Raw genomic sequence first — 71,465 nt, 5'->3', positions numbered from 1 at the left:
TTCCTCTCCCTCCATATCTCTCACCTCACCCTCTCCACGGCATTCTCTCTATGGTATCTCCATCGTCTCGCTGCATGGCTTGCCTTCCTTAATTCTATACACTGTCTATCTATGTATTTCTTATTCTTTCTCATTGTTTTTGTTTTCATTTCCTTCTATCTTTTTATTCTCTCCTTCTATCCTTGCATCTTCTCTTCTTGTGGTCCTTCCTCTTCCCTTTGCTCTCTGTCTCTCTGTGTAACCCCCATCTCTGTTGTTTCATCTCACCCTCTCCTCTCTGCATTCTCCCCTGGCATCGCCCTCATCTCTCTATTATGCTTATCTTCTTTCACTTTATTTTATACATCGCAATCCAGGCTGTAGGTTTCTTATTCTTTCTTTTTTCTCTTCTTTCCACATCTATCCTCTGTTCTCATCTCTTCTTCTCTTTCTGTGGTCATTGCTTTTTTATCTCTCTCTCTCTCTCTCTCTCTCTCTCTCTCTACCTCCTTTACTCTGTGTGACTTTCTCTCTGTCTCTATCTCTCTCTTTGTAGGTGAGCAGACGTTTGGCGTGTGGTGAGCTGTGAGGAACGCGTGATGCTGTGCAGCAGAAGGGCGGCGTCCCTCTCTCTGATCCCGTCATTCTCCCCCGAAGCCCATGTGACCTAATCTCGGGCCCCACAGGCCAGGGGGGTGCCCCATGAATCCCACCCCAGACCGCGGCAAAGAGTGCCTCCCCCCGAAGAAGCGGGAGTCCCGGCAGGGCTCCTCAGAGCAGCAGCGCCCCCCGGAGGACGACTTCAAGCCCCCGGCACCGCTGCGGCCCCGAGCCCTGGCAGGGAGGCAGTCCGAGGCCAGGGAGAGTAGCGATGCCCCTCACTATGACAAAGATCTGCCCCCTCCGCCACCACCACCGGCCCCACTGCAACCCCTGCCCCTCCAGTGGCACGTGTCCTACCCGCCCCCGGCGTCTCACCCGTTCCTCTCCCCCGGTGACAGGCACAGCGCCATCTCTCCCTCCTGGAGGGACAGCCGGGTCCTGGACGTAGTGGACCCCCCCATCCCGCACCACTCACGCTGGCCCCCGCTGACCCTGCAGCCGCCGCTGTCCTTACCCTCTTACAAGAGCCACTATGCCTCGGACCGGGACGCGTGGCCCTACTTCAGTCGCCGGGAATACAGCCCTTCCTCCTTCTTCTCCCCAGCGCACCACCTCTTCACCCAGCCTGCGCCGCCCTACCCCACCGAGAGCCTCTCCGAGCGGCTCCGCTACCCGAGCAGAAGGCCCAACGGTTTGGACGGCCTGGAGGGTCGGCAAAGTTCCCTTGAGAGGGCACCCTCTGCTGGGGAGGGTGGCAACGACAGCCGCTCCAGGCACGCGGAGGGCTTTCACACCAATGGGAGGAAGCGACACCCGGAGGACACTGCGGGATCATCGCAGGCGAGAGGAACACTGTCCTCACGGGAGGGCCCCAACGCGCGCACCCCCCCGCAGGACCGAGAACGAGATCGAGACAGACAGAGAGAAAGGGAGAGAGAACGAGAGCGTGAGAGAGAGCGAGAAAGAGACAGAGAAAGAGAGAGGGAGAGGGACAGAGAGCGAGATCTCCGCAGGACTCCCAAAGCCCCTCACCTCGCCGAATCACGAACCGCCAAGGTGGAGCCCCTGGGTCTGGGTGCCATCCAGGGGGCCGGGGCTCAGATCTACTACGCGCTGGGCTCCGTCTACCCTTCCCTCCAGCAGCAGACGCCCTCGTTCGCCTACCCGGCTCCCCTCAGCTCAGCGGGCACGCCGCCATACACGCCCCCACACAGCAAGAGGAACTCTCAGCTCTCCCCTCTGGGCTCGCATCAGCACAACAGCCACGGCACGGCCCAGGGGCCTGAACACGAGTGCAACGAGGAGCTGGCCTCGCCCCCGAGTCCATACCGCGAGCGTGCCGTTCACGGCACCCATGGGGGCCCCGTCGGCGCCGAGCCGCACCTCCACCCCAACGCCGGCGCCGCCGTCCTACCTCATTTCGCCAAGGGGTCCCTGATCGAGCTAGCCGGGGGGCGGCTGAAACGCGTGGAGGAGCTGCGCACCGATGACTTCCTGCGCAGCGCCGACATCTCGCCCGAGTTCCACCTGAGCAGCTGCACCGTGCTGCACATCCTGCCTGGCCCCACGCACGCCTTCAGCCAACTGCAGGTCCTGCTGGCCGACCGCAACACTCAGGTCAGTCCACTAGGGGGCCACCATTATTGTTGCACCCAGAGATTCAAATCAGAATGAGATTTGAGAGTTGAGAGATGATATTTTTAAGTAGGTACACTCAATGAAATTGGTTCAGGGTCAGGCGCGCCTGCAGGTGTACGTCCGTACGCACTGTGCGTACCATCAGGCTACTCAACAAGAGAAAATTTCCTGTGTGTGTGTGTGTTTTGGCCCACCATACCTTCCCAACTATGGACAGTATCCCATTAGCTGCATGCCATCAGGCTACAATTTACAATTTTCTATTGAAGTTAGTGAACACGTTATCAAAATTAACGCGCACACATTTTGTTTGAGCAGGAGAGAGAGAATGCGCACGCAGGCACGCAACTAGGCTACTTGTTTTCTTTTACTCGGCTATCTATATTATCAGCACACAATGTTGAGCTAATTCACTAACTCAATACTCATCATGGACATCACAAGTTTAAACAACGAAAACAGAAAGAATGGATGCAGCAAACCTAGGAGTTATTCCAGATGGGCAAGAACAAGGTGGGCAATTGCTTGTCAGAACGTTAGACTGCATTAGACAGCTGTTTAAAGCCAGACGTCACGGTAAGCTAGAACAAAACTAAAGGTAACTTTAGCCTGTATATGGCTGTATCAAGTTGTCCAAATTAATAGGTCATTGAAGACGTTGTTGTTGTATTATTGCATGTGAATGTTGCTATGCTATGTAAACCGGGAAACGGACAAATATTGTCCACGCGTACCATAGCATTAATTCCTGCAGGCGCCCCTGTTCAGGGTAATGGTGTAACAGTGCAGACAATATATAGACAATATATCATACAATGTATAGACAATATACCAAACCACAACTGCCAAGGTATGAATGTAAAATGATTTAGTAAATAGAAAGGCTCTATCCACTTCCACTTCACAGATTTTATGTTGACATAACTCTTTCTTGAGGAGTGTCAAAAAGTTTATTTCTCATGGCTAATTAGTGCCCTCAATAGTTTGAGTTACACATTTAAAGAAATCCCTCTCACTACTTTCCACAATTGGGTAAGAGTATTATCTGATTTGATCTTCTCAGTTAAGAACAAGCAAGTGACCTGGCAATGTGGTACACGCAGAAAATTACCCCTCAGTAGTGCTTTGTCTAAGAGCTTACTATGTCTTGTTTGTTAAGTCTGTTTTTCTGTTTGGTTTTGGCTTAATGGATTAATAATCTCCATTTCGGCATCACAGTGAGGCGCTGGTCGGGGGCAGCCTATTACCACTGCTTTGTTGTTTCATTGGCAGGAGTTACTCACAGTCTTAGTGGAGTATCCATTCTTTGTGCGCGATCGAGGCTGGTCTTCGTGCTGCCCGCAGAGAACCGGCCAGCTCTACGGTCTCGCCTGCCGCCAGCTGAATGCCGGGGACGTGTGCCTGGCGCTGACCCCGACCCCCGCACCCCTCCCTGGCTCCACCCTGGGCCCCCCGCCACCCCGCTCCCGCTCAGGCTCCAGGGCCGCCCGCACGCACCACCACGGCCAGGCCTTGGGCAGCGCGGCGCCAACGGCCAATTCCAGCTCCAGCCCAGGAGCAGAGAGGATGCCCCCTCCACCTCCTCCTCCGCCTCTTCCTCTTCCTCCTCCCCCTACGCCTCCCTCCACCACCACCACCACCACCACCTCCACCAACACCACCGGCAGCGCCTCCCACAGCGTTGAGAGGGGCCGTGAGGAGCGAGAGACACGGCCTCGCAAGAGACGCTGGTCAGCCCCCGACCTCCCTCCGAATTTCATCCGAGAGGGGGAGCAGCAGGAGGAGGAAGGAGAGGACAGGAGGAGGACACCCCCAGATTTACCTCAAGGCTCCAAACAGGAGAAACAACAATAGAAGCTCCCAGGCTTCCTCCTCTACCGACCACCTTCCCTTATACACACGTAAACCCACACACACCAGACACACACAGACACACACACACACACCCACACACACACACACACATACACAGAAAGCCCACAGTGTGGTGTCCACTTCAGCGCCACCAGTTCCACACACTCGCATCTGGCCAGCTGAGCAGGAACCGGGGCGTTGGCGCAGGAGGTTTCAGGTTAACTCAACATTACTATGGCCATCCTCAAGTGCGCATGAGCAAAGCCATGAAAACCAAGCCCACCTCCTCTGGGATTTTTCAAGACGGGGAGGGGGGAAGGGGGTCACAGGAAGGGGAGCAGTTGTATATTTCCGTGCAAAGCAATGGGAGGGCGCCATGCTAGGAAATCCCAAAATGCACAAAAAGAGACAATTCAGTGAGACAATCAAATTCACCTGTCTGTGTCGCCACGCGTTTACTCAGATGATGTAGTAATGGTCGTTCCACGCTCACGGACAGTGTTTTCTGCAGGGTAACTATTTTCAAACAGTATTATTGAAGTTAATAACATTGGAGAGAGAAATGAAATATATAAATATATAAATATTACATATTACAGGTGTTACACAAATATGCTAAAGAATAAAAAGTCTAAATGAGTCAGTTGTTACTTTCGTACTGAAATTTAATTTTAACGCTTCTGAGCCGAATTCTGGCCGTGTGTCTGGACGGACGAGGTGAATGTATCAGCAACCTTTAGCCTTTTTTCTCAGTGTGGGTCAACACGCTCTTTTACCAACAGCATTACTGTCCGGTCTGGGTTCTTTCATTCTTTTAAACTGTTAAAGGGAAAAGACACTACTGGAAAACTCGGAAGATAAACGCCTCATGCTTCGGAGGCAGGGTGCAAATATCAGCCAATACCACCCCACCCCACACACCACCCCACACCACCCCATCCACACACACACATCAGGTGTTTCCTTCCGCTTTTGTGATGCCGTGAAAAATGTCATTATGAGAACGTAAAACGGTGCTAATGACAAGTTGGAATCGGATGCTTTGTGAATAGGGCAGACCCCGCTGTACGCTTCTCTGTTGTCTTTAAGTTCATGTATGACCGAGCGCAGGGAGAAGAACAAAGGAATAGTATTCTGAACTCAGATACGGGTATCTCTTCTTGATCAAGCACACTCTTTCACTTTAGTTTTTTTTTTTTCGTTTTGTTTTGTTTTCTGTTGTTGTTGTTTTTCAAAAATACCGTTGTTACTATTTTCTTTGTAAATGTTATAGCTATAAAATTGTATATTTTTAAAATTGTGAAACTGTCATACAATGTTCGCTAGAGATTAAAAAAGCTTTATAGATTTACCTTGAATTATCACTGTTATTCTTACATACTCAAAGACCTAACATAGGTCTATGTGTCTGCACACTACACTGTAAGAAAGGAGATTCGTTTACAAGCTGATTGAGTAGGCCTATATTCAATTTATCAAGTAACAAAGTCAAAGTCTTCACAAAGAAATATGTTGATGTGAAAGAAGCAGAAATTCTTTTCATACAGGTCATTATAAGTGTAAAATTCAGGTTGCAATATATTCACACACATGCTCTCTGATAATGATTTTTAGTCTAACACTTACACTTGGTAAAATCTTTAAACTATTAGGCTATTAATAATCACATTAGATTTGATCTCAACGATAAATTACATTAACAACACTAGCTGCACACTTGAATTTACATGTGTAATGCCAAAACACCTTGCTTCATCTGTCACATTTTGATAGTTTTCCCGGTCTAAGATATGCTGTTGAGGTAGGGGAGGCAATAAGTTCCATGTCTTTGTGTATAATGATGACTGTCCAGAACAAACAGTTGAGGTGGATGTCGTCCACAGACGTGGACCTCATGGTGCCTGAGGCTGCTGTGCCATCCCAGTGCTGGGCGGAGGCATCCGCAGAAGGAGCTCCTTCGCAAACAGTGGCACCACCTGCACAGAGAACCATGCGGAGTGACTTTGCATGAGAAACATGATAGATGTGTATATGGAACAAGTTTAGCTTACAGTGATAGCGTTGCAGTGAAAAACAAAACGTTCTTAATCAGCTGGCAGCTTCTAGGAGAATCCTCAGCGTTGAATGTAACTTCATAAGGTAATACTGTTCGAAATGGTGAGTTATGCTGCTCCCTAGTGGTGATAATGAAACATTGCACTCTAATGCTTGATTCAAATTTGCACATTTAGATGTCAAGCATATTAGCCTATGATGTGATGTTGTGCAACATCTCTTGCTAATGTTTCTGAGAGTTAGAAAAGTAATGATCCATGTGTTAAAATATTTCTTTCAACTGACCTGACACATATTTATGCAGTCTATATTTTGTGCATCTAACAGTTTAACAAGTCAGAATCACTGTCCCCACACATTCGCACCTACACCAACACAAACCTGAGCTGTGATCAGCTTCTTGCTTTTCGGCACACCAGTCTCAGGAAACTCCTCCCCGAAGCAGAGATCGATCTTGTAGCAGGGCCTCGGCCCCTCGCCGCGCAGGAAGAGTTCTAACTCTGTGGTCAAAAAGGTGCAAAACAGAGTGAACGCGAGTAGAACCTCACATTCCACAATGTCACAGTATTACGTTCCACTGTTCCACAAATGTGCACTCAAATAATGAAGTCATTACAGCTCAGTGAGCAGGCAAAATCACCCCCAACCACTAACCTCCATCAAGAAATAGTTCTCAGTGACTCATTTGAATCAATAGATAATCAATGTTAATCAATACTTCACTTAATGACATTTATTATGCAATGAACACAAAGTGCATCTCAAGAAAATAGAATATCATGGAAAAGTAAAAAAAAATGTTTTACTTCCATAATTTATTTTTAAAAAGTTTAAACTTTCATATAATCTAGATTCATTACACATATAGTGAAATATTTCAAGCCTTTTTTTGTTTTAATTTTGATTATTCTAATCTTACCGCCTATGGAAATCCAAAATCCACTATCTCAAAATATTAGAATAAAGAATTTACAAAATAGAAATGCCGACCTGAGAAGAGCTCTAATCAGCTAATTAAGTCAAAACACTGGTAATGGTTTCCTGAGCCTTTTCCACGATACTCTCATTTTTTAAGATGCACTGGTACAACAGGATGGACCACTTAAAAAAACAGTCCATCTTGTCCTTTATTCCAGTTTAGCTGCACCCTTCCTCACCCACCTCGCAGGAAGCTGGGCATGTTCAGCAGCTTGCTGGTCCTCTCCCTGTCCAGCTTGTTGGGCTGGTCCTTGTGCTCGGCCAGAGGCCCGCCCCAGTACACGCGGCCCTGGCAGAAGCGCTTGATGAAGACCCCGTCCGGCGCCATCCACACCAGCACGCCCCGTTCCAGGTGGGGCAGGAGGCGGCTCATGGCGTCGGCCATGCCAGGGGGCAGCTGGAATCTGTCTACGGGGGGGAAGAAGACACGCTGGGCATCGCAGGGCCCGTAGATGCGCTCACTGCCCACCGGCACGGTGCCATGCAGGATGAAACAGCCGTCCTGGGAGTGGCTGACAACCTCCTCCACCATCTGGCCCTGGTAGAACACTCGCACCCGCAGTCGGAAATCTGCACACACACACACACACACACACACACACACACAGGTAAACCAAAACATACTGTACCTATACATACACATTAAAATATAAAACTGAAGAGCAGGCCTACTCTGTCTTCCATAGGATTCAAGAGAACAGCCTACCAGTTATGCTGCTATAGCATAGTGCTGTCATGGACTTTTCATGTGCCACGCCGTACAACCCCCCCCCCCCCCCCCTCCCCCTCGCCTCTCTCCTCTCTCCCCTTTTCTCTTTCTCTCAACTCTCCCTCTCTTGCCTATTCTCACTATGATTTACTGTAACAATATATAGTACCACTGTTTACTTATTGACATTAACAATGTTGATTTTCAGTAATACTAACCCACTCTACATTTCTCTTTCTTCCCCCTTACTGTACCTCACTTGTGAGGTATATCATCACCAGTCATCAACCATCCGTGTGCCTGGACCTCCTCTCACCCATCCCACCTGAAGTCCCATCCTCGACTGCCCTATTACTGTCCCCCTATCTGGATTCCTGGCCCGTACAGCCCCATCACCTGCCTATGACAACTCTGCCCGGATTCCTGGCCCGTCTGCTGACCCACCACTTGCCCCCTGACAACTCTCTTTCCCTGGACAATTCCAACACCGGACTATTTGCACTTTCTCTCACTAAATCATGATTAATGCATTATCATACCGGATACATAATCATCCCACCTCTTATAACTTTCACCTCAGGTGCTTTAAACACCATGTCCTATTCTCCACACCTGACTATCATATGCATTTGTCATATGTACAGACCTTACTGTCCGTATTGACCCTAGACAGATGGGTCAGGCCCTTGAGTCGTGGATCTGCTCGAGGTTTCTTCCTATATGTATCTCCAGTTCTAGGGAGTTTTTCCTCGCCCCTGTTACCCATGGGCCTCTCTTTCTTTACTTTTCTTTTCTTCCTCTTTTCCTTCTCTGATTGCCTACATTCTGTAAAGCGCCATGATACATGTGTAATGTTTTGGCGCTCTATAAGCACAATAAATTGAAACTGAATTGTATATGCCATATTTTTCTAGCTACAGTCCAAAATCTACAAGTTACCAGGCACTGATGGAACTATCTGAATCATATGTTTTATCGAATATACAGATGTAGTTCTTTGCATCATGTGAACACACTCTGAACTGAAGTGTAACCTCACCTGAAATCTGTAGCTCTGTAGACAGGAGGGGTCTGCTAACTGGTCTCCTAGTTTCCAGCTTTACAACGTTAAGTTGTGGCTGTCCCTCTGAAAACATACATTTCAAATATCTTGACATTACTATGTCTTGCTCCAAATTACAATAGGGTAAAATCCTCATTCGTTATCAGTTATTTAGAAAATAATATGGATTCCAGTATGCAAGTGAGGGAGGACACTGACCTCTGACTGGTCCAGTCCTTCCGGTGGATCCATTGGCACCACACTACACAAGAGGAATTACCAGAAGTTTAGATGTTTATACATTCTGCATTATGTCAATATGTTTATTATCATGGTGAATTGGTGAAATGGTGAGGGCTTCAACTAAGTTAATTATCATGGGGGCTTCGAGGGATGCAAATTATATTGTGGCCCTGAGGTGTCCAGCAGATGGCGACAAACTAACACACATGTTTTAACCATTGCTGACGAGCATGGAAAGTGGGGATTTCCAAGGACAGAAACTAAACTACACCATTAGTGGAGGAGTGTGGAGTAGAGTGTAGACTTGAATTCTGCTCTAACCTGAGCACTGGCTAGATGAACACCTGTTGCTGTAACTGCAGTAGCCTGTAGTATCACTGGGCTTCCCTGTGAATCTGAAAAAGAGAACGAGAAAAGGGGAAGTGACCACTTCGATTCATTTAGAAAGGGAAATAGTTGAGAAGGATGTGTAGCTGTGTAGCACCTCTGTCTCTCCCTCCGTTGTGATATCGAGAATGAGGGCAACACAGGCCAATGGCTCTTGGCTAAACATAACCTTCCAGTAGCCTGCCAGTAGGCTATGTGACATTTACTGAGAGCGTACAGATTAGAAAAGTATGTTGAAGATAGCCTACTGAGTAAATGTGGTTACCTGCAGGCTGGTTACTGTCTTGTAGAATCCGATACACTTTATAAGGTTCAGAAATGTCCAGCTGACTCCTTTCAGGTACCTCCTGAAAGTCAGTGCTCTTGTTGAGGGCACAACGCAGACGAGTCTTCCACACCGAGGGGTCTGCTTTGTCTTTGCCCTCTCGATATTTACCCTTGTATATGGCCCACGCCTGCAGAACGAAAACACTACAGAGTATAAGGGACGGGGACAGACGTGATGCAGAAATCTGGTCTTTCACAGGTTGTCAAAAAGAAAGACGAATTCATTGTCAACGAAAGATGCAGGAGAACTCTTTATGGTAGGCCTGATTCTCTGTATTTTTTAATACGAAACAAAGCACCCAAAGATAGGGGCTTTGATCTCTCACCTTGAAAAGCGCCGCGTCTTCGTTCTGTCTATAGTCTTGCTTGGCGGCATGCTTCCAAGGAATTCTGAACATGGTTTTCTCTTGGTTTTCCCAGGTTAAACCTGCGTATCTCCCACTATCTATTTGTGCAATCAACCATTCTTTCAGGCGCATATTCCTTACGTTTTCCTCCATCTTGAAATAGTAAAATAAAATAAAAAAGAATTTATGTAAATCTAAGTTACCTGGAAGTTCAATCAGTCATAGGCTAAATAAAATTATTACAAATGAGAAATTCATATTTAGCAGCACTCCGCCTTGATGAATTCGCCCAATTTTCCCAATAAATTAGCCTAATGTTGATAAATCAACTTTAAGTTCACTCCATGTCTTTTAAAATACGACGAATTTATAAACTGCTCAATGCGCAACAAGTGAAAGTAAAAGCAAGATCTTGTCTAAGCGCTTTCGGTTTCCTGTCGGATCACGCTTTATTTCAAGTCCAAGTACAGTGGTATTAACCTTAGCCAATAGGCTATAGGCTTTTGTAAAGATTTTGATGAAATAAAATGGTGCAAATTCGTAAGATAACTTTTAAATGACCGGGTAACTTAAACCCTGATCACATTGAGCCTATCAAAATGTATTTGTGTCACAAATACATAAGTGTCACAAATAACTACACGTTGATCTACTAACCTCTTCTTCGTTGTTAGCTTATGGACGACTCACCCACGCAAATCCATTTTATAATGCATTATGATCGATACAACACAAATGTAAGACATCTAGTTTTCAACTATACTTGCCTAGTGCGCAAGTTATGACTCTAAAACTCCATACATTACACTTTAGTAGCCTAGGCTATTTGTTGTGCCGCTCGACAGTCAATCTTTCCATTTCCAGACGTCAGATCTGTCGGCTATTTAACAAGAAGTCGGGAGACGCTGTTTCGTTTCATCCAGAAATTAGTCCTTTCAGGTGCCAACTTAATTTCCGACTAAAAGAAACTGCACATGCTCCATGCATGTCACTATGATGCATCGCGCTGATAGCTCCTGCGCTCACACATTTAAATAGCTGATGTAACTGCTCTTATATTGCTACTGCAGGGACACCTAACTGAAAAAGATAAACTATGATGTATGATTAGGCTACAAGTAAGCTACTGGTACTGTACAACATATATATATATGTTGTACAGTACATACATTTCCATTCCACTCCATTATAGACAGAATACCATCTGAGATCATTTGCATTGTTTGTTTTTTTCTTTTTTTTAATCAGGGCAGCAGTTTTCAGATTACATTATGTGCTTACATAATTGCAAAAGGGTTCTTGAATGTTGTAGAAAGAAATGGCTGATCTTTAATAAAAATATATCTACGTTGCCCATTATCAGCAACCATTCATCCAATGTTGCAAAGGCACATTCTGTTTAATCTGATATCATTTTAAAAGGCTAACTGAGAAAACATTGGAAAGTTTGGTTGTTTAAAATGTAAATTTAAATTTAAAGTTGTTAATTTAAAGTTGGGCTGTTTAAAATGTAGGCTACTTAACTTCGCTTGTGCTCAAACCAACTAGGTCCTACTTGGTACATTTAGATGCACGCACGCACACACACACACACACACACACACACACACACACACACACACACACACACACACAGACACACACACACACATGTCTATAGCCTATATATGTATGTGTTAATTCCTGTATGTGTGTAGGCTATAGGCTATAGCCATGTGTGTGTGTGTGTGTGTGTGTGTGTGTGTGTGTGTGTGTGTGTGTGTGTGTGTGTGTGTGTGTGTAAAATTAGGTTTCAGTCCAGTGTTTCCTTCGACTTGACCACACAAGCACCATAAATTCAACTTGTGGTAGGTTGTCTTGGAGAAAGGAACAAAACAAAAACAGATTTGTTGTGCCACTGGATGACTTTGAAGCCTGTGGAATGTGCATCACCACGCCACCAGCAGTAGCCTGTTTTTCTGCGATTGCTGATTGACTTCGATTTAGCCTGGGTGACTGTCCAAAGTCTGGAATCAATTAAGAATTTACTATCCCCGCAGAAGATATTCAGAAAGGGCACCTCTGCTTTGCATTTCTATGACTCATTACTACCGATTCTTCTGCAATTTAAATACAATCTCCAGCCATTTTCCGAGGTGAATCATTTCATTATGTGCACATAATGAAAGAAGAGAACGACCTCATTTTTCAAAGGTTACATTTTCTCACCCCCACTCATAGTAGAGTATGTTCATCCTCCTCCTCGACCACAGTGTGGAGGACTGGTCGACACAAACCCCTCCTACATCCTGATTATGAAAACCAAATCTGAAAGTGAGTGTGTGTGTCGGGGGGACTGTTCTAGAAACACTATGGAATCTGTATCAGCTAACTGTCTCGGTCATAACAGAGGGTTGTAAATCACTCATAAAATTTTCACATTGAGTAAGTCATAAACACATGCAAAACATGTGCTCATCCAAAAAAAGCAAGCAATTCTTTCTAAAACTTTGTAAGTCAGTATTTTCTAGAATGAATGAATCATGAACATTTAAATGAAAACCACTATGACATTAAGGGGGAAACATTACCACAGGTAATATATGTATAAAAGCTATGTCCAAAATGTTAATACAATAATGGTACTGGTAATGGTACATAAGTATTTACTTATGTCATCTTAATCAGTTAATGAACTGTGATCAGTTCATGCCTGGCACAGGGCAATAATAGTGTGCGTGTGACTTGAGATTGTTCTACATTTTCTCAGAGTTTCCAATGAACTACCCTTAACTTCACAGCACCTGATAAAAGGAAGCTTGAACTATCAATGTTACATGAACCTTCTCTTTAAAAAGGCATTAGATTAATTTAGAAAGTTCAATACAGCAGTCAAGCAGACACAACAACCCCCCACATCACCGGATGTAAAATTCCTAGAATTCTCCAAATTCACCCACTCTCTGTTTAAAGACACACTCACTCCGTTTAGACATGAGCCTGTGACATGACATCTGTGATGTGCCTCATGATGGCTGGCTAGCAACCGACTCAAATAAACCACAATAGAACAAGAATTATTTTTTTTATATAGGCTTTAGTACTAAAACAACACACACACACACACACACGCACACACCACACACACACACACACACACACACACACACACACACACACACACACACACACACACACACACACACACACACACACACACACACACAATAAATAAATAAAAAAACGGAGAGCAAGTGTGCAGACCTTCTCTGTTCCATTGAATGTTAATGTTTGAAAAATAAAAAGGCTTATTTCATTGACAATCAGATCTGAATTGAGGGTCACGTCTGTTGCATCTCTGTTCTGTTGCATCTCTGTTTTACTGCAGCTCAAGTCTTTTCCTGCTCCTTTTTCTGGCCAAAGCATGTTTTGGGGACACCTGTCACAGCAGGTTCCAAAGAGAAAGACTAAACTAACCTATGGCAAATAACAGCAAGTCATTGCAGATTTGTGGAGGTTGATCACGGAGATCGAGGTAAAATGCCTTTACTTTGTGGACAATGTGATCCCTTGTAATATAGCTGACATATGTAAGTCACTTTGGTCAAGAAGTGTCTGCTAAATGTAATGTAATGTAATGTAACAACAGCACCACTGAGTGGTGAGGAAGAGGAAATAGTAAACCAATGGCAAGACATTTAAATAACCCTCATAAATCAATAATGCCCCTGATTATGATTACCTTGTGTTATCTTGTCGTAAAAGTATATTTTAATATAAATTATACCTCACTATGCTAGAGGCCAATGAATATTTTCTCAAAATGGCCATTGTCGTTGCCTATCACAGCTGTAAACAGGAGAAAGGCTGAAACTTCTCACATCTCTCTTGGTCTCTTAAAACAGGAGACTTCTACCTGTTTCTTCTTGTTCTCACATTCCGCCTTGGCCACAGTCTTACACATGCCCCCCCCCCAACACCTGCTAATCTGGGACTGTTTTACAGAACACAAAGTCAGAGTGAGTGCTGTGGTTCACTCATTACAATACCACTGCTCAATACCAGAGAGAGAGAGTGTGTGTATGTGTGTGTGCGCATGCGTGCGTGAGTGTGTGTGTGTGTGTGTGTGTGTGTGTGTGTGTGTGTGTGTGTGTGTGTGTGTGTGTGTGTGTGTGATTCAGTCATTTAGCAATGTAATCTTAATGACTACAGACCTGTCGCTCTAACATCACATGTGATGAAGACAATGGAGTGACTTGGTATGCTCAGACCCCAGGTACGCTATGCACTAGACCCGTTACAGTTTGCATACCAGGAGAAAGTGGGCGTGGACGATGCCATCACTTATCTTCTACAAAGGACACATTCTCACCTGGGGAAAAGTGCTGTGAGAATCTTCTTCTTTGATTTCTCAAGTGCTTTTAACACCATCCAACACTGTCTCTCTGACACTGTGATCAGCAGCACCGGAGCGCCACAGGGAACTGTGCTCTCTCCAGTCCTGTTCACCTTGTACACATCTGACTTCCACTACAACACTGAGTCATGCCACATGCAGAAGTTTTCTGACGACACTGCAATTGTGGGGTGTATCAGGAACGGGCAGGAGGAGGAGTATAAGAGCCTGGTGGAGGACTTTGTGCAATGGTGCAAACTCAATCATCTCCAACTCAATACTTCAAAGACCAAGGAGATGGTGGTGGATTTCCGCAGATCTAAGCCCACTCTGCTACCAGTCTCCATTGATGGGGTCAATGTCGAGGTGGTAAGCACCTACAAGTACCTGGGTCTCCACCTGGACAATAAACTGGACTGGTCAGCCAACACTGACGCACTCTACAAGAAAGGGCAGAGCAGGCTGTACTTCCTGAGGAGGCTGCGCTCCTTCAATGTGTGCAGCAAGCTCCTCAGGATGTTCTACCAGTCTGTTGTTGCCAGCGTCCTCTTCTATGCAGTGGTATGTTGGGGAGGAAGCACAAAGAAGAAGGATGCGGGGTGACTTGACAGGCTGGTAAGGAAAGCTGGCTGTGTAGTGGGAGCTGAACTGGAGTGCATCACTTCAATATCTGACAAAAGGACCCTGAACAAACTGATCAACATCTTGGACAATGCGTGTCATCCACTCCACAGCACTATTGTTAAGCAGAAGATCAGCTGGAGACTTCGCTCACTGCCTTGCACAACAGACAGACTGAGAAAGTCATTCATCCCCAGGGCCATTGAACTGTTTAGTGCATCACTTAAGGGAAGAGGAGAAATAGACTTCTCCGCATAGTCTGTCTGCCTCTTCACCACCTCCAATGTCTTGAACTGTCTGTCCACTAGTCACTTTACATTTGTCTTCTGCCTCACTGTTTGCGTGCTGTATTAGCACATATGCACAACCCCTCCCTTCATGCCACATACCTTTCTTAATATAGTTATTTATATATAGATATATAGACTTTATTCTTGCACTATTGCACTGTTTGACTTACTCATTTGCACCATCACCATGACACTCATTCACACAGAGCACCTTACCTTACCTTATGCACTGAGAACCACAGGCTCAGTCCCTGCTTCAGTCATTGCAAGCGCACCTGATTGATTATTCACCCACTATGTGGATACTGTTTTTTAGAATTGATTTTGATTAAGTTTTATTTAGTATAATTTGTATTTTGTATTTTTAGTATATTCTTTATCTTCTACAGTCCTTATTGCTTAGTTGTGTTTTTTATATTATATACTTTTAATTACTTTTTCTGCTGCATGTTATTGAATGTGTGTGTGTGTGTTGTCTGTATGCTACTGTGACCTTGACTTTCAATAAAGTATATCTATCTATCTATCTATCTATCTATCTATAAACTATTACAATGAAATTGACAAACCACATTGTGTGGTTCTCATTCACATCTAGCCATTACAGAGCATTATCATACTGTAGCATCCTCTGCACTATGTGCTGAAGTGTTTTTGTTATTTTTCAGAGTGTGTGGTGGTGGAAGTGTCTATACATGCATGGTGCATGTTTGTGTGTGTGTGTGTGTGTGTGTGTATGTGTGTGTGTGTGTGTGTGTGTGTGTGTGTGTGTATGAGTGTGTGTGTGTGTGTATCTGTCTCTTTCTGCCCCCCCCCCCCATCAGTATGGCGGGTTGTGAGGTAACTCAACCAGACCTGGGGGTCATTCGCTGGCAGCACACCCACACACCCAAAGGAAGTGAGAGTGAGAACAGGCACTGAAAGACAGCTGCACCTCGCAACAGTACCATTGCCAGGAAAGAGGAGAAAGAGGAGTGTGTGTGTGTATGTATGTATGTATGTATGTATGTATGTGTGTGTGTGTGTGTGTGTGTGTGTGTAAGAGAGAGAGAGAGAGAGTATGTGTTTCTGTGTGCGTGTGTGTGTGTAGGGGGGTGTTCTAGTCTGACGGGTGCTAACATAGGGTTGTGGTATAAAGGTCGTAGTGGAGTTATGTGTGTGTGTGTGTGGGGGGGGGGGGGGGGGGGGGGGTGTATATGAAAGATTGAGGTGGGGTGTAAGGGTTGAGGGTGGCACCCAACATACAGAGAGGAAACTTACACCCACATTACCTCTCCATTAACCTTTGCCCCCCTGTGTTGCCTCGAGAGGAGGGCAGATTGATGGAGACCAGAGCCAAGGGGTCTCAGCGGAGAGAGGAGAGCGGAGAGGAGAACGAGGTGTAAGGGCACCGGAGCCCCCCATCTCCACAACCACCACCACTACCACCACCCACACCCCCAGCCCCAGCCCTAAACACCCCACCCCTCCCCACCCCAGCCCTAGCCCCAGCCCTAAACACCCCACCCCTCCCCACCCCAGCCCTAAACACCCCACCCCTCCCCACCCCAGCCCTAGCCCTAAACACCCCACCCCTCCCCACCCCAGCCCTAAACACCCCACCCCTCCCCACCCCAGCCCTAGCCCCAGCCCTAAACACCCCACCCCTCCCCACCCCACCCCACCCCCTCCCCACCCCTAGCCCCAGCACTGTGAGCGGAGAGGCGAGAGGAGCGGAGCCGAGTGGAGAGGAGGGTGCGCCCCGTGACCCCAGCGCACACACATGGTCCACATTTGCGAGTCTGCGGGTGGTATGGACTGCTAATCCGAAACAGCCTCTGCAATAAACAGGATGTTGGAGAGAGGAAAGGAGAGAGAACTGACAAAAAAGAGAGAAAGAAAAAGAGAAGGGAGAGAATGGGAAAGTGAGAGAGAAAGAGCAGTTTGAAAGAGAGAGAGAGAGAGAGAGAGAGCGCGAGAGCAAGTGAAAGAGAGGTGCCAGACTTAGTAAATAGTTCAGATGAGGCTCTGTGTTGGGTAACCCTCTGCTGCTCCCCCCACATCCAACCCCCCATCCAATTCCAGTGAACCCTTCCTGTTCTTCATCCTCCTCCATTTGCTCTCCTCCACTCCAAGTTTACCCCTCTGTCTGTTTTCCTCTTTTCTCCACACCTGTTTCACACATTCTTTTGCTCTTTGGACAAAAACAACGGAAGGTGTCCCAGAGGGCACGATTAAGAACTCTTAGATAACTCAGTCAAACACTCTACCATTACTTATGCTGTCTCAGTTTTGATCCCTGACATGATGTTCATTAGCCTTACCATTCTTATGGCACTACCGTTAACATATTAGCATGACAAAATAGCATAGCCACGGCGTAATCCGTTTATAATTGAGTAGCAACCCTTTTTCTACTTAGTGTCCAGCAGTTGGCGTGGGCAGAGTGCTGGTCTGAATCTGAGTGGGTCATCATGGCCCTGTTACCGTCACTGCATGACTGGGCATCACCTCACAGTGATGAGTGACCACATGATCCACACGCCAGTGTGTCCTGTGTTCAGCACACACATCTGTCAGTGTGTGCGATCAGCGGATGAGTTAGTGCTTGAAAACAACCATTAGTCAACTGGAAGTAGCATATCCCTTTAAATCTTTCACTTGCTTTGTGCATGTGTGTGTGTGTGTATGTGTGAGTGTGTCTTAGGGGGCAGTGTATGTCAAATGCAAGGAAAAATAGTTTCTTACATAAAATATTTGATCTCTGCGAATGGAGACATGTGGTACCTGTTTGCACATATGAAGTTTATAGTGTGAATTACCATAATGCACTGCTGAATGCCCTCAGACTGTGTGCATGTGTGTGTGTGTTTTTGTGTGTATGAGAGTGTGTGTGAGCGTGAGAGAGAGAGAAAGTGTGTGTGTGTGTGTGTATGTGTGTGTGTGTGTGTGAGTAAATGAGTGTGTATGTGGTTGCATACAAATTCCTGCATTCTGTGTGAGTGTGTTCCCCTCTCTGTGTCCCTGGCTGAAAACATGATGAGTGTTAGAACTGTGGTCAAATAATGAGTCATGAGATCAGAAACAGTTGCACTGCGCTGCAGAACCACAACTAGGCCCGCTGGCACCCGCCACTGCCCCAGTCAGAACCGTGGCCCAGAAAACATGATGTACAGGCTGTGACTCTGTGTGTGTGTGTGTGTGTGTGAAGAGAAAGGATGAGAGAGCAGGGCAGAGAGAAATGTTTGGGTATGTTCTGCTCAAGCATGTGCTTGTGAAGATGCCTATATGCTTACACGTTCTCTGAAGTGAGGAGTGTGGAATGTGTGTTTGCCATACCTGGCCCAATCCATGATCTCAAGAGAGGACAACAAGGAGATATTTAGACTGATGTTCTGTAGCAATCTCTTCCCAGATCACATTCTCCCACAAGGTCTCATAAACAACTCCTGCATCCCATCATGAACCATCCATCACGCCATCTCCACTTAGGCCTAATGGTACCTTTCACAACACCAAGACCGCTTGCCTCCCATATCTAATGCACAAAGAGATTTCCCATAATGGTCTCAGTGCCTGCAGATGGACTGCGCTGCAAACCAACAACAACAAAAAAAAAAAAACGTTTTCTTCCAAATGTCTCCCCGGTGCATTGTTATAGCGCATGTGATTTGTGAACAAGTGAATCCTGTTTTGGAGAACTTCGAGTGGCTCCCTCCAAACTTGGCAGCGCTGTGCAGTATATCAACCTAATGGCGTTGGACAGATAATAATGTAATAAAGAATAAATGCTGTCCAGAATAACAACGTGTTCTTCATGCAGCACATAAAGAAATGTTTTCATTTTGTGTCTCCCCTCAAGCCAGCAGCACTATCAGCAGTGGGCATCCAACTCATCCATAGTCAGAACCAAGGTTTGCTAATCAGTGTTTTTCCACATTCATTCCTATAAAACTGATTTAGGAACCCAATATTGGCTGTAAAGTACACCAGAGTCTTCCTGAAACCAAACTGAATTTTTACTACAGAATGAGGTGCCGTGGTCATTGCTACGGCATGTGCTTTAATCGGTCTGGCTTGATGAGGGGGTTTGGGACGATGGACGACACAGATAAGGAGGACAAGGGGCTACAGTTTATGCCAGGATGATGGTTTAACGACTGGTATGTGTGTGCAAGCTCGGTCCTGTTTTATTTTTGTTAGTGGGTTCGATAACGGAGGGAGCACCTGATTAAAGACATATAGACACAGAGGCACGGATGAGATAAGACACACAGAGAAAGCATTCAGTCTCTTCATTCAAAGACCAGGAAATAAATACACTTTTTATTTTTAACTTTCTGTGAAAAAAGAAAACTATTTACACAATTTTGTACAAAAACAGTTCATAAGTTGTTCTCTCACTCGTGTAGCCCAGCCTTTTTAATCATCGAGACAAGCAAAATCATTTTTGGGAATAGGAAACATTTTGATGTAAAAAAAATCATAAAAAGACTGTCTTCTGTGTATTTCAATACAATCACTTCTTAAAATGTCTCCTCATAATACACAGTAGAAAGCACAGGGACCGGACAAGTGTGTGTGGACACATGGTTGCACCCATCTGTGAGTGTATGTGTGAGAGAGAAATGGTTTGTGAAAGATGAAGATGCTGTGTGTGTGTGTGTGTGTGTGTGTGTGTGTGTGTGTGTGTGTGTATGTGTGAGTAAGACAGAGAGAGAGGTCCATTGTTTTTTTGCAAAATGTTTCACTCTTCTGAAGCCTCTACCTTGTGTTTGTGTGTGTATGTGCCTATGTAGTGAGAACAGCCATTGATTAGGCTGGTGGACTGATAGTGCCTGCCACGCCTGCACTTCTCTCATGTCCAGATCCAGCAGTCCCATCTCTATGGTCCGACAATACCAGCAGTCCTTCTGACCACAACACACTCACTGCCATGAAGACATGTATGTGTGGGAGTCTGTGTTTCGGTGTGTGTTTGTGTGTGTGTGTGTGTGTGTATGTGTGTGTGAGCGACTGTGTGTGTGTGTGTGTGTGTGTGTGTGTGTGTGTGTGTGTGTGTGTGTGTGTGTGTGTGTGTGTGTGTGTGTGTGTGTGCTCCGAGCTGATCTCTGAGGCATTGGGAGAGGGTCTAGTGACATCCACAGGCTCTCACCACCATGTTGCGATACTTCTTGAGGATGACATTGGAGCTGTCGTCAAAGTAGAGGACGGAGATGGCATTGAGTTGCGTGGGCGCACAGCACGGCTTGGGCACCATATCTGGGTTGATGAAATGGACCTTGGGAGAGGGAGTGGTGAAAGTTCAGAGGTCAAGGGGTCATAAATTAACATACATGGGGGAGTGGTGAAATGGCCCATGGCCGTCACCTACCAGTGTCTGCACGATGGCGTGGTTGGTGGCATTCATGTAGGAGTTGAGAGGAAAGGCGCACTCTCCCTCACAGTAGTATGCAGCGTAGCCCTCAGGAGCGATGATCCAGTCCTGACCGCCGGGGGGAGGGAGGGAGGGAGATTTTGGAAAGAGAAGAGGAATTAGAGAGGGACGTGCCATAAAGAGCAAAAATCTGCTAAACAGCCCATGCTTTTGTGGATATCAATTATGGAACAGTGGAATGGGTGCCTGTAGACCAGGGGCAAAAGGTCACTCTTCTGTGGTGTCACTGTAGGTTATGGTGAGATAATAAGAATGTCAATTCTGTCAATGTGTGAGAGTGTAAAAGGAATTCTAAGATCTAAGCTCCTATTTTCCTGAGGAAAAAATGTAAGACAAAGAGGAGAGAGAGAGAGAGACGAGAAGACAGAGAGATCAAGCATAGCATAGAACTAGAGAAAAAGACACTGATGAGAAAAGAATGGGGTAATTATGGTTAGCATAAAAAGACAGACAGAGGAGAGTCCAAAGAGGAAGAGGAAGAGGAAGAGTAAAGGAGTGGGAGTGAGAGCCAGAGAGACAGAGTGACATCTGCCATGTGACTGCCGTGTGACTTGTGGCCACCAGGCTGATTAGGTAATAAGAGGCCTGTCCACTCTGGTGTGATATCCACTTCTATCCATTCTTTGAGTTAAGATGGCAACACCTCATGACACATTTAAGACTTGGTGTTGATACATGTCTCTAGGAACTAGGACTAGGAAATGGTTCAGATTGCACAATTTCAGATGATTCTAATCACAAGATGTGTGCATAATGTCGGATGTACTGTAATGTGGACGAGACAGAAAGAGACTGGGAATGAGACAGTACCGTATGTGGGGCTGAGACAGAGGAGTAAGAGAAGAGAGAAATACAGACAGAGAAAGGTTAGATGGCCAAGAAACAAATATGTGTGTGTGTGTGTGTGTGTGTGTGTGTGTGTGTGTGTGTGTTGTACAGAAGAGAGAGATAGAAGAGGATGAAGACAGAGGTAATGTATATAATTTGGTTTGAATGTGTGTGTGTGTGTGTGTGTGTGTGTGTGTGTGTGTGTGTGTGTGTGTGTGGTACAGAGAGGAAGAGGAGGATGAAGAGAGAGGTAATGTATGTACAGGCACAGTGCCCTACCTGCCACCCCAGGTCCCTGAAGCTCACATAGAGCTCATGCTTCTTACAAGCCTGCTTCTGATCCGCACTGCTGTTCTCTGTGAGGCCCGTGTCAACCAAAACACACACACATACATACACACACACACACACCATGGAGAAAGACAGGGTGTTAGAGACACTAAAAACCTGATGGAGAGAGGGAAGTCTCTCACACACTCAACAGAGCAGATATGTATAGAATGAGAGAACGAGGGAGTGAGAGAGAGAGAGGAAAGAGAGAGGGTGATTGTTTACTGTGCAGCTACATGAAAAGAGCAGCAGATAGTGATGTTAAGACAGGCCACTGTGTTTAACACATGATACATCACCCAGCCCAAGGGAATACAACGTCAAGAATAACCCCATCCCAGGCGCCCTCCCTTCACAGTCTAAAGGAGACTAAATATCCCACTAGTACAAAAAGATGGCCTGTAGGGTTTAGCGCTGCAGCACTGGGGTCACTTTTAAAGGGGGTCTCTTATTAGTAAGTCATAACTGAGCGCCCAAAAAGTTAAGGCGACAGCGATATATTTTATCAGTCTCCTCACACAAAGGTCCACCTGCAGACAGAGTCATTTGATCTGGTTGGCTTGGTCATGCTGACTGAATGTCCTCAGAGTTTCTGGTTGTTTTCTCTGGAGCTCTCGGGGTCCTTTAATGACTTGCTCTGGTCACCACTCTGATATGAGAATCCTTAAACTCCTATACAACTATACAGCCTCTACAGCTTTGCTCTGCTCTTTCTCTTCAGTGTTTCCCTCTCTTTCTCGGTCTGATGTCTCATCTTCTCGTCTTCTCGTCTGTCCTTCCTGGTCTAGTGCCAGTGCCGGAGCTCTTCCCATCTGGGAGATGTTATGCCTCAGAACAGCCGTAGTCAGAGGCCCGCTCAAATGGCAGTCCTACCAAACAAGCACAAAAAGTAGTTCCAAACTCACTTACTCACTCACTCGATCACGCCAACCCCTGTTGTATGCCAACAGGGTATGCAGAGTGTGCCAACCCCTGGTTGCTTAACGTATTTTAATGAGCAAGGCCCATGTGCCCACAAAGGCCAGAAGGGAAAAAATGGCTCATGGCTCAGGGGTTTGAGGCTGACCTTAACCACTGCTTCCTCCTCACACACTACAGCTAGTCATATTAGTCATATACGAACCCATGATATTAGTGTGTGCGTGTGTGTGTGTGTGTGTGCATTTGACGTTGCACAGACAGAAGTGGTTCTGGTTTAAGAGGGTCTCTCTACCTAAGTGTGAAGAGAAACAAGAAGAGATTCAAACGAGACAGATTCTAATCTGCAGCAAAAATAAAATAATAAAGCGACGTTCGCAGATGTTTTGGAACGCGGGGGAAAAAATCCAGGGCCCCCTACCCCCCCAACCCCCCTGTCCTCATCTGTCTTTGATTTCTCCCGAGACCCACATTACCCCCGCGTGGCGCGAGGCAAGCTCTCCAGGCTCAGACCGACGCGCCTGCCACGCTGCTCAGACACAGCCGCACACCTCGGGCTCAGGAATTTCACCTCTGGACAACCTCCGCCGCTCTACTAAACTGCTGTTGACAGCCACATGTATTATGCTCAGACACGATGAAAAGGATCATTCTTCATTGAAAAACACGCCGGATCAGATGTTGCCGTGCTCCCCTCCGACGCTCTGCTCACCAGTTAAAGACTGACCCTCCCACCCCACCCCCCGTTGACCTCCCCTCCCCCAACACCCACTCCTTAATCTCCACGTCCATCTTCCATGCTATGTCAGCATGATCAGCATTTTGAAGATGTTTTTTTATTCTCATGTCATGTGTTGTCTAAGCTTGTGTGTAAGCCTATGGCCTTAGCGCCAGCATCTCGCTCTTCCAACTGAGCTCCAGCCAAGCAGACATTACTCCCACACACCCATTGTCATAGCTTCTGTAGTATTCAATGTATACAGTAATCTTAAAGTATTTTTCTTGTAGTATATTCTTGTCATCTAGTGGTAAAAGTGGTAAAACCGAGGTCAAACAAAGTCTAGCTGCATCATTTTAAATAGAAGAAGTGTGATATGTCAAAACAATATATTTTGCATTAAAAGTAAAAGTGGCACATATAAAAAGAGGAACTGAAACTGAAAAAGGAGGAAGGAAACTGAGGAAACTGAGCTGCTATGCTCCCCACATTCTGTGCCCCCTGTGGAAAGGAGCCCCTCACCCCCCCCCCCCCCCCCCCCCCTCATCCCCCCCCCCATAGCCAACACATGTATGCACTTCCATAAACTGCACACGTCCACATTTATATCCCTGCTTGAGTTTGAGGTCTATATGTGCAGACCACACTCGTGTCTGCATCTCTGGCCCTACATCTCCCAGCCTGCTGTCCTGAGTTAGCGCCACCAGACTGACTCTCTCTCTCTCTCTTTCTCTCTCTCTCTCTCTCTCTCTCTCTCTGTCTGTCTGTCTGTCTCTCTCTCTCTCTCTCTCTCCACTGCCCCCAACCCCCCCGGCCGGTCGGGCTGCTTACCTGCGATGTTGGCCACTCGTAGTGCCTCCTGGCCCTTGGGCCCCTTGGCCTTGCGCGACTTGGAGCTGCCCTGGGTGGAGCGCACACTACGGATGTGCACCTCCGTGGCCTTGAAGAAAGCCACCATGAAGGGCTGCTTGCTCTGGGGCCCGTTGCGCCCGATCAGGCCCGCCGTCCGTGGGTTCACGCTCTGGCCTGCAGGGGGAGACAGAGAGCACCGGCTCACTCATATACACACACACACACACACACACTCACTAAGGCTCAGACTGGAAGGGGACAGTGGAAGGTGTATTTGTGGATTTGGCCGGAGGAAATTATATTGTCATTTCTGTCCTCCTCTCAACAGTAGTTTACAGATGGAATGGATTTAATTCTATAACGGAGGGAAGAACTTCATGCGTGCATATGAATAGTGTTTATGAAGTGTGTTTAAATCTTCTAGCTTTGTGACCATTTTGGAGTTTTGAATTTGTGCATGTTTTTTCTTTTCGTAGAGGCATATTTATGTAATGTGTGTATGTGTGCCAACTCGTGAATGTGTGTGTGTGTGTGCCAACTCGTGAATGTGTGTGTGTGTGTGTGTGTGTGTGTGTGTGTGTGTGTGTGTGTGGTCCGCACTGTTTCTTTTCTTTTGTCTGAGTAATTCTCAGAGCTGGGGTTTGTGAACGTGTCTGTTTTCTCTCCAAATTCCTTGCATGTTGTTTTGCTGCTTTTTGAAATTCATGACTTCTGTCAAGCACACACATGCTGCCTGACGTTAAAGAGACAGCCTTAAAAAGCCTGTGTCTGAATTTGCATGTGTGTGTTCTTTTTTCACACACACACACACACACACACACACACACACACACACACACACACACACACACACACACACACACACACACAAACAGTATGTGTAAGTGCCAGTGATAACATATCCTGCATGCATGTGCACCTCCATGCATTCTCCCACGCGTAAACACACACACACACACACACACACACACAAGCTGGAATGTATCTCAGTCTCTGTTCTGACGTGAGGCTGAAGCCAGGCTTGGTGGTTGTCAGCAGCGATGGGACGACCTGGCGAGCCTGCACAGACATGCCCCCTCACCTCTTCCACCGCCACCCCCCCACCCCCCACCCCACACACACACACATACAAACACACACACACCCGCACACACACAACCCTTCACATGAAAGCAGAATCCATCTGTTTTCCTACACTGTTACACTCCCGACGTGTAGCATCCTGCCCCCCAGAGCTGTGGGCTGGGAGTCTGCTCCTCTCTGATGCTCAGGGACTCAGGGACGAGCCTCTTACTACCACTGCTGAAGAGACAGGCACTGATCTCAGATCAGACTATGTAGTGCACACTATAGGAATAGTGGTGTGTGGTCTACGCATCTGTGTGTGTCTGTGTGCATATGTGTGTGAGCATCTGGTGTGTTGGCGCGTGCATGCGTGTGTGGTGTGTTTGCATGTGTGTGTGTGAGCGTGTGTGTGCATGTGTCGGTGAGTGCATGTCCATTATGTGCGTTGGATAATTAGGTGAGGACAGTTGAGCTTGTCAATGTTGGACTGCGAAGCTTGACTGACACTGATTGAGTTGGTCCCTGTAAATGGCCCCGGTCAATCTGCGCGAAGGCGAGTAAGTGACCGAGGAGATGGGCCAATCTGCGAGATGCGAGTAAGTGACAGAGAGATGGGACTGGAGGGGTTACTGCTGGAGTGGGTCACTCACCGTCCACTCCCTCCAAGACAGCTGCAGACCAGGTTGCGGCCGGGTTCAGGACCCAGTGGTTGCTGGTGGCGGTGATGTCAAACACCAGCCAGCCCTCTTCGCTGCCCAGATGACCCGCGAGTCCAGCAGGAAGAGGTCCGACTCCCTGTGACAGAAATAGAGAAAGAGAGAGAGACAGAGAGATAGAGAGAGAGAGTGGGAGAGGAATGGAAAGATACAAGTTAAAGCCAAGAGATACAACCTGTGGGTTCACAAAGGTGAGACTGGAGGGGAAAGAAGAAAGGAGACAGAAATAGAAAGAAGGAAAGGGAGGATGAAAGGAAGGGAGGGAGAGGACAGGGAGGAGGAGAGGAAAGAAGCGAGTGAAAAGGGAGTGACAGGCAAAGATGAAAGCAGGGGAGTCTCCGTGATCTGCGTATGCATTCAGACACTCGTAACATTTGAAGGACTTTTATTCTTCCGTCATGCAAATGTGCAGATGAGTGTGTTTGTGTGTGTGAGTAAGTGTGTGTGTGTGTGTGTTTGTGTGTGCATGCATGCATGTGTTATGTGAGGGCATATGGTGTGTGTGTGTGTGTTTGTGTGGTTTTTCTGTGAGTGCATGTGTGTGTGTATGAGTATGTGTATAATTACAAGTATGAGTGTGTGTGTGGTGTACGTTTGTGTGTATATGTGGGGTGTGTGTGTGTGTGTGTGTGTGTGTGTGTGTGTGTGTGTGTGTCTGTGCGTGCGTACGTGCATGCGTGTGTGTAAGAGATTGTTTGGATGCAGCGGAGGCCTGCCTGGGCAGGGCCACGCTGGGCTGAGCATCCGGAGTGCCCGCTGCCAGCCTGCCCGTCCGCCTGCCAAGACCCAGAAGGGAAGAGGCTGTAGAGCAAGTGGCGGAACAGCGGGATTAACCACAAGAGCGTCCCGACCACAAGAGGCCTGCAAAGCCAAAATGTTTGATTACTCCAAAGGCAAACAATGGAGCGCGAGTCACAGAGAGAGAGAAGCCGGGGAGGGAGGGAGAGAAGGAGAGAGAGAGAGAGAGAGAGAGAGAGAGAGAGAGAGAGAGAGAGAGAGGGGGGGAGAGAGAGAGGGAGAGAGGGGGAGAGAGAGAGGGACAGATGGAGAGGGAGAGAGAGAGAAAGGGAGAGACGGAGTGGGAGAGAGAGAGAGGGAGAGATGGAGTGGGAGAGAGAGAGAGAGAGAGAGAGGAGAGAGAGAGAGAGAGAGAGAGAGAGAGAGGGATATTTTGGATTGTGGTCGGCCTGAGGCCACTGGGACACTGTCAAGGGGGGAAGCAAAACAACGAGGACAACTGCATGGGAAAAACCCCACAGTGTTGTGCACTGACCTACATCAGGGGGGGCCGAGGCTGGACACTTAGATACAATTACAGCAAGGAATCATGTAAACAAAACACAAACACACCGAGGAGCGGAGAGAGAGAGAGGGAAAGAAGGATAGAGTAAAAAAGAAAAGGAGGACAAGGAGAAGCAGGATGGCAGAAAAAAGGAAGTGGACATCAAAGAAAAGAGGAAGTGGGGAAAATCAGCCAACAGATTGGAAAAAGAGAGAGAGACAGACAGACAGACAGACAGACAGACAGACAGACAGACAGAGAGACAGTGAGAGAGAGAGAGAGAGAGAGAGAGAGAGAGAGAGAGAGAGAGAGAGAGAGAGAAGAGACAGAGAGAGAGTGAGAGTGAAAGAGAGTAGAGGTGGCAGGAGGAGAGAGGGCTCCAGATGGTTTTGCCCAGGGGAGCACTTCATTTCCTTAATTGATCATAATGGCTTTATAAACGGCTGCTGCTCTCCCAGAGAACAAGCGGCCCCGCCGTAAATCACCAGCCGGAATTTAGCACCAGAGAGGAAGGGGTGGGGGGGAGTGAATATGCGATGGAGAGGGGAAAATAGAATTATAATGTGGGTGAGTTAATCAACTGACAGTGGCCATGAGAGAGGGAAGAATGGGGGGAAAACCCAGGAAGAGATTGAGACCACTTCAGCCAGAAAAAAAAGAAAAGAAGAGAAGAGATGCTAGGAAGAGGGGATGAAAAGAAAAGACAGATGAGAGAAAGAGAGCATAAGAAAGAGTCTGAGGAAGCCCTTGAGGGTTGAGAGGGAGAGTCTTTCCATCAGTGCAATCCATCCTGGAGCTTCCCCAAGGCCCTGAGCATCAGTAGACTGGCCAGGCTCACTCTGGACCACAGCTCCCAACCCCCCCCCCCCCCCCCAACACACACACACACACACACACACATCCTCAGCACACACCAGGAGCTGCTGCCCAGAAACCCAAGGCCTCCCTGGGTCACCTTTACTGCAGCTACCCCACACACACCTGGGACACAGGAAAGGACTCGAGAAGGAGGCTGTGTTTTCTCTTTTTGCCTTGTATTACACTCAATCCCTTTCGTTAGATGATGTATTCATTTAACTAAGCTCTCTCTCTCTCTCTCTCTGGCTCGAGAAGGAGACTCTGTTTTCTCCTTTTGCCTTGTATTACACTAAATCCCTTTCGTTAGTTTATGTATTCATTTAACTAAGCTCTCTCTCTCTCTCTCTCTCTCTCTCTCCCTTTCTCTGGGGAGAGGACAAAAGCATGTGTTGTTCCTCTGCTCCTCCAGGGGCAACACTAGCCTCCATGAGGGCTCTGGCGGAACAGAGGCAGGGAGGAAAAAGGGGGTATTGGCGGGGAGGGGTGGACAGTCTCCCCTGGTGTGAGTTACACACGCCCCCTCTGGAAGGTTCCGACAGGGCAGCTGGGGGAGTTAGACGTCTGCGGCACACAAGCAGCTCTTTGAGAGCCGGACCGACATCGCCTGGAAAAAGGAAAACACAGGGCGGCTGAAAGAGCCGGGGTCTGGAGTGAGTCCCCTAAGCTTCCGACATGCTGACCAACACTTCGCCACAACCTGTCTAAGGAGTTTACCCTGACAGAACAAACTAAATTTGAGATACTCATCGCACACCGCCCCGACCACCCTTCCCTTAACCCTACCCCTACTCCCAAGTTCCTGCACAGGGAAGAAGTGGTATTCTCTACAGGGGAACAGTGGTATACTCAATAAAAAGTGCTTAAACAGTGCCATTTAGGTACCGGACGGCTTGGGGGAAGAAACTCTTCCTGAGTCTCTCAGTCCTTGCAGCCAGTGTACAATATCTGCTTCCTGAGCGAAGCAGAGAGAACCGACCATAGACTGGGTGGCTGGAGTCTTTAAGTATTTTGGTGGTCTTGGTTTTGGTGGTACCGTTGTAGACCTAAAAAGTGTTGCATATTGACACCAAGGGGCATAGATATCAATCCTTCCATGGTGTTGCTTTAAGCCTGAAGCAGTTCCAAAGGGAAAGGTACGCACATCCAAGGTAGATTGCAAAAGGTGCCATGTCTAAAGTGTCAGCAGTAAAAAGAAGGATAGAGACATGCACACTGTTGCAGAAGCTCCCAGGCAACTTTTTATTATCGCTTTTTATTATATTATATTTTATTATAGTATTTTTTGCTGCTTCAAGCCTGCACATACCACCACAAGGCCCTGAGTGGTGCCAGTGGCTGGACAGTGGCTGGACAGTCTCTCTGCAGACGGGCCCGTTCCCTTCCATCTCCCTGTGCCCTGTGCTCTAGAGCGACGGTGGGGGTGGACAGGGTTACACCAATGGACCTGAACATGAGAAGATGGCGGCATGGAGATATGGAGTAGGAGGGCTGCTGAGGTTATGGCCTTCCCAGCCTAGCCATGTGCTGTGGGGTTCTCAGCTCTGTTCAATTCACATTCTTACATACGAGCACAGATGGCCCATTCAATGGGGGAGGCAGCAGAAACATACAGTTTTTTTTATCAAAATCAACAGTCCAAGAAGGCAATTAAGGACATTAAGGAGAAACAGGTGTACGTTTTCACAGGCAATACAGGCCTGATGAATCCATCCCCTGAGTTCCAACTCCCTGGAAGCCCAAATCATCCCACTGCCAAAGTTGTCCATCTTTACATTATCTGATATGTCGTAACATTTAAAGGACATTTATTCTTCCAGGCAAATGTGCAAATGAGTGTGCTTGCGTGTGTGTGAGTATGTGTGTGCATGCATGTATGGGTGTGCATGCATATGAATGTGTGTGTGTGTGTGTGTGTGTGAGTACCTCCACTTGTTTGTGTGTGTGTGTGTGTGTGTGCATGAGTGTGTGTGCCTCTGTGTGAATCTCACCTGTCTGAGTGTTCCTCCAGCACCTGGTAGACGCTGATGCGGAAGGTCTCGTTGTCAAATCGCTCCTGGACGAAGTCCTTGTAGATGCGGAACTCGGCAGCAGTGACCGCCTCCCCCTCTGGAATCCTGGACAAGTCGAAGCGGAATTCCCGGTGGTGCCGTCGCACGGGCAGGAACTCTTTGTCATGTTCCACTGAGGGGGAGGCAAGACAGACACGCTTTCACTACAGGGATGACCACAAACAAACTGCTATGTTCATCTGCTGGACACTGCATGAGAAAACATCAACAGATTCCTTAGGTTGGACTCTGTTAAGTTCTCTTGTGATTCTGACAAAGCAAGAACACACACACACACACACACACACAAACTAAAAGACAGTCAGACTTGTTCCAAAGGATAAAGAAGTTTGCCGTGATAAATTGAGAACACCCCCCAAGAGAGACCGTATGAAAAATGGAAAAATGTAAATTGATTTAGACATGGATACACAGACAGCTTTATGGCTTGCTCTCACACTCGAGCTGCTTTATGCTCGTTCTCGGAGAACCGGAGAGAATTGACGTCTCAGTCTCTCATCTGGACCACATGAGGTGAAGCCTGCACCCTAGGCCCAGCGCAACTTCCCCTGTGTCCATCACATACACAAACACACACACACACACACAGAACAACCTAATCCTGTTATATTTCTCAAAGAAACCTGAACCTACACAATACAATGCTTGCTTAATCCATACAAACACACACACACACACACACACACACAGGCTCACAGATCCATAGTACACACAGCACAGTTCACACATTCCTCCCTGCCTCCCCAGCACACAGCAGGGATTGCTGTCTCATCTCCCATCGTCCTTTCAGACCGGATCTGTTTTTGCCTTTCGTTCGGTAGCCGTCATGCCCGTCACCCCGCCACCCCTAATACCCTCCGTTGACCCCTGACCCCCAGTTTGGTTAACTTAACCCCCGGTGTTTGTCATATCCTGCCCCGAGCCCTCTATTCCGCAGGACGCCTCGGCCTCCTGTGGTGCTTCAGGGCCGTGAGCTCACTGGCCCTCAAGAGCAAAAGCCTTCACCTTCCCACAAACATGCAGTCGTGCAGGAGGTCCAAGCTGGGAGAGTTATTCCCTGACTATGACACAGAGGCCACAGGAAGTACCAGGAGAATTACTAAAGCCATTTTCGATGAAAGGCTTCGACAGATTAAATTGAGTTGACCACGTCAAAAACATATTTTTGGTCTTCCCGAAGCTGCCGTAGCTCTGAAACTGAATTCAGCATGACAGATTCCTACCAGCATCTTGTGATCCTGTGGGTGCCATGGAAACACGGCCCCATTCCGTGCTGCGGGTCAGTTCTGGAGTGCTGACCTCTGCAGCCGAGCCCATCGCTGCGGTCCAGAGGCCAGCAGCACATCCTGCAGCCACACCCAAGTCCTCCGCTCACTGCCCGGCTACTCTATCTCATGCTGAGGTCCTCCCCTGTCTCTCTCTCTGGCCTATCCTTCCGTCCACTTCTAAGGGCTATTATTGGCCCAGCTGGCCATATGAAGGGCTGCTTTCTCCCTGATGTCTCTTTCCCTGGACCTCTCTGGATGCTTTCCCTGTGGTTTTATGGGCGTGGTGGTGCAGCGGACAATCGGTCGGCCCGGGTTCGATTTCTGAACCTGCCGTTGTGAGTTCATGTCGATTTGGATAAGTGTCTGCTAAATACGAGTCAACTTTTAACTTTTTTTTCCGCCTTTTTTCAGTGTGCTGTGCCATTTTAGGAAAATCTCTGTGTTGTTTCTCATCAGACACTCATGCCTCATTCATCCCTCACTCTCTCTCTCTCTCTCTCTCTCTCTCTCTCTCTCTCTCTCTCTCTCCTGTCTTTCGGTGGTGAGCTGATTGGCCAGTGAGCGCCTGCACCGGAGGCCTCGTCATCATCATCACGTGGCCGGTGAACTCTGCGCAGCTTTGGCTCGTCTGCCAGCTCTTTATCACGGCCAAGGCCTCGCAGTCGGACACAGACACAGAGACAAAGAGCGCCTTGTTGACACTTCCACTCCTGCGCTGCACAGTCAGAGCACCGAGTGGCCAGCTGTCCCCCCAGTCCACCACACCGCTGAATGACTGACCATGATTGAGTGGCGGAAGATTGTAAATAGAAAGTAGATGGACATTAACTGCTTAACTCAGACCCATGGCTCTCTGCCGTGCTGTAACTTGTCTTATTGTCAACTCCCTCTCTCCTCTTTGCTCATTTTCCTAATGACTTTCTTCCCCTCCTCTGCTCATTCACTCTTTCCTTTTCCCTGTCCATCTGTGATGCTGTAGATCTCTTTTTTTCTCTCACTCACTTCTTTTATCCACCCTTTCCCCTTCATTCGCTCATGTCCCTCTCTCTCCACCACACACACACACACAAACACACACACACACACACACTGTGGCTGTGTGCAGCACACACAATGGCCTCACTGTCCGTGCAAGTGTGTGTGCACTCAGGGAAAGAGCATGGATCTAATTACTCTTCAGTGCAGGCCGGGTTTCTGTTGGTGATTACAGGAGGCCCATTCCAGTGCTCATTGTCCGGAGCTTCCCAGACCGTTTGCATTGTTTACATACCGCTTTCACTGAGAAGCACCCTCACAGTAGAGCTCTGCGACTCATCCTAACCTCAACCCTCAACCCCACCCCCCCCCCAAACCACCACCACCACCATCACCCTCCCCAGCATCTCAAGCCCAGAGCACCTGTGCCTGTGCTCCCCCCTTCTTCTCCCTCTCCTCTGTAGAATGGGACCTTTCAGAACACCAGCCTCTGGCCTCTGCACTGGGACACTGCCTCTACTTTATCTCCCTGACAAGCTCTTCTCTCTCTCCCTCTGTCCCTCTCTCTCTCTCTCTCTCTGTCTCTGCGGTCAGGGGCCCCCAGGGGAGTGATTGTTTGCCCGTCTCGGAACAACACCTGCGGACCTCATAGCCCCTCTAAGCACTGGATACAGGTGAGACGGTAATTCTGGAGCCCATTCATCTGTGCCCTTGCTTCCTGACCGGAACAACTGCAGTCTTTGATGGCTGGCTGGGCTGGGCAGCAGCTGATGGTACCTGTTAAGAGTTTATTAAGGTGGGGAGTGGGGAGTGGGGGTGAATATGGGATCTGCTTAAGAGGTTTGCTTAGCAGTGGTTCAATTTCATAGTGGTATGTTGCGTGTTAGCTCTTTCCTTCTCATACCATATCGTACTATACCTCTTATCTCTCTGTCGCCCGCCCCCTGCCTTTTCTCCCCTCACTCCCGGAACCATCACTCCATCCTGGAACATGCATTTCCCCACAGCATCAAAGGAGACAGCTGACTTTTACTAGACTCCCCTCTTTCCCTCCTCTCTCTCTCTCCTCCCTTCCTCCCTTCCTCCCTCTCTCTCCCTCTCTCTCTCTTTGTCTGTCGAGAGGGAAGATCAAACGCAGCGTTCCGGGGTGGTGTAAGTGCTTTTCCATTTCTCCACGGTGGTGTTTAATGGCCGCCGGGGCACCACGTGGTCAGAGCCTTCGCCGCTGCTCTCGCCGCTCAGACATGTGCCCCTGGAACGGCTTTAAAAGCTCTCCTGACAGACGGCCCTCCACGCCTCCCACTCCGAGGAGATCCCATCCAAGGTCCGAGTCCAGGCTTTTATGGCGGCTCTGGTATGTTGTTCCGGACCGGCTGCTCGAGCCTGCTCTTGTGGCTGTATTTCAGGAAGGTTATCTGAAGCGTTAAATCCAAAATTTCCCACCTGTTCTTGGAAAGACCTGGTACACAGCTCCAGAACTGATTTGGAGCCAAACAAATTGTGGAATAGGGCCTGTTTTGTGTGTATCTGAATATGTGTGAGTTTGTCTGTGTGTGTGTGTGTGTGTGTGTGTGTGTGTGTGTGTGTGTGTGTGTGTGTATGAATGCATCTGTGTGTTCGCGACCTTGTGTGTGCATGTTTGTGTGTGCACTGTGTGAGCAAATGTGCACATCTGTGTGTGTGAGTGTGTGTGTTTGTTAGTGCACAGCTGAGCTGGCAGACTTGCAACTGGCTTGGAGTCCTCCTGGCCTTGTACTTTAAGTGCACGCGTGAGGTCACCACACGACTATGTGCATATTGAGTAGATGACATAAAAAGTCAGCCAGCTACACTAATACACACATGAACACACAAACATACACACACATATACACATACACACACACACACACACACACACAACGAAAAGCAAAAATACAAGCATGCACAGTAAGGCAAAATTGCTTCTACTAGGGGACACATCAGATGATAAAACAGAAACACAACTACACACACACATACACACTCATTGTGCAAACTCTAAGGGTATGAGTGAACACCAAGATGTACAACTGCATAACATGTCTAAACACACACACGTACACACACACACACGTACACACACACACACGTACACACACACACACACACACACACACACACACACACACACACACACACACATGCACCTCCACACTGAAAGCTGGTAAGCAGATTGCTGGAGCAGGACTTCCCTCTCCTCCCCTCGCCGCGCCGTTGGCTCATAAATAAAGCGGCGGAATCAGAGTGCAGAGGCGGCGATGACATGGGGAAGCCTGCACCACCTCCCCACACATCAGCCTGCAGACCCTCCCCTGGGCCCCCTAACACCCCCCCCCCCCCTCCCTCCATCTCCCCCTCGCACCCCTCCCCCCCCACACCAGGCCCAGCACAGGTGCATTCTGCACAGGCCCCGGCGATGGCCATCTCCCACCCCATGCCGCTAAGAGAACCACCAGGCCCTTAATCTTGCCGTCCGCCCCTCTGCACTCCAAGGCCTTTATCTAGAGGACTGTGAACAGCTGGCTGCACACTGCACACATCTCCAGCTAACCCTTTCCAGTCTCTTTTTTTCCTCTGCTTTGTTCTTTTTTTCCATGTTCTGCACTTCTCCCCCTCTTTCCTCATGGACATTTGCTTCTGACCGTGGATGTAACAGCATATTTCAAAGGAGCCGTACAGTCCATTAGACACAGGGGCAGGGTAAAAGAAAATAGAGTTGACTGAAGTAAATGGAGTAGCTTTCTTTGAATGGGATGAGAACCCAAGGCCCACAACAATAATAGGATTCTAAAACAGAGTGTCTGTTAGTGACTCTCTCTTGCAATCAAGGAAGCCAGAGAAACTGAACGTTCTAATCCGAAGCTGCATGTGAGGAGGTGACGACAGATGAGACTGACAAACATTGGGCCTACTTCCAGCAAATAAGTATATAAATCTCGACGTTTTAAAAGGCTTAACAATAAACATTCCTTGCCTCAATCATGAAATAGGCTAAGGATGCAGGGCACGATTTTGAGTTGGGTTTCGCAAAAAGTTGTTGATATTTTGCCGTCAACAACCAATTAAATAACACCCCCACCTTCCAAGTTTGTGAAGCACATGGTTGGGTGATGGGTTTATGATTCAGTCTGACTCACTATCTTTGGTTCCCATTTCCAGAGTCAGGATTGTGTCGCAAACACTCAAAGAACAGTTAGACAACCATGTGGAGCAATTCTCTGAACTTGACCAAAGGTTTAGGGATGGGATTAGAATCAAAGACTTTGTACAAAGCTGAGCGTTCTTATTTTCTGAGTGACCACGAGTTGAAACAAGAGGAGCGTTAGTTTATCATGTCACCACAGCAAATGAGTGAACCAAGCGAGTAAATGCATTGTCTTTCTCTCTTTCACTATTCCTTATGTTTCTGGCTCTCTCTCTCATAGCCTCCTTCTCTTTCCCTCTTTTACTCATTCAACTTTTCCCCTCTCTCTCTCTCTCTCTTTCTCTGGCAGTAATTAGAAGTGGGCTAGGGTGCAGTTAAATGAAAGCGGGCACATTTATGACTTCCTCTGGGAGGAAGTGAGTGGCTGGCGGAGTGGTGGCCCTACCTGTGTTAAACAAACAGAGGACACGCCGGGAGGGGAGCAGCAGTGGGCATTAAAAGGGGCAGCCGGGGAAACTCTATCCACAGGCATCTGAAACGCTGCCCGTTTCCAACCCTGCTTGCTTTTTCCTCTCTGTTGCTGGCCCAGCCCCGGATACAAACACACACACACACACACACACACACACACACACACACACACACACACACACACACACAGATCTTGATGCAAATATACACATGTGTATGCGCGCACACTAAAATACACACAAAATGCAATACACACATGCAAACATTGAAATTCAAAACAAAACCACTGACTCGCTTTCTCTCTCTAAGACACTGACACACACACACACACAGACACACACACACAAACATACAAACACACACACACACACACATACAAACACACAGGCTCTTACACACTGGCATTTGTACACACCAGAAGTGGTGTATTTCAGAAACTCTCTGTATGCTCCAGTCTCACATGGCAGCGCCCACAAGGTCAGTAAAGGTTACAGCTTTACACACTCACACACACTCACACACACACACACACACACACACACACACACACACACACACACACACACACACTCACACACACACACCTGATGTGGCTTTGTTCCTTTTTTCATGGAGCGGATATACGCATATTCGCATCAGACTTCAAAAAATAGGAATCAGTTCCTTTCAGATGTGTGTTATAACTATAAAGAGAAGAGGAAATGGAGGCCCAATCAAAAAGACACCTGCTCCTATGATGTGCAGGATGGTTCCCCTGTGGGGAGTTTTCAATTAACAGTCAGAATAAGATAAAACATCTGCTAGCACATGTGCATGCAAGCGTTTTACGTTTGACTGTGTGTGTATGTGTCTGTCTGTCCACAGGCATATGTATGACGGAATTTTATAATGTCCTGTGTCGCTGGGTGTGTGTTTATTCGTGTGAGTGAGTGTTCAGAAATCAAATGTGCTCCTTGCTGAAAACATTTCAATGTGAACATGACCAAAGCCATATTCTCGGACGCGGACAACAGAGACTGATTGAAAACGTCCCAGCCACACAACTACTGTATCACAAATATCCGGCAGCCTAATCAATCTTCAAAGCCCGCGACCTCGTGGGAGGGCGCATACCCAAACCGCTCAATCTGGCCCCCGCCTCGGCCCACCTGCCGGCTTCCGCCCACCCGCAGGGGGGCACGTCACCCCTGCCCCCACCCCGACTCCGAGAGGCCCACCTTCCCCTTGCTCCTGAGAACCAGGAGGCTTTCTGGCCACCCTCACCAGGTGAAAACGCACACGACAGAAGCAAATGCATTATTGCATGTGTTAACACGCGTGCACATGTGCCGCCCCTAAACACTCTCCAATCCAGACTATTCTCATTTGCTGTTCCCCGTTGATGGAACCAGAGCAGAGGCGTCCCTCTCTGTCTTCAAGAAGCTCTTGAAAACCCAGCTGTTCCGAGAGTACCTCCTTTCCAAACACATGTAACAACCCGACACACCTAACATGCACTTCTACCACCACCTCCACCAACTACATGCTAAAACGTAAACGTCTGTGCTTTCATCTTCTGGTAGAAGTATTTATGGTTGCATTTATTGTTATCTAAGGTCTCCTTAACCATGAAGCTTGAATGTTATTCTTCATTTTGTAAGTCACTTTGGACAAAAGCGTCTGCTAAATGAATACACACTAATGTGCTGTAAATGTATGAGTCTCCTTGCTTTCTGTTGGAGTGAATCTATGCACATGGCAAAACATTTGAGTAAGAGAGAAAGAATGGTGGTGAGTAAGAATGAGAGGAGGAGAGGAGGAGAAGAGGAGAAAGAAAGAGAAGAAGAGGAGAAAGAATGGTGGTGAGTAAGAATGAGAAGGAGGAGAGGAGGAGAAAGACGAACGCAGGAGGAGGCCCATCTGGAGCTGCACAACACTGTTTGCCGCACTGACTCTCATGACATGTGACAGTTGTCCGATTACCAAGGCGACAGTTTCAAACAGCGAATCCTCCAAACAGCCCTCTCCTGCGCCGTGTGGCCAGCAGATCCCCCACCAGCAGGACGCACGCAACAAAGCTCACCAAAATAACAACACGCCTCACTCTCTCCCCACTCCTGCTCCCTCACCAGACAACAGAAAAAAAAAGAAGGCTGAGCAGAACGAGTATGATGTTTGTGCACGTGTGCATGAAAGAGTGTGAGAGAAAGAGAGAATGTAGTATGTGTGTGTGTGTGTATGCATGCATGTGCATGTGTGTGTGTGTATGCATGCATGTGCATGTGTGTGTGTGTATGTGTGTGTGGGAGTATGGTTGAACAAGACAGATAAAGAAACTAAAAAAATGATTCTTCTAATTCCTTCATGGGATTTAAACATCATACATAGTCCAGCCTTACATCAAATCATCATCCAAAAATGTATAAGCAAATAAGATGGTTGAAAGAGCCGCAGAGAAAGACAGAAAAAGAGAAAGAAAATAAGACGGTCAGAAAAAGAAGAGACGGGCCTGATTGCTCAATGTTTGTCTATGGTCTGTGCTAAGTAATGGCTAACTGCCCGCTGCAGAGTGATAACCACGTTAGAACACTTCCTGCCCAGTGGCGACAGATGATGACATCAGCGCTAAGTGATGTATTTGTATTGTTTGAACGCCTCACAGTTCTCACTGGCTCTGGAGGCATAGAGGAGGCAGCACAGAAATGGCAGGGCAATTAAATTCTGGAAAACAACCCCTAAATATGTCTCTCTCTCTCTCTCTCTCTGTGTGTGTGTGTGTATGTATGGTGTGCGTGCGTGTGTGTGTAGGTGTTTGTGTGAGTGCTTGTATTTCATTTATGTCTTTCTGTGTGTGTGTGTGTGTGTGTGTGTGTGTGTGTGTGTGTGTGTGTGTGCTGTGTGCATACAAAAATGGTAATTGCTGGTAAGGGCATTGAGTGTTTGCACTCGAGGCTGTTAATCTTGGAGATTCAGTGCGTGTCTGGCCCTTCCGACACCCTCTTTCACTCCTACCTCCTCCACCATTGGGGCGGCTTCCGGCCGTAAAGAGGCTTGGGCTTCGGGCTGCGCTCCACCACACGCCTGAGCGACTCTTATGAAAGTCAAATTGACATGGCGCTGAATGGTGGAGATGATTGAATGTGGGATACAATCTGAGCAAACACTCAGACCTCTAGTGAGTTAATGTACGCCCCCCCCACCCCCTCGCTCTCTGTGGACAGTACTGGACGTGTAACTCAAGCCACGATGCTGATCTGAAATCAGTCTGGGGCTTTTTGATGAGCCTAACGAGTAAGTCTGGAGGCCGGAGCAAAGCCCAACTGGGGTCAGTATTTCTGTGCTGAGAGGCTTTATGACCACGGGCCCAGATGTCTGTTAGTCTCGTCTGGCTGCCTGGCTCTGCTCTCTCTCTCGTCCCCTTTTCCGATTCTGCCATCTCTAATTTAGCAGTCGGGCCGGCCGCCCTGGCCCCGCCTACTGCACCCAGCCAAGCCAGCTCTTATTATAGGCCTCAGGAGACTTCACGCAGTCTACGCAAATGTTTTCATAATTTATCCCCCTCTCACAACACACACACACACACACACACACACGCAGTCATCCGCACACATGAACTCACACATCCACATGCACAAGCATAACTTTTAAGTATACATCATTACACAAACAGAAATACTCACAAACTCACACAAACACCTGTGTGACTACCCACTCTCTCACACATACTCAGACACACACACACATGCACACACACACATAAACATGTGTGCCAACACTGATGGTAACACATTAAGTGTGCCCTCTGTTTTAAGAGCTTGTTGTTTATTTAGTTTAATTAGATCCAGCCTCTTTAAAAATAAATGAAATTTCAGCGTGGAATTCCAATGCCACTCCAAGCCTGCGGCTGGAGTCTTTCCCAAATAAACTGAAAATAAAAATTGCCACATCAAATCCATATTTCACACTAAATTGGCATCATTTTTCAGCTCTTGTCATAAAAACCTGTACGCGTACAGTTGTGGCTGAACTTTAACAAGCTTTGATTTGGCTCTCCCTGACCCTCCTGAAATCTGGCATTACAGCACTGCCTCATTGCCACTTCATGTTGGTCTGACCAGAGCTACTGAGGTGATAGCTGTCATATAACTGCAGCCCATAGATTACAATAAATATGTTGATATTGATTATATAAACGAACACATATGTTATTGTAGATGTCTGGCAATGTTTATCTATTCATATCCATCCATTTGAGATGAGAGGTCACAGAGAGTGTTGAAGGAAAGCAGGGGTACTGCAGAGATCTACTTAGGAACACTGTGTGTGTGTGTGTGTGTGTGTGTGTGTGTGTGTGTATGGGTATGGGGATCTGGTTTCTCTCCATCTCCATTTCTCCAATCCTTCTCCATTTGGTTCTGAAGCCCCCACAACCACCACCACCCCCCTGGCCCAACCTGGTGTCCTCCGCAGGTCTGTCAGCACTCAGTGCCAGCCTGTAGCTGATGGGCCGGCCGGCCAGCAGCTGGGTGGTGCGCTGGGTCTCTGGTCCCCCTCACTCAGCAGCCCAGCGGCCCGAGAGAGAGCCCAGGGGGTTCGGCTCTAAATGGGGGATGTTGTGTTTATTTTAACAATGCGCTGGCGGGTCACTGGGTTGCTGCCTTTGCTCTGGCCCGCATCTGGGCTGTCTCATAATGGAGAGTTTACGCTACGCCACCTCAGAGGAGAGATGTGTGACTGTGGATGTGTGGATGTGTATGATGGTGTATCAGTACGTGTGTGTGTAAACATTAAATACATATAGAATGCATGCACACACACACACACACACACATACACACACACACACACACACACACACACACACAGAGCACACACACAAACAATGATATACACTTAGCCTTATACAAAATCACACGCCGGCTAGCTACTCTGCGAAAGATCTGCCATGGCCGCCGAGCTGTTGCTGACCTGCGAGCTGCCTTGCCAACTGCAGACTAACGTTAACGGTGAAGAGCTGCAATCTCACGGAGCAACAAACGGTCGCTGTTAAGTCCACCCATAGACTATACAGTCTATGAGTCCACCGAATTGCAGATCTACACGATCGCCCAGTACTTTGGACTGTGCTTCCAGTCATCTCCAGTCTGCAGTCTACAAGGCCCAGCTTCTAACGTTAACGTGATCTCCAGACTGCCAGTGAATTCACCGGGTTGGTCAGTTGCTAAAGAACTTTGTTGGCATTGCATCTGTTGTGAAGACAGCTCTGTGGGCAGTTTTCAAGGATCATCATTGCCCTTGGACATTTTCAGCTGGTTTGATAATTGGACTAATTTTAACATCACTTTTCCCCCTTTTTAAATATATTTTCTTTTTTTTATTTGTTTATTTGTTTTGTTGTCTGTCTTGTATGTCTTGGTGTCACGGGTACGCTGGCGACTACGCCGCTCCATCCGGCATCTTTTGTCTTGTTGTTATGTGTCTTGTTTGTGGAGCGCTTTGGGTTGCACTATGTGCATGTTAAATGCGCTTTAAAAATAAATCTGACTTGACTTGACTTGACTCTACAAACACCTAAGTACAAACACAGGAACTTGCATTGAGGCTCCTTTGTGTATACTGTTGCCATGGCAACAATTACTATCACCATGGCAGCAGAGTGATACAACATTCCCTGGGCTCTGGGCTCTTACCTGCCTCTTGCCGCAGCAGCCCACCTGCACAGAGACCCACAGCGCCGAGCCAGTGGGAGTCCAGCCATCCCTGAGGCAATGCATGTGTACGAGACTCCCTGTCTAGACAAAACTCTCCTCTGCTCTTCTCTCGTGTTTTCTCTTCCTCAGCTTTTTTTTTCCAAAGACCTTCATCCATGTCGTCTAATGTCATTGTTTGATCTGTTGTTTGTATGAAGTTTATTACATTTGGCTGGCACTTTCTTCATACATTTTTCAAAGCTCTTTAGATATATTTTTGAATAAAACTCTGAAAATTGGCAAAGGGTTACATCAATATTGACTCTACAAAATTCTTCTCTTTTGTGCCTGGGGGAAAAAAAACTCTCCTGTTTCCCCTCAGACTTCTCACTCTCCCAGAAAGACTGTGTTGGTAAACCTGAGTTAGGTGCCTGCAAAACTGCGACTTCTTCCCACTCCTCACACAAGTGGGTTACAATGTATGTCCCAGTACACTGTACAAAACTTCACAGGGGCACGGGGGCCAGAGGATGACTTTTTTAGCAACACTTCTAAGTTCACTTCCTCCACATAAATGAGAGGAGGCAGGTTCAAATGCCTCTCTGGCACACAGGACCTGCAGAATGTTATTTTCTCCTTTAGAAAAGCGAGGGAGTTGACTCCAGGGAGCCCATTTTAGCACGTGAAGTACTGATCGTGCAATTCCAGAGCATGAAAAACAAAAACCCAAAAGGAGAGGGGAAAGATATCGCTTTGAAAGTGTCAAGGCCAGGGGAAACAATCAGACTCAACAAAGGGAAACAAATGCCGTCAAACACTTCCTCTCCGCTCAACTGCCCTTGTAGTTACATGCAAACAGAGCCGCTTCTCTCCAATGCTGATAACTAAATGACACAAGGCTCCTTTTATCTCTGCACACATTTATGTCTCCTGAATTTGCTTTCATCGCTTGGAGTTTACTCCGTGACGTTGGACTTAAGGACCTTTGGCACTCTGCCTTGGCTGCTGGTAGGAGAATGAAGCATGCAAACTGGAATACCACAATGACTGGTAAAACCTCACTACTGGCCCAGAGCAGAGCAGTGCAACTTCAGAGGGCAATTACGCAAAGCATATGAGGGAAAGATGATGGAAGTGGAACAGATTGCTTTGGAATGGCTCTCGAATCTCATTACAAGGGGATCAGAGGAGCACACTGCAGGAAGAGTGCAGAGAGCATGGAGGGAGAATGGGAGAAGAGTGCGGTTGTTCTGGGCTGGATTGTAGAGGGGGGATTGTTGAGGACACTGGATTCTAATGAGATGGGGGGGGGGGGGGGGGGGGGGGCAAAATGCTGGGGATGTGGGCGAGCAGGGGGTCAATGTAAGCGTAGTAGGGTGAGAACAGGAGGGACAGGGAGCGGGGAGACCTCCGAGAGCAGGGCAGGGTGGGGGTGGGGGGCACAGGGTGGAGGGCTGATGTGAACAGGGCAGGGAGAGAGGGTGAGAGGAAAAGAGTAGAGAGAGAGGGGGGTGCTGAGATCTGTGGACTTTGAGGAGATAAAGTTTCCCCACACAGCTGCTTTGGCCCGCAGATGTAGAGAAACATCTGTATTAACCTCTGGCTGTGTCCCAGGGGCGGCCTGCTGAGGGCTGGAATGTAAGGAAGGCCCTTCGACAGGGCTAGGAACGAGAGGAAAAAGACAGAGGGAGAGACAGACAGAGGAGGGGGGGCAAACAGAGAGAAATTAAATAAAACAGGAGGAGAGCTCTTCAGAAACAAGAAGCAATTTGCTTGAGGGCATGTAAGAGGAAAGTGGAATGGATTATGGACAATTAATGTGTTACAAACCAGTGATGCAAACATGATGATGATGCCTGCGTCAACAGACGTCAACGTGACATGACATAGTGCTTTACTTATCTCCAAACTTCCCACTATCACTGTCAACTGTTCCATGACCAGCCTGATACTTACTCACTAAAACAAAAAAAAAGTTAACACATTTACAACTGGCATCATCACCACTCTTCAAATCACCACCATGACCAACACTAGCTGTGCAATCGGCCCAAATCACAGCCACCCATGATGCCCCTTTCCTGTAGGCGCATGAGTAAGGACACCGTGGCACAGCTCTCGACCGCAGCCGAAGATTAACATCTCCGAGCGCCATGACTGAGCCATGATGTAAACACTCTGGAGCGGCAATGTGTGTGTGACACAATGCTGCCTCGATGCCAACCCCCCCACCCCCCCCTCATAAAAATCCAAACAAATTTTGCAATTACAATGTTTTCCTTCCTCTCAACCACTCCCCCCCCATACACACACACACACACACACACACACACACACACACACACACACCACCACCACCTCCACTCGCCTTAACCTGCCACTTAACACACAGGACCACAAAACACACAAAGCTACAAACAGTCTCACTACAGTGGCTGCCACTGGTGGTATCTCCGCAAGTTTCTCTGTGGAGATGTTTTGGGGATCAGGGGAAAGAGGAAAGGGGGCAGACAATGCCTCGCAGCGCCACAATAGCTGCACAACATCCACCGCAATTAGCAACGTGACTCACTCAGTGTGTACTCAGCCCTGTGGTGCAGTGGTTCAGGTGCATGAGGAGTGGAGGAAAACCTCTTTCTCCCTTTCCTTTTTCTTCATGTCTTGTTTCATTTCTTGCTCCCTCCGTAAATAATACAATGTACAGTGGGAAAGAGCCACAGGAGAGGCAAAGGAGCAATGGTTGGCAGAGTAAACAGGAGGGGGGCTGACTGCTTCAATTGTTTCATTTTGTTTTCCAATTATGTTTATTACAGTCTCTCCCACATCTGGCTGAAATCATTAGGGAACACAACTGCAACCAACATGAAGAAACCTCTGTATTTTTTTATTTTTTTTTATCGTTTAAATTAAAAAAAGTTAAAACATTTTTGTTCATAATGCATGTGCACAGCTGTGCCAAAAGCAGCGCTTTATTTTACAATGGCTTCCCCCTGAGACTGCAGTGGAAGGCAGCTGATTCAAATCAGCAGTATTACCGACCCCGGGACCCATTAGGTTTTCTTTAATAACTCAAATGCCTTGAAGCAAGAGCTGTTGTTCCATCTCCCCCTCTTGCTCCCTCCCTCCCTCTCTCTCTCTCTCTCTCTCTCTCTCTCTCTCTCTCTCTGTCTCTCTCACTCACTCACTCTCTCATTCCCTTGCTCTCTATCTCTTTCCCTTCATCCTATCCGTCTCTGTTGCCTATATATACACAATGGACACAGGCATCCCCCATTAAACATTGCATGAGACCAGGGCACAGGATGAAACTGTGACTAACACTCTTGATAACACAGAGGAGGAAGGGAGACAACAGACAGCAAACAGCCTCATAAATGTCTGCATTGCGATGTGCTGACTGATGCCATGAAAGGTGAGGGCACGACAGGAGAGGCAGGGCATGCCAACCGACAAGCGCCATCCATTCACTCCCAGATCCTCCCACTGCGTGACCTGCTGGCAGTGGGCTGGGAAGTGTGTGTGTGTGTGTGTGTGTGTGTGTGGAGGGGGGAGAGGGGGTATGGGAAATACAAGTGACCTCACCGCTACTGAGTCAGTGGCTTGGACCGGGTAAGCTAAGACCGTGAGCCAAATCAGCCAGCTCTGAAACGGTGAGCGCTAGGCTAAGTGGCTACTGTAGGATGTAGTAGTAGCATTGCTGGATAGCAGGTATGTATGCTAAATCCTGGGGGGGGGTCATGCTACACTACACAACAGTAGCTAACATGGAGGCCTAGCTAATTGAGCAGCTATGATTCTCTTGTTCTGACCCACTTTCCCGCTTCACTAGTGACTGCCTTCTGTCTCTCTCTCTCTCTCTCTCTCTTTCCCCCTATGGATTTCAATTTCCCTCCTTGTTACTCTGTCTTCCCTGTACTTCATCTTTCCTGACGGCCTTATCAATTTGACCTTATTTAACAGAAGCATACTATGTCACACATCACACAAGCAGGGCCTGGCGGCCACATTGCAGATAAAAGCTAGTGACTTAATGTCCTTAAATGTTACTCTGGGCAGAGTAAAGAACTTTGCTATGCCCACCACCCTCATCCCATAATTCCTGTACCACCCCCTTTCCGACCTCTCCCCTTCCCAGACCCGTCCCGACACGCTCGGCTGAAGAGCGGGTGTGAGTGAGTGTGAGTTAGTGTGTGCGTGCTTGGGGGAGCAAATATCACAAAAGCTAAACAATAACTAATACTGCAGTGAACTCTAATGACCTAAGGTGTCATAAAACATAACAGACACGCCTAATTCATGTGTATGGGTAGCTGAATTATTTGTTTGACAAAAAACAGCAGCTTTTTTGTTAGCTAGAAATAGAAAAAACTTCAATGTAAAACCGGCTCGCTCGTTGAGAACACATCCCATCAGCTGCTGTCAACCACAAATCAATATTTTTCAGAGTGCCAGCTAAACCAGATATGGAGAGAGAGAGAGAGAGAGAGAGAGATTTGCTACTCAGCATGTTCTTTGTCTTTGTAGGTCTGCTGTAGATCTTTCCAAAAAGTGTAGAAGTTGTCCAAGAGAGGCTGTTCTTGCACCCTGGAGCGCTGGGTGCACGCCCTCAGTGGCAGCGCGTGTTAGCGTGCTGCATGTGCCGTTTACATTCTAAATGTATGCCGTAAGCCATTTGCACAGCTGGGCTTTTTACTGAGGTGACTCAGAGACAGAGCGTCCCTTGCCCAAGGGTCCCAAAAACAGAGACCCACCCCTCAGCACACAAAAAAAACACCACCAAAACCCGCTCCGAGAGGAACTCTTAACACCACACTAAGCACAGTCTCAACCCTCGTCTGCACAGTAAAACTGACACGGAGACACACAAGGCTCATTGCTCAATACACAAAGTGCACAGTTGCTGTGTGACACTAAAAAAAGACCAATAAAATGACAATTCACAGGCCTGCAAATTCACAGCCCGGCAAAAGCCCAGATAACATTAATCATAAACTGGGCTGCGTAAACTGTCTTTGTTTTTTTCTTTTGTCAGGTCAGGGGAGAACTTTTGATAATACCCAACCATCTCGTGGTAAAACCTGGATTCTGGGAGCTCAAAACTCAGACTCCATCTTCACCTCTTCGTCTTTTTCGCTTGCGAAACACTTGTCGAAAATTCCTGTCTTGCAAAACAAAGCCTCTTTAAGGCCCGTCTCTCTCTCACCCTCTTTCTGCAGCTTTTTAACAGGAGTATCTGTGAAATCAGATACTGAGCTGTTGTCATAATATTTAAAAGAGGGAATGCCACCCAGATTCATTCAGAAAAAAAGAGGCAGCTGTGGAGCATAACAGACACACACACACACACACACACACACACACACTTTCCACATACCATTCATGAAGCTGCTGAGAGAGAGAAAAAAATCCACTCTATAATTGTGTGATTAAAATAAATGACAAACGTCCCAGCCTGTAATTTCAGAACAGAGATCTCAAATTAGACCCCAAAAAACCAATGAATAAGATAATCGGAGGAATAAACATTGCCGTCTGGGATTAGGAGTTTTTGCTGTCTTGACCATAGCGTTTTATAAATCAGCGCGTCTTCTGCCAGATTCAATGAGACCTCAGATCAGATCGCATCACGAGTTTCGGACAGGAGCGCCACAAAGCTTCCATTCTCTTTGGGGGAACACGCTACAGCTGGCTGTGACATCACAAAGACAAACGTCCATTTAAGTCTGGCGTGTGACATGGATAATTTGATATGTTGAGAATATGAGGGAGCATGGGGCCTGTTGGAGTGGACCTTTACTGAGAGAACCATGGTGTTAGCAGTAAGCTTGGCTTAGGCTTATCAAACATAGAAAAGTGACCAAATTACATAAATATTATTATGGAGTTAAGAAGCTAAAAGGGGCCTTGAAAGCACTTGATGGTCTCCCTAAGTCTCTGTTCTGAGTGTTCTTCAGTCTGTTTTAAATTTTTGTCTCTAACTGATATGAAACATCTTTGTTATGATTGACTGTCAGGCTTATGGGTCACAGATTTGAGAGGAACGAAAACATTGGTATCATATGCCTTATTTCACCGACCTCAGAATCTTTCTCTCTTTCTCTGCACAAAGTGCACTGGCCTGGGAGAGAAGAGAGGCCCTTGACTTTGTGAGCCGTTGTGGTCAAATCCATCTGTGTCAGTGAATGTTCAAAATAGGCACAATGCAGCAGTTGCCTCAGTAATTACACATTTCAGAATAGGAAACGCTGTCACCTCCCTTTCAGTTGCCAAAACACACCAACAATCATCTTTCCAGGATTAATCAGCTGCAGCTCTGAAGTCATCTTTTGGTCTGCCCTATCATTCAGATGTCTTGACTTTTTTGGCTTAACTTCCCACATCAATGTTACCTCTTACAGGTCAAATAAACCTTATTCTCTTGTCAGTTGTGCTACAGACAACCTTTATACCACATATTTGTCACGCTGAGATATCACACACTGCAGAGCAATGTTTTCATTTAAAGTTGTTAAAGCATATGATATGACAGGTGATGATGGTGTTTATTTAGTCTAAGACATCCAAAAAGAGCAGTGGATAAGATAAGACAGATGGTTAAGAAACGCTCACTTGCCAACTACAAGTGATTTAAAACAACTGTGGACTTCAGACTCACTAAGATAGGGTAATTTTATCTGCCCTTTAACGGAGGTTTCTTGCGTAGATAAGAAAGAGTTCGGGGAGACTGCAAGTGTCATTCTTACAAAGACCGAACACCTGAAAACTGGCGACTGACACAGCTGTCTAAGAGACAAGAGACGGCACGGAATGTGACTCTGCTGGAATGGACTAAATTGCTACACTGGGCAAATATAAGTGTTTACCAAAGCAGGAGACTGAGAATCACGCCAAGGTTACTGCGTTAGGGTACTCAGATAAGTGGCCTAATAAAATCACTCATTAAATAGGCCAACGGAAAAAGTATTTCGGAGATGAAATATGCGAGCTATTTGGCACAAGACCACACAGAAATGAGAAAGAATCTCAAGCTCCTAGTAACCTGTTATGTTTCAATAACCTTTTCTAATTCGGGAAAAGTGTCAACCATGTCTGGCTTAGTAAAACAATTATCTTTGCCACTAAAATCAACAAAAACAGAGCACAAAATTGCTTTGCCTGTGATCACAGATGTATGGTAACACAATAGACTGTTAGCGATTGTTATTGTGCTTTTTTTTTTTACTATGCGTAAAAGTCACTTCTCTTTCCATTTTAAGAGGCATTATGCAACGATTTCCCACTACTTGAAGCAGGTTTATATGTAACTACTGGTATAATATTCGAATTAATTCGCATGATATATGGCCATGTGAAGGACAGATAAACACACCTGTCGTTCCAAATAACCGCCAATACACTATTCATTTCTGTGGTCCGGGCCAGACCACCACGCCATATAATGTAAAATCGCTTTCCCAATACTAGCCTACATTGCCAAAATACATGCGTTAGCGTTATAGTAAGACTATTATCATTGCCAATTTTAATGTTGTTGTTTGTAAGGTTTTTGCATGGATTTTCAGTGGGATATTTAAATTGCTACAATTCTATCCAAACTCCTCACTGCTGCTTCAAGACACAATACTTACGCACGCCATAAATACACTTTTTTGTATTTTTGTCAGTTCAGTCAAAAGTAACGGCGTTAGTTATTTAAAACAGCATCGCTAGACATGCAGGTGACCTACCTAAATTAACAAAGCTCATAACCATATCGGCGTCGTTAAGAAAGTTGTTGTCTTGCAGAGTCGCAATTGGCGGCCCTTGCGTCGTGAAGACAGGCTTGAATGGATACGGGTGTCCATCCTCATCTCCCTCCGTGGACATGGCATTGTAAAGGTCCAGCATGAACATCGGTGCGGCGTTGTGCTTCCCATGGAGGTGCGGCCGTGGTCGATGCGGCAACCCAAGTATAGACAGAATCTCCCGCTGCATCTCTCGCCGCTCCTGACTCTTCAGTCGCCGGTGGATGAAACTCGAATGGACTTCATTGTCCAGGGTAAAGTTCGTGAATACTGTATCAGCCAATACACAGTATGCCCATACAAGTAAAAGTGCTGGAGTACTTTTATCCAGCAATACAGCCATGTTTTATCTAATCTAACAGGCTACTTAGCTGCAATGATAATGAGTTTAAAATATTTACCTTTGTATGTGCTTAACTACCCGAATCAACTCCTCATCCTCATTTTCATTTCATACTGAGGGACGAGTTCCCTCGCTGAAAAAAAGCCACAATACTCTCCACTCCACCACGTTATTGGTTAATCCCTGAACATCAAACACCGCGGTCACCTAAAGACTGTTCGGGTTGTATATTGGATGATAGCATCCACTCTCGCCCTCAAGAGTATCTTCGCGTAGGCTAGTCGGTGCTGTCTCTCCTCTAGCTCACGCGTACCTCTGGAGTTTAGATGAGTTGCAGGGAGTATGATGCCTGTTCGGGGTTCACAGAAACTCCGAGGAGGCGCTATCTGCTGGGAGGGGCAGATGAGAAAAGCGATTAGCGTTCGTCTAAAGCGCGCTACCGAAGAACTGCGTGAACGAGCATGATAATGGTGAAGTCAAAGGCGACACTTAAGGTTATCTTCATAGACGTTTATGTTTCACTCATGTCAAAAATCTACCGCATATCTTACAGTCAGCTGGTTTCTCACCCACACCTGTGCATTTTATTGATGTGTGAATAGGTGAATACCTTTTCTTCTCTTGCCTCTATACTGTTTAACCCATAAACAATCTGGATAGCGCGCATATCTTCGTGAGTGATAAAGGCTACAACTTAATAAAATAAAGACAATAATAATTTCGGTGAAGCACTAGGCTACTATATTTTCACAGAACACCATTCAAAACTGTTAAAAATTACCAGAGCAACTTTAACAGATTATTTTTCCTGGTAGGACAAGCATTTAGCCACAGCAACCTTCCCTCACATGCAGATAAACAAATAAACAACAATATGAAGAAATTACTCCACATGCACTAAACATATGCTATGAGCATCAAGGTCACAGCTGAACCCACAATGGTGTGGGCAATGATGACAGCAGTGGAGGGACAAGTCTCCTGGCAGGGGTATGGGGGGGGGGGGGGGGGGGGTGCAGATGTTTGGCAGCTGCCTGGTCCGCCCTCCTCAGTGACCCTTTGGCCTCAGCACCTCTTAAACACTCCATTTTAATGTAATGCTTTTGACCTTCTCCAGTGCTCCTCAATCACCCCAACTGGGCACACTGGTTCTGGGGGCCAGTCCTGACAGTTAATGGCCATATTTGGTTCAAACAGCTCTTCTTTTTTTCTCTTCTTCCTCTTCCTTGCAATGGGATTCTTTTTATGACCTTGCCGCAGACATTTTTTGGGAGATACGACTAAATGGGTATTTTTATGAGACCCATATTAAACACAGGCTCTAGTACAGGAACCGGACAGCCCCATATCACTGCAGCAGTCAGACCGCCCGAGTTGGAGAGGAAGATGGGGAGTGATGAATGGCTTGGGAATTATTTGTGTGTGTGTTTGGGGGGGGGGGGGGGTCCCCGATCTTCACTTCCCACTTGTGGTTGGTCTCCATTTCCAAATGGTTTATCTTGAGGCGAGCTCTGCCGTTACTCACTCACGTATATCCGTTTGTTACTCCATCACTTTCAGTGGTAGCCTGTACCATGTAAACACTGCTTTCCGGGTCCTCAGATAGAATCAGTGCAGGGCCGCAGGTGTTTACATGGAGGCGGTTTCTGATTGAGGACATGAAAGGGAAGGACATGGTTTCAGTTAAAGCTGTCCTCTCTGCTGGATGTGGAACCTCAAGCCCCCAACCCACCCCCACACCCCTGACTACCCCCGACCCTCCTCCTCTCCTCCCCCTCTGTTCTCCCATGTGCTCTAGTGAGTGCCCAGTGTAGAGCTGTCATTCTGGGGAAGGACAATAGGAACAGACCCCCCTTTGTTTGAGTTCTGGGGGCCCTGGTGACCGGCACAGTAAACAGTGGGCACAGGCGAAATCTGGGCCTGGACGGCCCACACTGAGAGCCTTTGACCAAGGGAAGTAAAGCAGAACAGGAGCCCAGTGGACAAACACCGGCTCACACCCCCTCTCACTTTCCCACCTCTCTTTTTGGTACACACACACACAGTACATAAACCAGAACACCTGCCGTCCACAGACTTACAGTCAATGCACAGATGTCTTTACACACACAGACACACACACACACATACATACATACATACACACACACACACACACACACACACACACACACGTGTAAATGCGTGCACGGGTGCACACACACACGCACACACATACACACACACACACACACAACCACACACACACACACACACACAGAAGAATCAATGAACGTTGACAAACTACTTGCTTTTTCGAAGTGTCCATTACACCTAAAATGGTTCAAGAGCTGGCAAACAGACAAACCTACATTTCATAATCCTCCATGAAGAGGCCTGTGCTTGTCTAAGCATCACTCCGGCGCGAGACTTCACACTGGCACTCGCTCATCAGGCACACTCGCTCATCCCATACCAGCAGAGACACCTCCGTCAGAGGGGCCCCGTCCTGACCGTCCTGACCGCGAGGGCAGCCAGCAGACAGCGGAAATGAGTGGTGTGACCCTATTGCCATTAACACTGAGGTTGGACTGAGCAGTTTTCGTGCCCTCAGGAGCAATGTGTTTGTCCCTATGTGTTAATCTGTCCACACAAATTCAAACCACACAAATTTGATTATCATGACAAGGTACATGCTCAGAGGTCCTCTTGACTATGTGGTTGCTTAATGGCAGCCATCCACTGCAGCTGTCCGTCCAGCGTGGCTTTCTGAAAAGAATTACTCTAATCCGTCCCTCCAGGACCTTGCAAGGGTTTGCTGTAATTGTTGTGGAGGAGAATTTGCAGTTAGAATTTTGCAGTTAGAATTGTGAAAAGTGAATTCAGTTCAGTTTTTTTTAAATTATTATTATTTCCTGCAAATGGAAAAAATGTTCCTTCGATTTGGGGTTTGTTGGGATTATTGTGGCTATATGTAACTGGATTTTCGGAGGGAATTCTTAGAAAATGTGGTTAAAATTGTGATGATTTTTAATGAAAAATAAAGCAAATTGTCAATGACTTTGTGTATTAATATTGCCATAATAATACGGCATAATAACAATTCCTGGAAATCTTGAATGTGAGTTCCAGGCACTCTTCTCAACCCCACCCCAGCACAGCACTCTGATCTCGCCTGTGTATGTGTCTGAACACACATACACACACACACACACACACACACACACAAGACTCCTGCAGGTTTGAGCATGACTCAGGATTTAAAAAGGTGCAGTTCTGGCAGAAGACGACTCGCGTGCCTCACCTCCCTCTCTCACAAGCTGTGAACCAACCTCTCCCCTTCTCTTTTCCGGTCTCCCATTGCATCCCCTTTCCACTCTGTCCACACTTGCTTTCTTCCCAACTCTTCCCTCTTTTTAGTTTTATAGCTCTGTGTTTTCGAATCTCGTTGGATTACGATGGCCACATGAAGGTCAGATTAATATTTATTTCACAAGATTGCCTCATGAGTCTCTGCAGGCAGCTCTCTTTGAAGGCCACAGGGCGCAGAACAGTGGGATAGCACCGTGGAGGATACAGTTAAACTCCTCAAGGTAAACTGACCCCCCAAATGAAGCAGTGTGGGGTCAAGGGGTCAGAAGAAAGAGTGGAGATGGGGGGAGGGGATGGGGGTGGGGTCACAATAACCAACACCCCCCCCCCTGTTCGGTTCAACCCGTCCGTACCATCCAGTCTGCATACTCGAGATGGGCCTCACTGTGCACTCCCCACGACATGGCGGCTTGTTCAAACAGGGCTGGCCAGGTGGGGCTGAGCAAAAGCAAATGTTGCCCTGCTCGTGTCTGACACTTTCGCAGCCTGCCGCGGGAACATATGAAACACAGCTGTGAGCCTGGGCAACGGGGAGGATAGAAATATGGCTTAGAACCTGTGTCTTTTATCATTTTGTGTGTGTGTGCAATGTGTTCTCAGACTTCTCTTTCCTTCTGTTTTCTTTTTCAGTTTATCCATGTGACAAACATAGCGTGTGTGGGACTTAATAATAAGACTGTATTTGTAACCTGCATGTTGTCTGTCTTAGCTATTTACAAATACATGCTTGTTTCAGGAAGGAAATATCTGGCTGAGGCATGGTGTCCATTAGCACGATAATTCTCCTTTCAAAGGCATGCTCTCTGACAACAGCCTGGTCTGCAGGTTTTCTCAATGGGCAGGCAGCCCGCTTAACGGGGCTCCTTAATGGGACTCTGGAGGTTAATTGGTCCAGCACCCATTGAGGGAGGGGTGGGGGGGGGGGGGTGTCACAGTTTAGCTCTGTCTCTTAATACCACTCCCCTCCGAGCCCTTGATCTCATCACTCGATGAGGCTGTACGGATCTGTCAATCACAGCCCTCTGCAATCAGTCACTGCCTCCTTAGGGATGCTTCTTTGGGCCCCATTAGCGTCCGAGTGAGAGCTGCGTTTGGCAGAGGGCAGATGGAAAACAGCAAGGAGGGGCTGGGCGCAGGGGCCACAGAGCGGAGGGAGGGAGCCGGGGCAAAGTGGCTCTGTTTTCTATTTGTGGGGATTAAGTTGACAGATCTGTATTTGGTTTCTTAGGGGCCCCTTGGCTGAGGCTAATCCCCCTCACCTGCAGCGGTCGCCCACTAGCCCCCACCCCAAACCTTTCCCTTCCTTCCAGTGACCCCACAACCCTTCTCTCTCACCCAGCACAAACACTCATCTCGAGACAAGCGCATGACTGGCTGCACTCTGTCTCCACAGGTTAAAGCCTTACACTCCACACGGGTCGCTCGCTGTCCAAGAGCACAGGAGGAGTCCTTGGCTCACTCATAAGCAAACTCAAAGAGAGAGAGAGAGAGAGAGAGAGAGAGAGAGGAAGTTATGGCAGGAGAAGGAGAAGACGAACACTCTCACCCAGTGCAACCTTTCACGGACCACAGGGTAGGGTTGGGGTCTCTTAAAGATAGCAATTATCTAGTGATTAAGCTCAAGTGCCACGGAAGCAGCTTGTCACTGTCACTCAGTCAGCAGCCACAGAGAAAACTGCACTGCAAGTCTGAATGAGAGGCACCTTCAGGTCAAGCTGGACACAAAGCCCTGCCCTTTACAGACCACAGTGCTGTTCAGACACACACTCACACCCAGTAACACAAAAACTACACATGCAAGCACAGTCTGTCTGTTGGTTTTACAGTCCCAAAAGATCTATCTAAAATACCTCATATTTACCGACCGCAGATGCCCTCTGTTGCGCAACACCAATGCAATGTTAAACAAAGTAATGCAGCGACATCTCAAGGATCTTCAAAGCTTCTAATTGTCAGATCAATGAGAGAACGGCCTGAGGGAGTCTTTAACTCACACATCTTGCCTTTTCGCTCCCTCTTTTCTCTTTCTGTCTCAGCGCTTTGGGCTGTCTGTGTCTGCGAGAGTGAGAGCGCGAGGCTGGTGTTTTTTTGGCGGGATGAAAGCCTTTGCTTGCGCTGCCCCGTGGTGTTGTCAGGCAGGCTGGAATTCAAGGGGCTCAGGGGTGGTTTAGCTGCAGGGGTCACAGAGGAGATGGAAAATGTTTGAAGGGTCTCGGGTCGAGAGCACACTGCAGCTGGCTCGGTGAGGTGTATTGGCCACACCCCTAATTAGAGCCAGTTATGACATATTTCAGAAAATTACAACCATTTCCTCATGTGTGGGACAACATCCATGTCAGTTTTTCGTTTACGCTAAGAAAGTATGTTTGTTCATAGGAAAAGAATGGCAGCAGATGTTGGAACAAGTGGAATGTGGCAGAGTGTGCGTGCGTCTATTCGTGTGAGAGAGCCTGTGTGTGAGAGACCTTTACCCAGGAGGGAAGGCCAGATGAAACAGAGCCCCCCCAAAATAGATTGCACAACTGATAACCGCAGAGTTTATACAGACTAAGGATATTATGCTCTCAAGAATGTGTGTGTTCTCTTTTAGAGCATTTAAAAGATATTGAGGTTGCCTTTTGGATAATTAATATCTAAGTTGTCGTATAAATAATGTCTGGGAATCCAGACACTTGTCTCATGAAATGATAATAGTGCTCAAGGAGCGTTTGAATTCTTTGCCTGTATGATTAGAATAATAACCCAAACAGAACGCTGGAGGGCGCGCGCCGGAATAGAGAACCAGAGGACATTCAAGCAATAATTATGTTTTCAGCCATATCAGTAGTTGACACACGGTAGTTCGGATAAAATATAACTTTATAAAGGGTTTCAGTACATCCCCTGCTTTTAAGTGACACGATTTCTGATGGTAGATGGTAGTTTTGCAGTTTATCTGACTGACTTACACCTTCAGGAGACCAAAGAACTTCCTAGCCTAAACCATCAACGTTAGCTAGCTAATGTCCATGCTTGATGCCGACTAGCTAAACACCTGACTAGCTTTGAATGTTGTAGCGAGAGAGAAGTTTGCAGCCAGTAAATTCAATTATCCAGTGATATTGCTTTACCTACCTGTATGTCGAATTTGAATATGTCTGAGCAGTTCCTTGAGGTAGATAGGTTACGCTCTGAACTGTTACAAAACATTGAAGAAGTTGACAGTGCATCCACAACTGTCAATGAAGAATCCTTTTCCAGGTAGGCCAATGTTAGCTAACGTTACTAGTTTGATGATTTGAACCATGTCAGGATTGCGGGAGCTGTCATTCTCTGCATGTTGTCGAACCTCAGCTTTGTACGCAGTATGCTACGAAGTAACAATGTATTTGTATCTCATTTCCAAGCCAGGATATTTTGACGCGAATCGAGGGTGTAATCCTTGACATTATAAAAAGTTTATCCAAAGGGGAGGCGCCAGTGCTGGTCCTGCAAAATCGTAATACTTGGTCTAATGTAAGGTAAGACATTTCTGTCGTTTTTCCGGATCTTACAACATCTTACGTTTTCATCAGATGGTTATTTATAATCACTATTATTGATAGATACATTAGATATAGGTTTATGTGGTTAACTGCAGCAGCTTTGTCAAAGCCATAAGCGAAAAGGCTAATGTTACAGGTTGTAAAATGTGATTTACTATAGTCTTAATGGATAGCCTATACAGTAGATAATGGGGAATGGGGCAATCAAACAGAAGAGACAGTATGGTGTGACCATACTGTCGAAAGAGCTTTACAATCTTACCTGTCTTACATGGTATCAGTCAGCACCTTACATTTGGGTGTTAGGAAAGACACAGAAGAAATAGAAAAAAACACATTTATGGAGCCACCTTCAGTCCTGAACCTTGATCCCTGAAGCTTAATAACTTCCTGAGTCTAAATAGGTGTCATTTCTACAAAGGATTAGCAACACACACTGCACATGCTCTAACTTTACCTCTCTCTCTCTCTACACACTCAGGCACACACACACACATAAACACACACTCACAAATCTGGTGTTCTGCAGAGGCTTTTAATGTGCACAGTGCGGAGACCTCATGCATAGAACAAAGCAACTTGTCAAGTTGAATTTGCATCAAACCCCGTAAAGGCTTAGAGCACATTTCAGCCAGGCCCTTTCAAAGTCCCAAATCTGACAGCCTGGAAAGCAAAAGTTTCTCAAAGGAAATGCCAGGATGTTTAAGCCCAGTAACACCCCACCGCAACCCCACTGCCACCCCTTCACTCTCACACAGGTTACATTACATTCCATTTCTATTTAACAGGTTTGTTTATTCAAAATGACTTATAGGACACATGACAGCATATATTTTTACGTGTTTCCTGGAAATGAATCCCATGACCTTTCTATTGCTACTGGTTAGCAAACTAGCACCAAACTAGCCACAGATAGGAAAGCATATTATTATTTTAACTACAGTAAACATACTTGAAGTTATGGGAGTAAATTCACCTGCTGCTTTGGCTGTATGTTTTTCCTTTCTGTTTTATACAGCTTTGCACAAATTTGAACGATTTGTGTTTTAAGTATGCTGCAGAAATAAACAGGATTGTACTCAATTTATTATCTCAATAACAAGAATAATAGTTTTGTAGATTTAAATTGCCTGGCACATAGGCAGCCTACTGAATAAAACTGTTCCCATCTGATAGCTAAATGGATCTAGATAACACCTCAGTATCACTTAAAGGAATTATCCGGAGTAAAATGCACTTTAGATCGATTTACGGAAATGTTGCCATCTTTGCTGCCATCTTTAGGGGAAAGTCCGTAGGAGTCGATTGCCAAGTGTGCTCTGGAAATTCACAATTTCGTCGCCATTTAAAAAAAAAAAAAAAACATAGTCCAGTCCATACAACTTCATTTCAATTTCAAAAGAAATACTGGACTATGTTTTTTTTTTTTTTTTTTTTAACGGCGACGAAATTGTGAATTTCCAGAGCACACTTGGCAATCGACTCCTACGGACTTTCCCCTAAAGATGGCAGCAAAGATGGCAACATTTCCGGAAAGGTACTGGCTTGATGAAATTCATTCTGGACTCTCTATCCGACCACATAAAGACCTCGGGATACTTTGGTTTGGCTTTAGGGACCCTCTACTCACTACCACGTAAGTGTAATGTGGTTTGGAACTGTAGAAGAGGTATAAAAATAGCGTTTTGTAGCGGCGAAATAATATGCCCTTCTCACTTCCACGCTAACAAGTTTTGACTAAAAAGGGTAACATCGAACTTTCTCAAAACACATCCGAATGACATGATTTGGATGTCAACTCAACATATGTACTCCCAATCATCCGTAAATTAATCTAAAGTGCATTTTACTCCGGATAATTCCTTTAAGAGCTCCACTTAAAACACTTCCGAGTAAAAGCATGTTGTAAAGAAAAAGTTATCCCTCTGGAACGAGAAAGACCTTTTTGAGAAAGAGTTTAGTCAGGTCATTTCAGCAGATTGATGATTATTTGTTCTTGTCTTGTTATTGTTTGCCTTCTGAACACTCCCGGTTGAAGCTTTGACAGTGCCGTGGGCCTTCACATGAGCTCAGAAGCCTCCGTCAGCACCATCCGCAGTGACTGCGCCTCCTCCGTCAACAGGTTTGGTGAGAAAACCCTGAAATGAGCCAATTATGCCACCAATTCTCCAAGCCAAGCAAAAGCTCTCTAGCTGCTGTCTGCCGTTTTCCAGCACTGGATTCGATTAATAGGTCCATTTTACCACTCTAATTCATTTCCTCAGTGGTAAGTGATTTGAGATTAATGAAGACACATTACGATGAGGCAGTTACAAAATAGTGTATTCAGGCATGCGTTCCTGGGGTGTGCCGCAAATCAAGCTAATTGATTCCTTATTGTTATCATGGCAAAAAAAGTCACGCTGAAATGTATTAAGACATCACATCAAAATCCTGTGAGAGATTGTGAGGATGTGAAGTTTGAGTACTTACAGCATGCATTGGTTAAAATGAGTCTAATTTATTGCATATCGTCTGTGTTTGCAGCATTAATTCTGAAAGTCCTCTCAGCTATTTACAAACTCGTCCAGAGTAACTCCTACGCGACGAAAAGGTTGGTTGAACCACACATTTCAGTAGTAGCCTATTTTTGTTCCATTTGTGCTGCGTTGATGGAGTGTTTTCAGTTTAAAGAAGACTCCTCGCTGTATTGATAGATCACCTTTAGAGATCAAACGCAAAAAGCGATGCCAAAAGTAGCAGATAAAACCTGAGGTTGAAACATTGGATGTCTCTGCAGTGATTTATCGCCCTCTCCTACATGAAAGAGGTGTTCTTTGCGCTTTACAGGGACATTTATTATAACGACACACAGCTGTTCCGCTCCCAGAAGACGGTGGACGCCATTGTGGATGACATCTCATGTATGCTCAAGGTCCCGCGCAGAAACCTCCATGTGGTGTGTGTGTGTGAATACTCCATATGTTTTATAGAGTGTGTGTGTGTGTTTGTGTTAGGTAGGAGAGATGGGATATGGCAGAAAGTATGTAAGTACACTGTGAGTGTACATTGATACATACATCACATTTTTTAATTATTGCTGTATTGTTTATGTTCTCTCTCACACATGCACACAGATCCACATGTTCTCTGTCAGAATCCTCTGGCACACAGAATCACATACGTTCAGCCTGTTTCAGTTTCACATCTCTTGCGTGCGCACACACACACACACACACACACACAAAAAGGGGAGAGACCACATTTATGTTTCCTTATATTAAGTAGAACCATTCTTGTCCGGGGTAAAGTGTGGTTTGATCTTTCTTGTTATGATCATTTCAGCTTTTCGACGGTTTAGTTTTGGCATTCATGAAGAAACACCTGTGTGCTGGGGTTCTTTTGTTTTATTGACACCATGGAGTTTTGATGATCAAGTTCCAAAGAATGTTAACCTTTGTGAGAAAGTATGTGTTTGAGACTGTTTGTGAAATTCTTTATCTGTGTCCATGTGAATGTAATTGTGTGTGTGTGTGTGTGTGTGTGTGTGTGTGTGTGTGGTGTGTGTGTGTGAGACAGCTTTCCACATCAAAAGGGTTCATCTCTGGTGATCTGTGCTATTTGGAAGAAGATGGTACCAAAGTTGACTGCTGCTCCAGTTCCACTGTATGTTGAAGACTTATCTATGAGTTTTTACTGAAGAAGTAATTCAGTATTCAATTGCCTTGCTCTCTCTCCTCTCGCTGCTCAATGACAGGAAAGCCATGCTCTTAGCCAAAAAGTATGACATCACTTGCTCATACTCTCTGGCCACAATCCCCAAGTTCAACCCACATACAAATCACTAGCTTAAACAGCTCAGTCATCCACAGGGAGAGATTACATTGTTGTCTAGGTGACATGGTTCAGAGATTGATTAATGAGGATATTTTGATTTGGAGGAACGTTTAGACTAATTTAACCAATTTCACTCTCATTTGCAGGCCATTCCTGTTTCATCTAACGTCTGTGGAATAAGGAGTATCCTTTGTCACATTATCCATTGGTATTGATCCCTGGTTGAATATTCACAAGGGAAAGCCACCATTGCACACCTGTGAAAACAAGCCATTTGTCTCCTCAACCCGTGTCAGATATTGCATCATCTGCTAAGTTTGTTCTGATTGTGGAGAAGGACGCAACATTCCAGAGGCTGCTGGATGACGACTTCTGCACTAAGCTGTCTCCATGCATCATGATAACCGTAAGAGCAGAGGCACTTCCATATCTGAGCTATGAGCTGTGGAAGTCTTCACCACCTGTTGTTCCTGCACCGTCCCTGTTGTTAGTCAGGTTCCTCCCTGATGTGATTGAAAAATGTTTTGCAATTAATGGGTTGCCTCTTCTCGATGTTTTTCTCTTCCTCTTTCCTCGCTCTCTTGTAATCTGTCTCTCTGTCTATCTTTTCGTCTGTCTTCTGTCGCTCTGTGCCCCGGGGGGCATCAGGGAAAGGGTGTCCCTGATGTGAACAGCAGGCTGATGGTGCGCAAGCTGTGGGACACTCTGCACGTCCCCATCTTTGCACTGGTGGACGCAGACCCACATGGTAAGCAAATGCACTCACTCGTTACATAGACTTGTTTCACATATGCCATGAGCATGTTTCCTTGTTAACACTCAAGTCCATATACATGCACAAACACATACGCACAAACACATACACACATACATACACTCACACACACAAACAAAGAGTGAAGAAGGCAATGCTTATGATAAAACCTCAGAAGACGTTTTTTCATGTTTTTTTCACGTGCATGTTTTTGAGCAGGCACACACACACATACACACACACACACACACACACACACACACACAAGGGCCTTTGCGTGTCCACTGGGCTGACACACCAGACCCTTGGGAGCTCTCTGTACTCATCATCGGCTGATCTGGGGATATTTAGAGGTTCGGCGTGATCTAACACCGCCGAATGCCTGAGGCCCCAGGACTCCCTCTGACGCTGCCACTCTTAGTGACACCCACTTCCTGACCCCTGCGTGTAGAAGGGCCCTGCCGCATGTTCACTACCAATTAGGTGCTCCCGTGGGAACACAGCCTGAGCATGGCACTGATTGCTCAGAGTCTGCCTTTCTCTGTTCCCAGGAATCGAAATAATGTGCATCTACAAGTATGGATCAGTGGTGAGTGCTCCGCCTGCTCTTTAAGTGCATTATCCACTGAACCCTGTGCAATGTCTGTTTAAGAGGGATATGTAATTACTCTCCCCTCTTTGTGGAAAAAATACAGAAATTGCCTGTGTGTGTGTGTGTGTGTGTGTGTGTGTGTGTGTGTGTGTGTGTGTGTATGTGTGTGTTTTCAAAAACATATGAAGTTACCATGTGGAAAAGTAAAGTATTTCTGCATGTGCACACTCCCAGGACATGTTGGGGTGTGTGTCTGCATGCACATTGGTACATGGATGTACATGTATTCTCATCTGTGTGTATGCCTGTGTGCATGTGAGTGTATGTCCATATTCAAGTCATTGCATGAATGTGTGTGTGTGTGTGTGTGTGTGTGTGTGTGTGTGTGTTTCTCTCCTCAGTCTATGTCGTTTGAGGCGCACAACCTGACCGTTCCCAGTGTGCTGTGGTTGGGGCTCCTGCCGTCCGACATTGAGAGGTTGGGAAAGAGGGCTCATTACTCCACTCTGTGGCTTCCACTAGACTAGGCCTCTTAGCTCTTTGTTTTGGTTTGGTTTTTTTTTCGTCGCTGTTGCCTACTGCTCTTTCCTTTTAACCGACTATTTTTAAGCATGTATGCCAATGTTCATACGCTTAAAATGGGCTTTGGGGGAAAGAGGGGGATCTGTGCATGAAATGAAGCAGTGGAACCACTTCCTATGTTATGGTCATGGTAGTTTGAGCCATGCACTGCAGGTGCACAGAGCAAGGAGCTACCCAAGTTGGTGTGGTCAGAGAATATTTTTTATCAAAGAGCACAGATGTCACTTTCAGTCAAAAAGGAGAAAGTGTGTCATGTCAAAATAGGCATCACAATATGAGCAAGTAATAGTGATTAGTCATACATGTGCATCACAAACTCATTTAATAGTATTTTACCATCCCATGTAAAGTTAAGCAAAATGTTATGTCCGACCTATACATGTTTTTTTAAGAACAATAACTGTAACGATAAAGGCAAATGAACATGAAAAACGATATCGTTGGGGATCACTTTCAGACCAATTTTGAGATCAATAAAAAGCTGACAGACAATCAGAATCAATCAAGTTTCAGACATCACATTCATCAACATGAAGGGAAACTTTTCTTATGGCTGGTCAGTGTGGACACATACATCGGCATAGTTACAGTCTTATCTTTATAGTTATTGTTCCTGGTGTGAACGGCTCCTTTACCATTGAAGTGTGTATGTATGATGTCTGAGGGGCTCAAAGTGACTGTGAGGATGTTGCTGGTCCCCAGACTCCGGGTGCCACAGGAAGCTCTGATCCCGCTGACCCGAAGCGATGAGAGCAAGCTGCGGAGCCTAAGGAGGAGGCCGTACCTCAGCTGCCAGCCCCAATGGGACAAAGAGGTGAGGGGGACAAGAGGGAGGGGGGCATATGGGGTAAAATATACCCCCAATAATCAAAACTGTCCAATGCAACCCTTCCGCCACCACCACCACCAATAATCTTATCATAATGAATGAAACTGTTAAAGAGCATGATGAAGTGTGGAGCTTAAGCCGCCCCCAGCTGGGAATAGAGAGATTGAACCAAAAGAGAGAGAGGAAGAGGGTAAATACCCAGTTACTGCACACTGTAAACAACCTCATGAGAGCATGGTGTTTACCTGTAACCCATGCATTATCCTCTACCAGCATATAGAGTTTGGAGTGAAAAAGCAACAGTAGTTTTGTTTTAGCGGAAGGAGGTGGGTCACGGCACATATTTTCCCTCTCCAAATATGTGTGGGGACATCTCAGGTGTTACACATCACAGAAAAATGTTGGACTAATACTAGAGTGTGCCTTGGTATGCTCAAGGAATAGTCTGCTTTCCTACGTAGCTAAAGAACATACAGTAAACAAAACATATGTACACAAGTCATATGTGATCCAAAGTCATTAATGCAGCTGTGGGTTATTTTCTGTGTGTGTGTGTGTGTTTGTTTCAGATGCAGATCATGGAGAGACTCAAGCATAAAGCTGAGATCCAGTCTCTGGCCTCCATAGCCTCTGATTACCTGACACGCGTCTACCTGCCAAACAAGCTGCGATATGGAGGCTGGGTGTAAGCTTACCACCTCCTGCTGGAGAAACTACATAACTAACCTCTAACAATACCAATCAGTCATTTTTCTGCATGTTGCATTGCTATTGGGACTAATATGTAATAACCTTCATTTGTGTGACAGAATTGAAGTATAGTATGTTATTGGAATTGTTCTTTTCCTGATCGAATACATTTGAATTTAGTAAATAAGACCAAAACTGGTCAAAACCAATGCCTTTCTTTATTTACAAGTATTTCACCATTTGTTTGTTACTGGAATTGTTCTTTTCCTGATCAAATACATTTGAATTTAGTAAATAAGACCAAAACTGGTGCTTTTCTTTATTGACATTAAAATATCATACACTCAAACAAATGAGTCATTATTAGACCAACATATAAATTAAATCAACATCAGATCCAGGGTTCAGGAGTAAAATGTAATGTGGAAACAGTGGAAATATTTTTTTAACCTTGTTACCATTTTGTTGGGCAATGGGGGGCATTGAAAATGCCGCTGCCTTAAATACATGTGTAGCATGCAGTCTGCACCAAGCAGGTAATAAAGTGCTGTAACATGCTGTAAGCGGGGCAACAACTGTCCAGCTAAGATGGGAAAACCCTAAAACATTGGCTGTTACTTGATATCCAGGTGCTGGGCAAATGTTGTCTATTTGACACATCCTTGGTCTCTCTTACTTTTACAGCACTCTCTTACTTTTACAGCACAGTCACAGGTAATTACTTTGTTATAAATCCTGTTTTACCTGATTAAGAAAACAAGTACATCAACAGAACAGTTAATATATTTCTAACAGAAGAATGGTCTAATTTGACAAAGCTGTAAACCAGTTTCAAGATTTGCTGGTAAGATCAACTTTGCTATTTCAGTGCACGTTACAATTGATCGGATCAACAAATGTGTACTTACATAATATGATCAATATCCCTTTAACACTAAAAACGCCATCATTTCATAATTACTAACTGCCATATAAGCAGTCATTTTGACCCTTCGGTTTTAAACTCTATATTCAACCAGCTGGACTGTATTCTTTTTTCTTAAACACAGTAATTTTACATGCAACTTTTCAAACAGTCAAAATGACCATGTAATGTGGAAACCATCAATTCCAAACAGTCAAAATGACCATCACGACAGTTGTAGTGTTAAGGTAGTGCTAGGTTAGACCATGAATAATCCTTATGAAAGTGTTTTTCAGAGATAAACCAGAGCGCAAAAAATGCTGTGGATGTTAAAATCAAGTCCCAATATCTGTTTTAAGAGAGATGTCATCCTGCATCCTCCACCATGTCTCTCTGAAGTGCTCTAATACTGTAGGCTCCTACAAATGGATCTGTGCAGAGAGAGAGCTTTTTCCTATTTTACAGTAAATGTTTCAGTGTCAGATTTGTTTGTTTATATATGCATCTCTCAGTAGTATAATATGTATACAGGAAAAACATACATTTGCATACTTTCCATAATGTCTACATTCTGATTACCTTCATTCATTTGTGGATGATTGTTCCTGATTGTTTGCTTGTGGGTTGGTTTGCCATAGCCTACAGTATCATGCCACCATCAGAGCATAATTAAGGTCACTATTTCACCCTTTAAATTAATTCATTCATCATATGTGAATATAATAAATGGCCACTCAAAAAGCACAAATGTTTAGAAACTAGCCTTTGCTTTTCTGTCATAGGCATAAAATGAATATCAAGGAAGCTGTTTGGTCTAGACTATACTGAGGTTCATTTTTTTTTCTCATTCAAGTCCATAAACATTGCACCATATTGAATGGAACATTGTACATTTTTAACATATATCCAAATATTCATTCTTCAGTCGGGTGTATATCACCTTAGAAAGGATCACCTCTTAAAAAACACTTACTTTCATTTGCCTCTTCATCAACAGGGGAATGATGAAGCCATTATTGCAATTAAGCTCTGTATAATATTGCAGTAAAGCTTTTTAGGGGAGTGTTTTTCGATAATCTTATTGTGCCCCCTTGTGTATGATTGTTGTAACACAAGTACCATAACCATAGCAGCAATTACATTTTTCTTTGTTGCAGAGAAGAAGAGAAGAAAAGGTCATAAAGTGATGACATTAAGATGGGAATGTCCTGTTTCTGCCATAGCTTTACTGTTTTACACTTGCTTTAAGTTTGCATTCCCATAGTCACAATTTTGTGATCATATTTAAAGTATAGGATCAAGGATTTTATTTGTCACATAGAGATACTTTGTAAATCATGTGGAAAACATATGCATTTCATCATTTGCTGGTACCTGTAGTTAAAAATAAGACTGGTAAATTAACTAGATAACTATAGACCTATTGCACTTGCAAGTATACTATCCAAGGTATTAGAAGGGATCCTTATGGATAGGCTTGCAGAATACATAGCGTCAACAGATAATCAGTTTGGCTTTAAGAACAAGCATGGAACTGATCTGTGTATTTATGCACTTAAAGAACTTGTCCATAGGTACAGATCACGCAATAGTACAGTCTTCGTGTGCTTCCTGGATGCGTCAGATGCGTCATGCTTTTGATCGTATAAATCATGGGAAACTGTTTGGTAAACTGCATGAGCGTGGTGTCCCCTCTTACCTAATTAGGATACTGCAGTTGGGGCCTCATTTATAAACGGGTTGCGTAGAAACCATCCTTCATTTGATCTTAGATCATTTCTGAAATGATCGTACGTGTGATTCAGAGAAAACGAACGTACGCACAAAAAAACGTGCGTACGCCACCCTTCCAGATGTGCCCATTATAAATCACAAAAGAATGTCAACTTGTCCGCAGCCGGATGGTTTTAGGTCTCCGCCTTGTAAACACCCCCTCATCAGTATCATTAGCATATGTTTCAATGAAATCAATGGCCTAAAAGCTGTAGCCTATGTAAAATTATATATTGAAAAAATTTTATAGGCCGAGCCTATGCCATCTGATGTTAGCCTATATGCGTCGGTTCAAATAGCTTAACTAATTATGTTTTTTCCAGCAAAGCTTTCTGGAAAGAGATCGTATGCATCCATGTCCATTGTCCTCTGCTCGCTTTCATTCATTTTGCTTGCAGTAATGTGAATAAGCAACATTTAGTATGTTTAGGCCTACTTTTTAGGCCTATTTTTTGTACAAAAAAAATGGGTAGGCCTAGCTTATGAAGGAAAGACCTCTAGGCCTACAGCATAATCATGTACGTTATGGTACAGTAGGTTTGTACGTTTCCAACATGACCCAGGGTAATATGCTGATTTAGGCTTAACGTTTCTTTTAGGATAAGCTGTTTTTGCTGAAAAAGTAGCCTATAGTTCGCCGGTCATTATTCATTCATTCTGCATATCTTTGCTATCGTTTTCTTTTAATAATGTCCAACAGCGTAAACATTGTCCTTTATTGTTTGCTTTAGGCCTACCTTTATATTTTAGCCTACATTATTCAACTCACGTATTGTCATATGATCTTGGGCACTGTCAGTCAAAAAAAGCAAACAGGTGCGCGCTCTGCACCTCTTTACGCAACTCAGACGCAACACTAAATATGAAGATGCCCTGCTTTCAGAGGATAACTCCCGTCCCTTGGTTGTGTAGGCTATATATGATATAAAATATCTATAGCCTACATTGTATAGCTTACATTCAAATATTACCTTTCTGTTACGAAGCTGGGAATAGCCCTATGAGCGCAAATTAGGATGTAGTGCAGGCTAAACGCGAGTAAACGCAGTTTATCCACCTCATTTCAGACATTTCAGAGTTTAGGCCTACCCACCTCTTATTAGAGTTTATCCACCTCTCAAAAGAGTTTATTCACTTTTAACATTCAAAATTGTATTATCAAATACTATCCTATATTCCCAATACTACACAATAACCTCCACCTTTATCAAACATGTTTGAATGCCTTTTTTTTTTAAATCCGATACCGCATGGCGCAGTCCACCTCACCGAGATTGCAGAATTCATAGTTCACCCACCTCTTATTTTACCACTACATCCCTGGCACGAATGTACGTTTCCTCTCATAAACGAGGACAATTGGACATTTTATGGTCAATATTAGATTGGTGAGAACACTAAATATACTAGATCACCTGTAAGAATGTTTGAATCATTCTATTATGTCTTGGTGGTTTTTTTATATAGATATTATGAAATAAGTAAGCTATACGTCACTTTCTTAAGTGGGCTATAGTTCTCATTAGCAGTTTTATGCCAAACCATGAAACATTAAGCTGTGTCCAAAAACGTCTTTAAAAATCTTCTGATATTGATCATGCATATGGCAAAGAAAGACATGAGATCGTTGGTCTTGGAATTTAAAAAAATGCATCGCACTTAGACCTCAGATTACTTGCAGTATTCCGGCATTACCACAAGGAAATGGTCGTACGTCAAGTTTGAACCTGACGTGGAGATAAGCACTTTTCGGCGTCAAAGACGGTTTTTATCAATCTGAGCGTTGGCATGGATTTGAGCGTACGACCTTACGTCTAAGATCAAATCTGTGCGTAAGAACGCTTTATAAATGAGGCCGTACTCTCACCAAACTATGCAAGTCAGGTGGGGGAGGACTTTGTCAACACCCTTCCATGTCTCCAATGGAGTGCGGCAGGGTGGAATTCTGTCTCCACTGCTATTCAAACTATACATGGATCATTTATCTATGGAACTGAAGGGATGTAGAACTGGCTGCTTGGTGGGGGATAGTCTCATTAATCATATGCTTTATGCTGATGATTTGGTGGTACTGTCTCCTTCCAGTGCTGGCCTGCAGCAACTTCTTAGAATATGCTCTCAATATGGAGTAATGTTTGATATAAAATTCAACTCAATGAAGAGTGTGATACTGATCGCCAGAACCAAGGAGGATATGAAGTGTGTCTATCCTTCTTTCTCGTTGGCAGGTGAACCACTAGAGGTTGTAAAGAAAGTTAAATATCTGGGACATGTGATAAGAGATGACCTCTGTGATGATGATGTGCAGCGTCAGTGTGGAAAACTGTATGGGCAGGCAACATGCTGGCAAGCAAATTCCACATGTGCACTCCTGATGTTAAAATCTCACTCTTCAAAACCTATTGCACTCCACTGCATACTGCCCACCTGTGGTGTAATTTTAGTGAGTCATAAATGAAAAAACTTCAAGTGGCTTATAATGATGCACTGAGAATTGTGCTTAAAATCCCTAGGTGGAGTAGTGCCAGTGAAATGTTTGTGTCTAACAATGTGCCCACTTTTAACGCTGTTTTAAGACATTTTATGTATAGATTCATGTGCAGACTGACAGGGTCTAAGAATATGATTATTGTGTCCATAGCTGATGTCTCTAAGAGTGACACAAGGTACACATCTTGCTTTTGGAAACATTGGACCCGAAGCCTGTATATGTTTTGTAAATAATGCCTAATCTGCATCATTCTTAAATGTTTTGTATTGTTTTATATTTATATATTTGTACTGTGTTGTCTCTATGGACCTTTGTGTCTTGAATAAAGTTGAAATAAATAAATATGGACATTTAGTGTGTAAAGTATCAATATTGTACCAAGTCCCATTCACAGAATAAATGCATGTAGTTACAGGTGTTTTGGGAACACCAAAATAAACATTTACAATAAACAATAGGTTAAAAAGTCAAAGTCTGCTTTATTGTCAATTTCTTCACATGCCCAGACATACAAAGACATCTAAATTACGTTTCTCACTATCCCACGGTGAAGACAAGACATATTTTACCAATTAAGTCCACAGACAAACATAACATTCAAGTAAACAATAAATGAGTAAATAAGAAGGCACATACAATGAAGAAATAAGAGCGGCAAAATTGGGTTGAAATTGTGCATAGACAGTCAATATAATAGTGCAAAGTCAGGCCAATAAATGGCTGAGGTAGTTCTGTTTGACCTAAGTAAGCAAGTGGCATAGTGGTGCAAGTTATGTAAGAGCAGCAGAAGTGTTGTGTTTTCAGGACAACAGGACAACAACAACAAGTTGCAAAGTGTGCAAGTGTACAAGTGGAGTAGTGCAAGTGGAGTAGTGCAAGGCAGCCATTGTGGGTCCAAAGTCCAGGATGTTATGTAGCTGAGGGTGGAGGGGGGAGGGAGTTCAGCATCCTAACAGCCTGGTGTATGAAGCTGTTGGTGAGTCTGGTGGTGCGGGAGCGCAGGCTTCTGTACCTCTTCCCAGGTTTTACCGCTCCTCAGGTTAAACACAGCATAGCATTTTGCTCCTTTTATAACGGTGTTATATTCCCAAAACACATTACCGGTAAATATCCATATACTTAGCTATTTCCACATAAATGTTTATGGTCCTACTAGCTACCCCACATGCCATTGAAAAATCAGGAACAGAGTTTATTTACAATGATGCGCATCAAGGGAAAGACAGCATGACTTTATCTAAAGACCCATAAGCTGCTCTAACTAGACAAGGAAATAGTTAGGGTTTAAGTATCCTTCCAGGCTGACGGGAGATGGCGTTGGTCATCCCATCTCACGTGGACTACACTGAATCAGGCTCTGATTAGTGGTAACCTGGCAATCCGGAGCAGATAGCTACTGACGCAGCCATGTAGAACAGTGAAACACTGCAAAGTCATAATATTCCCACTTATCTCTAAATACAGTCACACACAGATATACACAGGGACAGTACAGATATCATACAGTCATTACATAGAATCATACTTTTAGTATCAAAGTGACCCACTAATGAGAAAAGCAGAACATTAAACCACATATTGGAATATTGGACATAATGTTCTATTCCACTTTCTCTCAGGACCCATTGATGATATAGACAAGGTTTGAACAAAATCTGAGACAGTGCAGCAACAACCTTGTCTGATTTGACACGGAATGATCCATTTAGCTGCTCAACTGCTCAACCATCCTGAGCAGAGGTGTCCTGAGGTATCATTTGAGAGAGAAGGGGGTAAAAGTGCAGTGTGTCTAAGTACAGTATGCAAGTCCATGATATGTATTTTAATGTGTTCAGGATGTGGATGGCTTGTCTTTCTGTTTTAGCCAGTGGTTTGAACAGTCTGTGTTCAGGGTGTGAAACGCCCTATTTTGTGTTGTCCTTGTTTGTGCTCTTTTTAAGACATACAATCTAAGTCAGAACATTTTAGGAGGCTAAAAGGCCC

The 71,465-nt window shown here is 45.7% G+C and overlaps 4 protein-coding genes across 9 annotated transcripts in view; 2 read left to right on the top strand and 2 right to left on the bottom strand.

Annotated features, from left to right (window-relative positions):
• Positions 1–5,425, top strand: part of zmp:0000000926 (ataxin-1) — a 29,053-nt gene extending 23,628 nt beyond the window's left edge. For 3 of the 4 annotated variants that reach the window (XM_042098172.1, XM_042098174.1, XM_042098173.1), the window contains 2 exons: positions 536–2,199; positions 3,493–5,425. In XM_042098172.1, the coding sequence (XP_041954106.1) occupies positions 682–2,199; positions 3,493–4,074 (2,100 nt within the window). In that variant the 5' untranslated portion in view covers positions 536–681 and the 3' untranslated portion in view covers positions 4,075–5,425. Of the gene's footprint in view, positions 1–356; positions 360–535; positions 2,200–3,492 lie in introns of all 4 variants that reach the window. The other variant, XM_042098176.1, reaches the window with a different exon arrangement.
• Positions 5,426–5,522: 97 nt separating this feature from the next.
• Positions 5,523–11,165, bottom strand: irf10 (interferon regulatory factor 10). 3 transcript variants are annotated; one of them, XM_042098177.1, is made up of 9 exons: positions 10,820–11,165; positions 10,142–10,315; positions 9,754–9,943; positions 9,423–9,496; positions 9,078–9,120; positions 8,856–8,942; positions 7,291–7,677; positions 6,511–6,629; positions 5,523–6,050 (listed from the first exon to the last, which is right to left on the bottom strand). In XM_042098177.1, the coding sequence occupies exons 2-9, from the start codon at positions 10,313–10,315 to the stop codon at positions 5,967–5,969; spliced, it is 1,158 nt and encodes a 385-aa protein (XP_041954111.1). In that variant the 5' UTR covers positions 10,820–11,165; the 3' UTR covers positions 5,523–5,966. The 3 variants fall into 3 exon arrangements, with proteins under 3 accessions (XP_041954111.1, XP_041954113.1, XP_041954112.1); XM_042098179.1 differs by having other exon boundaries at positions 10,930–11,165; XM_042098178.1 differs by lacking the exon at positions 10,820–11,165 and having other exon boundaries at positions 10,142–10,786.
• Positions 11,166–19,712: 8,547 nt separating this feature from the next.
• On the bottom strand, positions 19,713–50,529 carry bmp7b (bone morphogenetic protein 7b). The gene is given in 8 exon segments (XM_042099137.1): positions 19,713–20,708; positions 20,802–20,912; positions 21,972–22,048; positions 24,490–24,684; positions 26,226–26,330; positions 26,333–26,370; positions 30,420–30,612; positions 49,777–50,529. Coding segments are annotated over 8 exon segments (1,269 nt in total). The 5' UTR covers positions 50,177–50,529; the 3' UTR covers positions 19,713–20,558.
• Positions 50,530–56,286: 5,757 nt separating this feature from the next.
• spo11 (SPO11 initiator of meiotic double stranded breaks) lies at positions 56,287–64,475 on the top strand. Its single transcript, XM_042099346.1, has 13 exons — positions 56,287–56,767; positions 56,914–57,027; positions 59,090–59,178; positions 59,578–59,644; positions 59,881–59,989; positions 60,610–60,696; positions 61,014–61,050; positions 61,164–61,273; positions 61,516–61,615; positions 62,173–62,210; positions 62,615–62,691; positions 63,498–63,609; positions 64,194–64,475. The coding sequence occupies exons 1-13, from the start codon at positions 56,646–56,648 to the stop codon at positions 64,311–64,313; spliced, it is 1,182 nt and encodes a 393-aa protein (XP_041955280.1). The 5' UTR covers positions 56,287–56,645; the 3' UTR covers positions 64,314–64,475.
• The last annotated feature ends 6,990 nt before the right edge of the window (positions 64,476–71,465 follow it).

This window comes from Alosa sapidissima, chromosome 7, assembly GCF_018492685.1.
Source record: "Alosa sapidissima isolate fAloSap1 chromosome 7, fAloSap1.pri, whole genome shotgun sequence".
NCBI lineage: Eukaryota > Metazoa > Chordata > Actinopteri > Clupeiformes > Clupeidae > Alosa > Alosa sapidissima.
The sequence above is the reverse complement of the archived record's forward strand: the minus strand, read 5'-3'. Positions and strand labels throughout refer to the sequence as shown.

What these genes read in the sequence shown, in the direction of transcription:
- spo11 (XM_042099346.1), top strand. Translation starts at nt 56,646, where the DNA reads ATGTCGAATTTGAATATGTCTGAGCAGTTCCTTGAGGTAGATAGGTTA. An exon ending in AACTCCTACGCGACGAAAAG is followed by an intron (nt 59,645 to 59,880) that starts GTTGGTTGAACC and finishes TGCGCTTTACAG; the next exon opens with GGACATTTATTATAACGACA. An exon ending in CTCCATGCATCATGATAACC is followed by an intron (nt 61,274 to 61,515) that starts GTAAGAGCAGAG and finishes GGGGGGCATCAG; the next exon opens with GGAAAGGGTGTCCCTGATGT.
- irf10 (XM_042098177.1), bottom strand. Translation starts at nt 10,315, where the DNA reads ATGGAGGAAAACGTAAGGAATATGCGCCTGAAAGAATGGTTGATTGCA. An exon ending in TTCATCTAGCCAGTGCTCAG is followed by an intron (nt 9,121 to 9,422) that starts GTTAGAGCAGAA and finishes CCTCTTGTGTAG; the next exon opens with TGTGGTGCCAATGGATCCAC. An exon ending in AGAAGCTGATCACAGCTCAG is followed by an intron (nt 6,051 to 6,510) that starts GTTTGTGTTGGT and finishes TTCTCTGTGCAG; the next exon opens with GTGGTGCCACTGTTTGCGAA.